The sequence below is a fragment of the Budorcas taxicolor genome, chromosome 2 (assembly GCF_023091745.1).
Source record: "Budorcas taxicolor isolate Tak-1 chromosome 2, Takin1.1, whole genome shotgun sequence".
Taxonomy (NCBI): domain Eukaryota; kingdom Metazoa; phylum Chordata; class Mammalia; order Artiodactyla; family Bovidae; genus Budorcas; species Budorcas taxicolor.
Genome location: NC_068911.1, coordinates 21,629,668 through 21,685,337, shown reverse-complemented (window position 1 = coordinate 21,685,337; position 55,670 = coordinate 21,629,668). Strand labels below are relative to the sequence as shown.

At 48.8% G+C, this 55,670-nt stretch overlaps 2 protein-coding genes across 2 annotated transcripts; one reads left to right on the top strand and one right to left on the bottom strand.

Annotated features, from left to right (window-relative positions):
• Window positions 1-10,075: 10,075 nt before the first annotated feature.
• EARS2 (glutamyl-tRNA synthetase 2, mitochondrial) lies at window positions 10,076-38,980 on the bottom strand. The gene is given in 10 exon segments (XM_052662696.1): window positions 10,076-11,702; window positions 12,161-12,296; window positions 18,742-18,872; window positions 18,989-19,142; window positions 22,073-22,181; window positions 23,523-23,995; window positions 26,555-26,744; window positions 36,307-36,462; window positions 38,807-38,950; window positions 38,953-38,980. Coding segments are annotated over 10 exon segments (1,605 nt in total). The 3' UTR covers window positions 10,076-11,618.
• Window positions 38,981-39,235: 255 nt separating this feature from the next.
• UBFD1 (ubiquitin family domain containing 1) lies at window positions 39,236-54,499 on the top strand. The gene is made up of 7 exons (XM_052655466.1): window positions 39,236-39,370; window positions 39,555-39,884; window positions 41,188-41,396; window positions 43,962-44,027; window positions 44,177-44,282; window positions 48,346-48,428; window positions 50,843-54,499. The coding sequence occupies exons 1-7, from the start codon at window positions 39,346-39,348 to the stop codon at window positions 50,951-50,953; spliced, it is 930 nt and encodes a 309-aa protein (XP_052511426.1). The 5' UTR covers window positions 39,236-39,345; the 3' UTR covers window positions 50,954-54,499.
• The last annotated feature ends 1,171 nt before the right edge of the window (window positions 54,500-55,670 follow it).

Below are 55,670 nucleotides of genomic sequence, written 5' to 3'. Positions count from 1 at the left end.
AAGGAGTATTGCAACAGATATGCAAATAGACAAAAGCAGCTCAGAGTTAATTTGCATTTTATATATTTATTCATTTGCTTTTTACCTTTTCATTTAAGGCTTCTCGGTGAGATTTACAAGGATCCAAGTTCCCTGACCAGAGATCTAATGCCAGCCGGCTGCAGTGGAAGCCCGAAGTCCTAACCACTGAGCAACCAGGGAATTCCCCAATTTGCATGTTTACAGGCAAGAATTATTTGCATTGCTGTCATAGTTGTAAGACATCTCTAGGACAGTGAAGGAAAGGCTAGGCACTGGAAAGGTGTGCTCTCTAGATAATGGGTAATTTTCCTCTGAAGCTCAAGTGCTCTGTACTCCATTACCTGCTTCACCCCACTAATACAGGCAGGAACTTTGGGCACTTCTATGTCTCCACTTACCTAGGGTCGTGCCTGGCACATCAGTACTGATAAATACTTGTTGAATGGCCAAACAGTGGAAGCAATAAGAGGTCGTTATAAGAATTTAGGGTCTTCTCAGGTGGCGCTAAAAGAATCCACCTGCGAATGCAGGAGACATGAGATGCAGGTTCGATCACTGGATTGGGAAGATCCCCTGGATGAAGGCATGGCAACCCACTCCAGTATTCTTGTCTGGAAAACCCCATGGATAAAGGAGCCTGGCACGCTACAGTCCATAGTGTCACAAAGAGTCGGACATGATGGAAGCGACTTAGCATGCATGCATCCACAGGAATTTAGGTCCCATCCCTGCCCCAAATAAACACACAATATAAGTTTCAAAGTACATTTGCTGTGCTATGTTAGCTTCAAAATAGATCCAGCCACACACATCTCCATCTCACAGATTGTTGCCTGTAGCACTTTTCTATATGAAAATTATATAGTCATTAACTGTCTTAGTAAACTTGGACTGATACAACAAAATACTAAAGGTTGAGTGGCCTAAACAACAGACAATTATTTCCCACTGGAGGCTGGCAAGTCCAAGATCAAGGTGGTGTTGACAACCTGCTTCTAGGTTTGCAGAGTGCTGCTTTCTTGTCCTCACAGTGTGGAGAGACAGCACACTCTGATCACTTCCTCTTAGAGCACTAATCCCATCATGAGGGATGCACCCCGGGACCACAGTTAAGCCTAATTACCTCCCACAGCACCCACTTCAAATACCATCACATGGACATTAGCATTTCAGCATGCCAATTTGATTCAATCTATACCATTATTCATATCAGAGAAATTCTGTATGAAATTAATGAAAATACACGTTGTCCAGTCAAACCAGTCAATCTTAAAGGAAACCAACCCTGAATATTCAATAGAAGGACTGATGCTGAGCTACAATACTTTGTCCACCTGATGCAAAGGGCCAACTCATTGGAAAAGACCCTGATGCTGGGAAGGATTGAAGGCAGAAGGAGAAGGGGACAACAGAGGACAAGATGGTTGGATGGCATCACTGACTCAAAGGACATGACCAAGCTCTGGGAGATGGTGAAGGACAAGGAGCCTGGTGAGTGCAGTCCATGGGGTTACAAAGGGTCGGCCACAACTGAGCAACTGAACAACAACACGTTGTCCACAGCACACCCTCTGTGTTACCTGATTTTGGGCCTGGGAATTATTTTGCATGTGTGGTAAGTTGCTTCTCAGCAAGACAGTATATTAAAAAGCAGAGACATTACTTTGCCAACAAAGGTCCATCTAGTAAAAGCTATGGTTTTTCCAGTAGTCATGTATGGATGTGAGAATTGGACTATAAAGAAAGCTGAGAACCGAAGAATTGATGCTTTTGAACTGTGGTGTTGGAGAAGACTCTTGAGAGTCCCTCGGACTGCAAGGAGATCCAACCAGTACATCCTAAAGGAAATCAGTCCTGAATATTCATTGGAAGGACTGATGCTGAGGCTGAAGCTCCAATACTTTGGCCACCTGATGAGAAGAACTGACTCATTTGAAAAGACCTTGATGTTGGGAAAGACTGAAGGCAGAAGGAGAAAGGGACGACAGAGGATGAGATGGTTGGATGGCATCACTGACTCAATGGACATGAGTTTGAGTGAACTCCGGGAGTTGGTGATGGACAGGGAAGCCTGGTGTGCTGCAGTCCATGAGGTCGCAAAGTGTTGGACACAACTGAGCTACTGAACTGAACTGAAGTCGTTTCTGGGCTTCCTTGGTGGCTCAGTGGTAAAGAATCTGTCTGCAATGCTCAAGACCTGGGTTCAATCCCTCAGTTGGGAAGATCCCCTGGAGAAGAAAATGGCAACCCACTCCAGTATTCTTGCCTGGAGAATCCCATGGACAGAGGAGCCTGGTGGACTATAGTCCTTGGGGTTGAAAAGAGTCGGACATGACTGAGCAACTAACACTTTCACTTTAAGTCACTTCAGCCATTCACAAAGACTGCAGCCGAGTCTTTGTGACCCTATGGACTGTAGCTGCCAGGCTCCTCTGTCCATGGGATTCTCCAGGCAAGAATACTGGAATGAGTCAGTTTCCTCCCTCCAGGGGATCTTCCCAGCCCAGGGATTGAACCCACATCTCCTGTGTCTCCTGCATTGGAAGGCAGATTCTCTGAACCTAGGAAGTGGGGTGAAGTACAAGAATGTAATCATTCTTCCTCTAGTCAATGCTTGAGAGACCACAACTGAAAGGTTAAAGGGTAAGTGGGCGGTCAGGAAGTGGTTTGGGAGTTCTGTGTAGTGGTTGGGTGCCAAAGTTTTGGTTTCAGACCAAACAATGCTGTTACCCTCACCAGCCTTCCTAGGACCCCTCTTGCGTGTCTGTGCAGCCCTTCCTGCCCAAGCTCTCTTCTGTTTTCCATTTCCTTTCCTATGCCATATGCACGGTCTGTGGTCTGTCTCTTCTTTCTGGGCAATGAACTTTCATAAGCAGGGGCAATGTCTATCTAACTCCCCAACCTTTTTGGCACCAGGGACCAGTTTCATGAAAAACAATTTTTCCATGGACCTGGACGGGGCAGAGGTGAGGATGGTTTTGGGCGTGAGGCTTCCCTGGTGACTCAGACTGTAAAGAATCTGTCTGCAATGTGGGAGACCTGGGTTCGATCCCTGGGTCAGGAAGATCCCCTGGAGGAGGGCATGGCAACCCACTCCAGTATTCTTGCCTGGAGAATTCCATGGTCAGAGGAGCCTGGCAGACTACAGTCCAAAGGGTCACAAATAGTTGGACATGACAGAGCAACTCACATTTTCACTTTCAAGTGCATTACATTTATTGTGCACTGTATTTCTATTATTATTATATTTTGATGTATAATGACATACGTATATAATATTGTAGTAGTTTCAGGTGTATGTGATTTGATATTTGTATACCTTGCAAAACAATCACCATAATATGTCTAGTTAGTATTCAATACCACACATCATTTCAAATGTTTTTCTTTTGTGATAAGAACTTATAAAGGCTTATAAAATCTTGTAAAATCTACTCTTAGAAACTTTCAAGTATACCGTGCAGTATTAACTCGTGTCACCATGCTGTACATTGCATCCCCAGGACTTAGCTACTTTATAACTTGCTGTTTGTACCTTCTGATCACCTTCACCCATTTTGCCCACCCCTATCCAACCAGTCCATCTGAAGGAGATCAGCTCTGGGATTTCTTTGGAAGGAACGATGCTAAAGCTGAAACTCCAGTACTTTGGCCACCTCATGCGAAGAGTTGACTCATTGGAAAAGACCCTGATGCTGGGAGGGATTGGGGGCAAGAGGAGAAGGGGACAACAGGGGATGAGATGGCTGGATGGCATCACTGACTCGATGGACATGAGTCTGAGTGAACTGCGGGAGTTGGTGATGGACAGGGAGGCCTGGTGTGCTGCGATTCATGGGGTGGCAAAGAGTCAGACAGGACTGAGTAACTGAACTGAACTGATACAATTACAAGGGGCTTCCTGGGTAGCTCAGCTGGTAAAGAATCTGCCTGCAATGCAGGAGACCCCGGTTCAATACTTGGGTCAGGAAGGTCCCCTGGAGAAGGGATAGGCTATCCACTCCAATATTCTTGGGCTTCCCTGGTAGCTCAGATGGCAAAGAATCCGCCTGCAAATGTGGGAGACCTGGGTTGGTGAGATCCCCTGGAGGAGGACATGGCAACCCACTCCAGTATTCTTGCCTGGAGAATCTCCATGGTCAGAGAAGCCTGGTGGGCTACAGTCCATAGGGTCGTACAGAATCTGGACATGCCTGGGAGACTAAGCATAGCATACAATTACAAATAATTTTTAGCATAAGTATGTCACAAATATTGCTTGGGACATACTTAAAAAATTATTAACTGTTTATCTGAAATTAAAAGTAAAAAACAACAATCCAACTCCTTGTCAAGAAAGCATTTTCTGGGACTTCCCTGGCAATCCACTGTTAAGACTCCACACTTTCCCTGCAGAGGGCCCGTGTTTGATTCCTGGTCTGGGATCTGAGATCCCACAAGCCCCATGCTGTGGCTTTAAAAAACAAAACAAATAAAATATAATAAACTAAAATTTTAATTAAAAAAAACAGGGTGCTCAGGCCTGAGAGATAGGATGAGGAGGGAGGTGGGAGAGGGGTTCAGGATGGGGAACACATGATGTACACCCATGGCTGATTAATGTCAATGTATGGCAAAAACCACTGCAATATTATAATTAGCCTCCAATTAAAATAAATTTTAAAATATTTTTTAAAATTAAAAAATTTTTAATTAAAAAATCAATTAAAAAAGAAAGCATTTCCTGTCTGGCTCCCCTTCCTGTCTGGCTCCGGACACCCAAGGATACTCACATCCCTGTATCACTTTGCTTGCCCCTCCTCCAGCACATCCACACTTGCAATTTTGTAACTGTCAGTCACCTATGAGATGGTGATCTCTGAGGCAGGAGCCTTATCTTTTGTGTTTTATTTTTAAAAGCTTAAGAAAAGGAATGAACACAAATCTGTGGAGTCTTACCCCCACAATCAACAAGGCTTTGTCTAATTCCTCTCACACCCCTAGGCTTAACAGGGCCTGGCACACAGTAGGTAACTGTGAAATGAATGAAGGAAGACAGGACAGAATGGACTCAGACAAGAGGCTGCCCCTCCTTGCCTGGGCTATCCTATTGCAATCAGGGCTGCGGGAGGGGTGGTAGGGGGCAGAGGAGACAGCATGTAGGCCTGGGAGCCCAACATTTTGCCCATATATGAAGACTAAGCTAGAGATCCCCAGGGTGTGATAATGAGTTTATTGAGTGCCAAGTTAAGCTTCTATGCCTTCTATATTTAAAAAAATGCACATCCTGTAATTCACTAGTGAAAATAGTAACCACAAACGATGTGAAGTTTCTGAATACTGCAAAACAGTACCCAGGCTAAACATATGACTGTGCACTTGGTGGCTCAGCTGTTAAAAGAATCTACCTGCCATGCAGGAGACCCTGGTTTGACCCCTGGGTCAGGGAGATCCCCTGGGTCAGGGAGATCCCCTGGAGAAGGGATAGGCTACTCATTCCAGTATTCGTTGGCTTCTCCTGTGGCTCAGATGGCAAAGGATCCGCCTGCAATGCAGGAGGCCTGGGTTTGATCCGTGGGTTGGGAAGATCCCTTGGAGGAGGGCATGGCAACTCACTCCATATTCTTACCTGGAGAATCCAGAGGAGCCTGGCGGGCTAGTCAGTCCATGGGGTCGCAAAGAGTCGGACATGACAGCGACTGAGCACAGTGAACTTGAGCACTCACCCTGACTATCTATCCAATCAAGCGTGTGTCTGGCCTGTCTACTCAATATTTACTGAGCACCGACTACATGAACAGGCACCATTCTCAGCACTCGGGGGTCTAGTGGTGAGCAAGACAGATCACGTCTCTGCTCTTATGGACGTTATAATCTACACTAACAAATAACTGCTGAACTACTTACCCAGTATTTACACATTCAATTCGATCGTGTTCCCTGGAAAAGAACAGGATGTTGATGATTAACGGCAGAGGAAGGAGAGCTTCTAGGGGGAGTCAGAGGCCTTCCTGAAGAGGGGATAGTGAAGCGGAGATCTGAACACTGAGACACCAGGCAAAAGGACAAAGAGCAGATAAACAAGAGTATTCCAGCCAGAATGTGGCTGGAAGGCAGGCTTACGTGGCTGGGGAATAGCGAAAGGGGCTCATGAGGCAAAGATGAGTGAAGTGAAGCAGCAGAATTAGAGGAGGAAGTGCTGGGCTGTGATGACAAAAAGTGCCTTTATCATGTTTCCCCCTTCCGTGCTTCATTTTTTTTTTTTACTCTTGAAAATTTGACTGTGAAGGGCCTCTTCACTGCAGTGCTCAGGCTTCCTCTAGTTGTGGCTCTTGGGCTTCTCTTGCTGCGGAGCACAGGTTCTAGAGCATGGGGGCTCCATGGTAACGGAGGGCTCTCTAGTTGCTGTGCAGCACGTGGAATCTTAGTTCCCCGCCCAGGGATGGAACCGGTGTCCCCTGCATTAGAAGGCGGATTCTTAACCACTGGACCACCAGGGAAGTCCCTCGTGCCTCATTTTCCTATCAGGGCTCCCAGCAACTGGGCCAGCCCCACTCAAATCTCAGTGCAGCAAAGCTGCTGGAATGATCAATCAAAAAAACACAAATCTGGAAAACACACACACACACAACTCTGATCGTGTCACTTCCCTACGTGAAGCATGTCAGTGGTTCTTCACCTTCCATTTCATGAAGACCCAATTCATGTCTTCTCTAATGGACCCCCCCTTTAGTCCAGGAACTCAGAGAGAAGAGCTGGCCCCAGCCCCAGCTCTGGGTCTAGCTGACCCATGAGGGCTCCCCACCCACCTCTCCAGAAGAGATGCATTCAAGAATGGAGAAGTCATGTAGGGGAAGGTGCTGGAGAGAAGTTTCCATGCTTTTAGGGATAGAGCCACAGAAAGCCATGCTCTAACAGCATGAAGGAGGAAGTGCAAAGGGGCCTGAGCGCTTCAGGTGGCCAATCGTGAGAGGAGAGAACCAACCAGAGGCTATTGCCAATGCTGGGGCCAATCAAGCAGAGATCGGAAGTCCCTCAGACCTCCACAAGGTCACTGAACGCTTAATTAACCAACCCCAGAGCATGCCATACCCCTGCACTTCCTGCTTTGTGGGACACAGAATCTTCTTGTTTAAGCTTGTTTGAATCTGGATGTTTTGCTATTTGTAGTGAATGGTACCTTGATGCCTTTGCCCTGGCATCAAGGCTATTTGGATTTCCCCTCTGGCTGGGTTTTCAGCCACTTACCTCACTCCTTCAGCTCCTACCCATGACTCCAGTCAATACCCTTCCAATTCCCACTGACCTGGAAACTCCTACTTGTCCCTCAGAACCCAGTTCAAAGTTCATCTATAAAATCCTCTGATACCCATGAACATATCATGAACTTCTTTCTCTGGGCTCTGCTCTAATCCAGAAAGTTCTCATTAAAAAAAAAAAAAAAATTGTTTGGTAGAAACCAACACAATACTGTAAAGCGACTATCCTTCAATTACAAATAACTGAATTAAAATAAATTTTAAAAAATTACTTATTTGGCTATGCTGAGTGTAAGTTGTAGCATGCAAACTCTATAAACTGGGCATATGGGATCTAGTTCCCTGACCAGGGATTGAAGCTGAGCCCCCTGCATTGGGAGCATGGAGTCTTAGCCACTGGACCACCAAGGAAGTCCCCTCACTTTCTAAGTATTTATTATCCTGGCCCCTGGGAAGTTAGGGAATTTTATCATGAGAAAAATATTAGTGAATCAATTAGACAATTTCTAATTTAGCTCCCACTAAACATCCCTCTATATTGAACTATTCCATCTCAAATCTTCACATCAGTCTTTGTCAAAGGTTGGTCTCTCACACACAGCTGGATTCAATGCAATTTACTGGCAATGGACCAGGTAAACTACAACTGCAAATCTTGCAAAAGAAATATGATTCCCCAGTGTCAATGAAAGTCATCCTGGGAAACTGATGGAATCTGGGAGGGTTAGACCAGCTGATTGCCACTTCTGAAGGAACTGATCTGATAAAGGACTCATTTTTTGTTGTTGTTGTTCCACCCTGAGACCTTACCTGACTCCCTATTTGTCAGGCAACGTGCCAGGTACTATGGTTACAACCAAGAATAAGAAAAACTGCCTGCCTGCCTCAGTCTTATCCTCTTGAGAGTAAGATTGACAATAAACATGTACAACTCAGTAATTTCATATATTAATAAGCATTATGAGAAAAAAACAAGCTAAAGACAATGATGATTGAGGTTCTAAAGTTGGCTACAGAATAATGGTAATTTTCTGGCAAGGGTACTCTGTAAACTCCATGTTAAGAGTGTGCCCAGGGGCAGAACGGCTGCCTTGATTACTAGAGTGGGTCTCCTGCAGCCATGACTACGTTACATGATTCTGTCCCACTGGCCACAGTTGATTGGACCAGAGGTAGATAGCTGACCCAAGCTAGGCCAATCAGATTCTTTCCTAGGATTTTGGACATAGAATACTAGTTACTGAATTGCCAGGGTATCAGAGGGGAGATGACTCAGCTTTAGGGCTGGGGCAGTTGTTGGACAAGTGCAGAGATTAAAAAGAAAAAAAAAAAAGCCAGCCTGCAGAAGGAAGATGAGGGAAGCAGACACCCAGACAGAAATGGTTACAAACTGCAGATTCAGAGGGACAATGGTGAAGGTCTTGGGTTCTGAGGAGTTACTGGTTAGAGATTAAGTCTCTTGTAAGGTCCAGCTGGGAGTCCTGCTTTTGGATTTGTCATAATTCTTTCAATAAATTCCTCTCACAGTTTAAGTTAGGCTGGGTCTGTTTCTATGTTTTACAACCAACATTTCCAAGAATGAAAATACTGGTGATGAGGGTGATGGTTTAAGAGATAACATTGTATTTTAAGATCTTTACATAGGTCATCTATTTTGATTCTTACAAATTGTTGAGATAGACACAATTGTTATCCCCATGGTGCACGAGGAAACTGAGCTTCAGAAGCCACAGTGAGTAAGTAGCAGAACCAGCTTCTGGCCTCCACAACCTTCACTGCTTCACTTCACTCAAAAAAGCACTGGGGGATGGACCTGAGGTTATTTAAAATCTGTGAAGTCCTCTGACACATTTCTTCTGATCCTGAGCAAAACCCCAGAACAGGAGATGCGTGCTGCTTCTCAGACAACTCACTCCAAATGAGGAAGTGGCTGCATCTTTATCAACTCAGCAGTCTGATCACCCACTTTGTTAAAATAGCCACATTCCCTCACTGAGAGCTAGTTTCTCATAAGCATACTTGATATCTTAGAACTGGAGGCTCTGATGTCACTCAAGTCAAGAGTTGAGGTTGGACTCTGGGTTGTCAAATGCCTCATGCTAAACCCTCAGAGTTGATCAACTTTGCTGAGCCCCCGTTTCCCTATCTGAAACATAGAAACAACAACAACAATAATAATAATGCCTAATGTGAAGATTCAATGGACTAAAGATTCAAACACATGGACTAAAGTGTTTACCAGTATAATTTAAAACCCACAGGTATTTGAGGCTCATGTAAATGCCCAATAAATTGCAAGCATTGTTATTCTATGTCCTTTCAGTGCAATACTTGTTGTTTCTGCCATTACCCCTTTTCTGGAAAAAGTACCCTACTTCTCCTTGGGAACTTTTCCTCTGTTGGATATCATCCCCAAGGGACCACCTATTCCGGGCTGAGGAATGGTAACATGGACTCAGTTAGCCCAACCAGAACCCTCTTCTTAGTATCTGAATCTTTAGCTGAGTCACATCCAAAACTGAGTGGGAAAAATACAGAGGAACCACAACGGAAAATATTTAAGAGTTAACGTGTTCCCATTGAAGAACACAGACAAGACTGGCCGTGAGCTCCTGTGGTGGCCCACGTGATCAGAGCTTCCCTGGCTCCTGTCTTTTCGAAGATCTGGTTCTGGTTTTCCCATAGATTCTTTGACTTTCTCAGAAATTTAAACTCCTATAAAGTCTCCAAAAAACCTAAACTAGGCAGAACTGGTTTTCACTGCTTGTCATCAAAGTACGTGATATACTTTTCAAAGAATGATTAGGTCTCTGTGAAGCTCAGCAAATTCTTTAATCCCCTTTCCCTCTTCCTCTGGACAAGGAGAGTGTATTAGCAATCAACTGCTGGGTGACAAATAAATCCTAAAGCCTGGTGGCTTTCAACAATACTGTGTGCCTGAAATTTGGAAGCAACTCTGCTTAGTAGTTCTGGTTTAGGATCTTTCAGGAAGGCTGCAGTCAAATGTCACCCAGTGTTGCTGTCATCTGTCAGCCCCGGCTGCTTGACTGGGGCTGGAAGACTGACTTCCAAGATGGCCCATTCACATGTCTGTTGTCAGGAGGCCTCTGAGCTGTATCTGTTTGAGTGTCTTCACCATGTGAAACAAGACAGAAGCCACGACACATCACACAAGGCAGTCCTCTTCAATGTGAATGCCAGGAGGTAGCGATGAAGATGACTGGGGGCCACACAGGGGAAGCCCAGAAACCCTGTAGGGGGCCTCTGTAGCCAGCTACCATCCTCCTTTCGCTGAGTTATTCCTATTCACCCCAAGAAGAACATCTCATTTCAGAAACCCTCAGACAGTGATTTACAAACAATGGGTGGAAGGAGGCGGTGAATATGAAGATGCAAAATAGGCAGGGTGAAGGTCTCCAGTCTAAGGACTTGTTCTGGAGAACTGGAAAAGAGGAGGATATAGCTTTTAGGGAAGGGAGACACAGGCTGCCCTAAGTCCAAGGACAAAGAGCAGTATAAAACCTAAGTGTTCCCCCTGGGCAGCCCCAAAGAAGGTTTGACAGACAGTTCAGGCCTGCTTGTCAATCACTGCTCCAAAGTCAAACTGGGTTTGAGAGCTGGAGTCCAAGAGTCCAGGCCGCTGCCAAGCTGTTACATATGGGCTGACAAAATGTTCCCCACAACACTCATGTTGAAGCTCCAACCTCCCAGTACCTCGGAATGTGACTGAATTTGCAGACAGGGATGATAAAGAGGTGATGAAGTCCAAACTGGGCTGTGAGGCTGGGCCTTAACCTGATCTGACTGGTGTCCTCGTGAGAAGAAGGCATTTGGACAGACAGAGACACTGAGGGCATAGATGGAGGCAAGACTGTGGAAGGAGAGGGCAAAAAGTCAACTGTGTGCAAGCCAAGGAGAGGGGCCTCGGCAGAAACGAAACCTGCCAACACCCTGATCTTGGACTGCCCGCCTCCGGAACTGTGAGAGAATCACTTCCTGTTGTTCAGGCCACCAGTCTGTGGTCTTCCATCATGGCAGCCCAGGCAGACTGAAGCTCGAGCTGCCACTGCTCTTTGAGGCAGCTCCTAACCTCTGCTGTGTACTGGGGTGTCACAATCAGATGTGAGGCCTTCCTTTCCAGACTCAGGGAGGTGAGACAGGTCTGGGCGTCCGTGGCCAGCTGATAAGGATGGGCCTGGCGTGGAGCCACAAATGCACTGTGCACCCGGAGGCTCTGTGTCCACTCCCGGTTCTTTCCGCAAGCTCCTGCCAGGCCCAGGCCTCCTGCTCCTCTCCTCCGAGGGCGGCTCCTGCGAGTACAGCTCCTGCGGCCACCTCCAGCGGCCTGCCACCTTCTCTCTAGCTGCAGAGCACCTTCTGTATTCGTTCCCGCACTTCCTTTGGTCCCAAAGACACCATCATCTCAGCTACCGGAGGTCCTTGCTGAGGACAAACAAGAGAAAACGTTGCCTTAAACTGCCTCAGGAACACACACCCGGCCTCAGCTGTAGGAATTACGCCCAAGCCAACGCTGGCACCAGTGCCTGCACCCCAAGGAGCCGGGTGTGCACTTTATGAGCTTCAGTTTCTGAGGCTGAGGATGGGTCCCGAGGCCTGGTCTCCCTGGGTTGGTATGTCCCTTCCCCCAATCAACTGCCAGGTCTCTCAAGGGGGCAGCATGTGTGTTTCACTCATTACTGGATCCACTGCACCTAGCATGGTGCTTGCACATGTAGGTACTCAGTGGGTTCTATCTGTTGAATGATTGAATGAGGGCAGGTGCTCATGTTTCATTCATCTCTGTAGCCCACAAACTACACTTAGTGCTACTGGTCAATGTCAGCTGAGTGGGTAAAAGAGGGCTCCAGTCCAGTCCAGTCCAGTCCAGTCACGTGCCTCACCTGCTGTCCACTGAGGGCCATTCGGAGGAGCTTCATCACGTTACTGTGTTTGATGCCTTCCAGACCATCTGACAGCTTCTTCAGTTCTCCATTCAGCACGTCCTGAGTTAAGTTTGTACCAGGTCCTTCTAAAAGTCTAGAAGAGAGCCAGTCTATGAGGGGCCAGCATAGGCCAATGGCAAGTGGGTGGAAGGGAGGACTTCAGAAGCTTATCCATCAGCCAGAACATATTAATAAATTAATAGCACAATCGATGTTCAAGCCTGCTTGGAAGTGGAGGGAGATATCTACTACTCCCATCCTAGTTGGTGAAGAAACAGCAACCAAGGGACTACAAACACAGAGACTCCAAGCAAGTGTGCATAAAAAAGGGAAACTCAGAGGATACCGTGAGAGGATTTACTAATTACTACCTGTGTCATGCAATCTTCATGCCCCAGTTTTCTCACCTGTAAAGTGGGGATAATAATAGTCTCTGCACCTCACAGAGGTATGGTGGGGCTGAGTTAAAACTTGAAAAGCACGGAGTGCCCTGGCTGAACAGACAATAAGAACTCGAAAGTATGAGATCTTATAAAAAGAAACTTACGGATGAGTTAGATATAGGATGGAAAAATGAAGCCCTCTGAGAAATGACCTGAAACACGGCTTCAAGACCTCTGGGATTTTCCTGGTGGTACCGTGGATAAGAATCCACCTGCCAATGGAGGGGACTTGGGGTCGATCCCTGGTCCAGAAAGATTCCACATGCGTCAGGGCATCATAGCCCAGGCACCACAACTACTGAGCCTGAGTGCTTCATCTGCTGAAACCCGTGAGTCTAGAGCCCGTGCTCCACAAAAGCGCCACCACAATGAGAAGCCCGCACACTCCAACGACAAAGTAGCCCCTGCTTGCCGCAACTAGAGAAAGCCTGCGTGCAGCAATGAAGACCCAGTGCAACCAAATAAATTAACAAAGACTTCCAGGGGACGTAGCAGAGAAGAGCAGAAAGAAAGACATCAGGAGAACCCAGCACCAGTGATGGCCCTGCCACCACTTGCTATAACCATTCTTTGCCCACAAACTGAAACAGTTCAGGAGGTACAAAGGGCCAACAACCATTCCCCATTTTCCTGGCAGTCCAGCTGAGACCCTCTTCCAAAAGCAGGTTTGAGCTCAAGAGAAAGTTCCTAATTAGTCAGGGCTGGACTTGCAAAAACTTCGTCCCGGCCCTGATTTGGAATTAGAGCAAGGGATGGGAGCAGAAATAAAGACGGGCCAAGGCTGGAGACCTTCACTAGTGCAGACAATCCTTAACGCCAACTCTGACACTGACCACTCCTGAAATGGCCAGACACTCCATCCCCCATGCTGGCTTACATGGGAAGCTGGCAGGCTTCCAGCTCAGAAACAGGGTTCATGAGGAAATTGGAACCAATGCCTTCCAGGGCACATTTCCTTACTCACTCCAGTACTTGAGCAATTCAGTTTCAAGAAACGTAACCATTTTTATTGCATCGTAAAACTAGACCACATGACTGCTGTTATTTATGAAATAGAAAAGAGGAAATGTTGAAAATATAAAATGTAATACAGTTTGCAGCACCATGGATGGACCTAGAGATTATCATACTAAGTGAAGCAAGTCAGAAAGAAAAAGACAAATACCATGTGATATCACTTCTATATGGAATCTAAAATATGACACAATGAACACGTCTACGAAACATAAGGAAAAGACCTGTGGTTGCCAAGGAAGGTGTGGTGGGGGGAGGGAAAAACTGAGAGTGTAGGGTGAGCAGATACAAACTATTACATATAGAATGGATAAACAACAAGGTCCTTCTGTATAGCCTAGGGAACTATATTCAATATCTCATGATAAGCCATAATGAAAAAGAATACGAAAGAGTATCTATATGTATAGTTGAATCATTTTGCTGTACCATAGAAATTAACACAACATCATAAATCAATCATGCTTAAAAAAAAAAAATGTAGTATGAGGTAAAAACCAACAAGCTCCTCAATGTCATTATGGGGAAGCAGGCTGCCAAGGAGCTGGTGAAAGTGACAGGCCCCAGGAGGCCTGTGATGGCAGCCAGGATATGTTAATAAGAGCTGGCCCAGGACTTGGCATGGGCAGAGGGCCTTCAACACAACTGGATGCTGCTCAACATGTGGGTGTCAGCTTTCCTGCCTTGAGTGGGAGCCCCAGAGTGTCCCTAAAACCTAATCCCATGGCAGGTGTGGGGAGGGAAGACATTAGTTTGGTAAACTAGGACAGCCTCATATGGAATGTCCTAAATTAATGGAGTATTATTAATAATACCTCAGGGAAATTTAGCCTGGAGATATGCTTGCAAGGGTGCTTAATGGTATCTATTCAAGGTTATTCACTGTGGCGTTGTTTGTAACAGCAAATTTGGAAGCAAATGTCCATCAGCAGGAGGTGAGTTAAATAAATCATGGTGAAGTGGTATAAGGGACTAGGTGTAGCTGAGAGGAGGAGGAGGATACCCTCTAAGCCTGGACAGATCTAAAGATATGCTGTTAAGTGAAAAACAAACAGACAAACAAGCAAAAAAAAAAAAAAGACAGGGAAATATAGCCAGTATTTTGTAAACTTTAGACGGAGTACAATCCATAAAAATACTGAATCACTATGTTGTACATCTGAAACCAACACTATTGTAAATGAACTGTATTTCAATAAAAAAAAATAATAAAATTAAACCAAAACCCCCCAAAAGATACCAGTGTGACTGTACTATATGGTATCTTTTGTGTAAAGAGGTGGAAAATAAGGATTATCTAGATATAATTAAAAAGAGTAGTAAATTCAGAGAGGGTTCTGGAATGGGGCAGATGAGGGCTAAGGATTAAAAATGGGATTCATGGGTTTTCCCTGGTGGCTCAGTGGTAAAGAATCCACCTGCCAATACAGGAGACAGAGGTTCAATCCCTGATTCAGGAAGATCCCACATGCCAAGGAGCAAAAAACCCCATGTGTCACAACTACTGAGCCTGCGCCCGAGAGCCCGGGAGCCACAACCGCTGAGCCTGCGCCCGAGAGCCCGGGAGCCACAACCGCTGAGCCTGCGCCCGAGAGCCCGGGAGTCACAACCGCTGAGCCTGCGCTCGAGAGCCCAGGAGTCACAACTACTGAGCCTGCGCCCGAGAGCCCGGGAGCCACAACCGCTGAGCCTGCGCCCGAGAGCCCGGGAGCCACAACCGCTGAGCCTGCGCCCGAGAGCCCGGGAGCCACACCTACTGAGTCTGCGCTCTAGAGCCCGGGAGCCACACCTACTGAGTCTGCGCTCTAGAGCCCGGGAGCCACAACCGCTGAGCCTGCGCCGAGAGCCCGGGAGTCACAACTACTGAGCCTGCGCCCTAGAGCCCGGGAGCCACACCTACTGAGTCTGTGCTCTAGAGCCCGGGAGCCACAACCGCTGAGCCTGCACCCTAGAGCCCGGGAGCCACAACTAGAGTCTGCGCTCTAGAGCCCGGGAGTCACAACTACTGAGTCTGTGCCCTAGAGCCCGGGAGCCACAACTACTGAGCCTGCGCCCGAGAGCCCGGGATCCACACCTACTGAGCCTGCGCCCTAGAGCCCGGGAGCCACACCTACTGAGCCTGCGCCCTAGAGCCCGGGAGCCACACCTACTGAGCGCACGCACCCGAGAGCCTCAGCTCCACAAGAGAAGTCACCGCAGTAGGAAGTCCATGCACCGCATCTCGAGAGCAGCCCCTGCTTGCCTCGACTAGAGGAAAGCCTGCACAGCAGTGAAGACCCAGCACAGCCAAAACGACATCAATAAATAAATAATTTTTAAACAATAGGATTCCTGATATATACATTTAAAAATAATTTCTAGGTTTTAAACCCACATTCAAGAGGTTTGAATGAACGAATAACAATTAAATTTTAAATTAAAAGTCTGCAAGAATGGAGTTATATACACATTTCCTTGACTATGCAGACCTTTCACAAAGGAAACTGCTATTTGGGACTGTCTTTCTGTTGGGGGCTGAGCAGGAGGGAAGACAATTTTTGCTATAAACCCTCTTGGACTGTTTGTATTTTTGCCACGTTAATTATATTCTTATCTTTTCAAAATGTATGTTTTAACGGTATAGCGGTGGTTTCTTGTTATCAGGTGCTATTCAAGCATTTCACACCAAGAAGAAGCAACAGAGAACACGACACTACATCCACTCTCTCACCCCAGCCGGCTGGACTTTCAATCCCTGCTCCTCCAACTTACCAGCTGCATGATTTTAAATAAGTTACTTAGCCACTTTGGGCTTCAACTTTCTCATCTGCAGAGTGGGGATAACAATAGCGGTTCCTTTATTAGGTTGCCGAGAACTTAAGGGTATAGGCGCATGCACAGCGCACACCATGTCACTTGCACAGGTGGTCAGTTGTGTCCCACTCTCTGTGACCCCATGGACTGTAGCCCGCCAGGCTCCCCTGTCCGTGGAATTTCCCAGGCAAGAATACCGGAGTGGGTTGCCATTTCCTTCTCCAGGGAATCTTCCTGACCCAGGGATGGAACCTGTGTCTCTCGTCTGCTGCCTTGGCAGGTGAGCTCTTTGCCACTAGCATATATACAGGTGCACATATCTTGTGTGTATTATGTTTTTATTGGAGCATAATTGCTTTATAATGTTGTGTTACTTTCTGCTGTACAACAAAATGAATCAACCATATGCATACACATATCCTCTCCCTCTTGAGCCTCCCTCCCACTCCCCATCTCACCCTCTAGGTCATCAGAGCACTGAACTGAGCTTCCTGTGCTATACAGCAGCTTCCCACTAGCTATCGACATATTTAATGTATATGATATATAACATATTGCACACACGTGTGTAAGCAAGTACACAAACAAGTGTTTACTATTCCTATCAAACATAATCTTCACAACAAAACTGGGAAGTTAAGTAAAATGGACATCTGTGGGGTCTGCTGCTCAGCCCACATTCCCCTTCCTCCTGATACCAGGGCCCTAACACTCCCTGTGGAATGACTTGGCTCCATCCTCAGCCCATGAGCTCTGGCTGGGGGTCCACTCAAAGCCCCGCATACGACCTAACCTAGGCTGGTCAATGTATCACATTCTCCAGGCCTCTGTGACTGGCTTGGAGGCAGAAAAACCAGGCCAATCAGGCCCCATCAGAGTGAATTTCAAGACACGGTTGGAGTCGGGGGCTGCGGTTCAGCCCTCTTACCCCACAGTGGGGACTGTGAGAGAGGCAGCTTTTGATCCCCAGGATCCTTTCTCCCTCTCATGTATACTAAGACAATCTTCAGCTGGGCATGTGGCCACCAAGGTAAAAACTACATTTTCTGGACTCCCTTGTAGCTTGGCGTGGCCACAAGGCAGGTGTTAAGGCCAGCAGGATGTGAGTGGAAACATGTATAACTTTTAAGCCAGGGCCTCGAGGGGAAGGAGCGCCCCGTCCCCTCTCCCTTTCCTCCTTCCTCCTCTGGCTGAACCGTGAGCCACCATGGACCATGGGGACAAGAGCAAAACCTGGCGCACATGCCACCACTACTGAGCTTGTGCTCTGCAATAGGTCCTCCTGCTGCACCAAGACCCAGCATAGCCCCCACCGCCCAAAAAAAGAGAGGGAGTGGAGAGCATAGGCAAAACCTAAAGACAGCAGGACCCTAGAGACATAGACAGAAGCTGTTCAGCCTTGAACTACCTGATCCGAATGCAGGTAAGGGAGACACGCACATATCCATCTAATACAGAACCTCTGCAGAAGGAGCGGCTGGCCTGGGAGACTGTGTGGCAGAAAGTCAAAGGGGCAGAGGGAGAAACAAGGTGTCGGTGCCATGATTTTTGGCCCCTGCGTTAACCTGGGCCTCAAGTCGGCCCTTCTGGCCTCTGCAATGATGTACACTCATCACTCCCCTCTTGCTTAAGCCAGTTTTGGTTGCACTTTTTGCCCTCACAATCTAAAGAGCCTTGTGACTGTGAACAATGAGACCTAGTATCATCCCCACCCTACAGGGGAGGAAAGGGAAGCTCAAGGATGAGCAGGAACCTGGACAAACTGAAGTCACCTGGCAGATGAACTATTAGGTTGGTGTGAAAGTAATTAATGGTTTGGCTTTGTTGATATCAGAATAGATTCTTAAATAAATGTGGTTTTATTATACATCACTTTCTATCCCGAAGCACAGATTTTTATGCTCTAGGAATAAGCAAATTTATTTCTCGTTGGCAAAAATGCGTTGGTTATCTGGTTCCAATTTTGATGAATGAAGATGTGTTTGAGCCTAGTTATAATGACTTCAGAGTCTGAAACCATAATTACTTTTGCACCAACCTAATAACTGGGTCAGTGAGTGGCTGGGCCGCAGTGGCAACCAGGTGGGTCCAACCCTGGAGCCAGAACCACTGCATCTTCCAGGGGAGCCCAGGCTTCTCAGTACCATGAGTGACCCTCTCACTGAGAACCTCTCGCTAGCTTTGGGGCCGGACTGCAGGCCTGACTGCCAAGCCCTGGAGTGGAGAGGGCCCTGGGAGGGAGACAGGGGAGGCAGGTGCAGACTCCGAGCTCCGCCTGTGGGAACTCACCCCAGCACACGCTTGGCAATGATGTCCACCTTCTCCGAGATGGCACCCAGCTGCGCTCGACCCACCGCAGGGCGGGTCCACAGGTAGGAATATGCTGGGGAGACCAGATCTTGCAGGCGGCAAATGTGACCCTGGGGAGAGAGGTGGTCACTGAATGCACTGGGGGTTGGGGGGGTGGAATCCTGACATGGGAAGGGAGGGGAGTGGGACGCCACCTGCTCCCTGGGTCTCCAGGCTCCTGACCCACCTGTCTCAGCAGGATGATCCTCTCCATGTAGGCTGAGTCTAGCACCTCTCTGTCCTGCAGCTGGCTCCCAAACGCCTCCTCCACGAGTGCCTGCAGCTGGCCCACCAGCTGGCATCTCTGGGTCTCGTCGCCTACCAGCCGGCGGAGGTGCAGCCTGCAGGAGAAGCCAAGGGACCGTGCTGCTGCGGCCAACCCCAGCCCTGCCAAAACCCTCCTCCCCAGAGGAGCGGGTGGGCTTTGCAGAATGACTCCTTCCAGGGGATGCTCTCCCTCTAGCCGGGCTGGAGCAGCAGGGAGACTCCCGGCGGTCTGCCCGTGACTCAGCTCCCCAGCGCCTCTCATCTGGCCTGCTGCCCTCCCCTGAGCTATTGTTTGAATTCAGGACTCAGTTAAAAAGCTCAAGTTTTGCTGTCAGGTCAAATTTTCTCCTTTTCAGAATTCTTCTAACCACCTTGTTCCCTCCTTCAGAAGCAGCAGTCTCTAAGACTCCAAGCCTCAAACCAGGCCCTGTCAGTCCTCAGTCCCCGGGCTGCCCTCACCCTGTCCCTGACAGGACTGGAGGGACCAGGGCGTGAACAGCACAGGGCCAAGGGCTGTTCTGGAGGAGCGTGCCTTCCTGTCCCTGGTGTAGAAGAAAGGCAGGCAGCAAGGGACGGATGACCATCTCATGAGCTCTGAGATCGGACAGGCCTGTGAGTGAAGCCAGCCTTGCCAGACATCTGCAGCAAGTGACACAAGCACTCAGAGCTCAGGATGCTCATCTGTTACCATGGGGACAACGGAGCCTCCCTCACAGGGCGCTGGGCGGAGTAAAGGAGGGGCTGTCTGTGTACACCAGTGTGGCCACCACGTCTGGGAGCTGGAGACGGGCTAGGAGTCTGAGCAGAGGCTTAAGTGAGGCAGAGGGTGGAAGGACAAGACCCTCTGGGAAGCAAATCCGGAGCATGCCATGGCCCCAAAACATCATTTTCTAAAATGAATGAAGGGAATTCCCTGGTGGTGGTCCAGTGGTTAGGACTCCATGCTTTCACTGCAGGGGGCACAGGTTCCATCCCTGGTCAAGGAATTAAGATCCTACATACTGCCTGCCAGGCACAGCAAAATAAATAAAACAAATGAAGAGAAATCACATGAAATTGTACTAAAGCTGTTTCTAGGACCTCTGTAGCTAGATAAGGCAGCGGGAAGAAAGACATCAAGAGACCCTAGTGGCCATGCTTGAGATAATCCACGTAAGGTCCAGGGATCCACGCCTGCGACACAGTACACGCTAGACAAATGTCAGTTATTACTACTACCCTCACCAAGCCACCAGCACTGCTATGAGAACTACTATCTTTAGCACTGCTACTGAAATAAGTCATAGCAGTGGCTTGACTACAGAACTACCTAAAGCGAACAGCTTCAGCTGTATGAAACCTGAGGGCATCAACTGCAAGCAAAAGCCACGGCCATCTTCCTCTGACTCCCCTTGTGCTTTGGGGAGGACTGGAATGGGTCACCAAGTATCGTCCCTGTTCTGACCCCATTTCTCCCCAGGATGTCACTTTCTCCATGATAAGAAAGGTGCTATACAAGCTGTATTCAACGTGCATGTTGCACTTGTTCCTGAATGTCCTATGCAAGAGATGCCCAGTGGGAGTTCCGTGGTGGTCCAGTGGTTATAGAACTCGGCGCTTTCGCTGTCATGGCCCAGGTTCAATCCCTGGTTGGGGACCTGTGATCCCACAAGCCTTGCAGCATCCCTCCCCACCCTCCTCAAATAAACAAAAGCAGAAATACCCACCACTACAGTATGAACTTGAACCTGCCTCGTTATTTAACTTCTTGACATCTTGCTCTCATTAAATGCACAACAGTGCAAAATCATACAAGTGACCCCATCTGATGGGAGAAGTAACATCCTTGAGGCAAATGCAGTTGATGGGAACCCCCTGGGCTCACCCAAGTAAAATACTGACAGCCTGTCCCCAAACCAGCTCAAGAGGAGGCATCTAGGAGTCCCAGTCCCCCTAACTACAGACCTGTCCATTGGCTTTCCCACTAATGCCCTTAGCCCGAGATGTGGCAACAGGGATCCAAACTGTAACTGCGGCTGGAGTTGTGGTGGTGGTGTTCAGTCTCTAAGTCGTGTCTGATTCTTTTGCAACCCCATGGACTATAGCCCGCCAGGCTCTTCTGTCCATGGGATTTCCCAGGCAAGAATTCTGGAATGGGTTGCCATTTCCCTCTCCAGGGGATCTTCCCAACCCAGGGATCGAACTTGTGTCTCCTGAATTGGCAGGCGGTTTCTTTATCACTGACTCACCAGGGAAACCTTCAGAGGAAAGAACTACTTGAGATGTGAAAAGCATGGCGAGACAGCACTCACTCACTGTACTGGCTGGGCTGGGGAGAGGTTGATCAAGCGTAACACTGATGACAAAGAACAAACCTGCCATTTTACTGAGCACTTTCTCCGCACAAAACAGCTTGAGGCTTAATTTAACTGAACAGTGGCACAAGGCCAGTACTGTTACTGGCCGCATTCTTAAAAAAATTCTCAGCAAGTTAAAAAGATATATTACCATTCCAGCCTTCACATGAGCCCAGAACCTGGGGCTGGTCATGGAGGACAGGACAGCAAACAAACCCAGGTACCTGACACCTCTCTTTGCTGGATCCCTGCTCCCCAAAGCAGCTGATAGCGGGGCCACCCCTTTGGCCTCTGCCCCATCACGCCGACAGCGCTCCGAGGCCAGGGCATGCAGCCTCACGATCCCTGAGCTCTCAGTTGGGAGGCCACCTCTACACCTCCAGTACTGGAGGAGCCTGCTAGGGTCGGGCACCATGGATCTGGCCTGATGGAGGGAGAGACCATGCAGGAGGAGCTGTCTCAAGGTAACAGTCCCATTTTAGAGAAGAGGAAACAGAGGCTCGAAGAGATTAGGTGACTTACCTGTGGTCACACAGCACTAGAAGCCTAAGACCACAGTCAAAATCAAGCGTGACTCCAGACCCAACTAAAACATCCGCCATGGGGACCCAGCATCAGCAGGTGAGCCCTTTCCTCCCAGGGGCGAGTGCTCCAGATTCCCCGCTCACCTGTTGAATTCCGGAAGTTTCTCCAGGTCCAGCAGGGCTGAGTGGCAGGTGACCCGGCTCAGGTCAAACTGTGTGATCAGCTCTGGCAAGGTCCGGCCCATCTGGTTCTCTGCAAGTGAAGAGGCCCAGCTGCTCAGCGTTCCAACACCCCACTCCCCTGTAAACGACCCATCACCAATGCATTTTCAATCACAAGGAAGGGTGACCAAACAGATTTGATTTCTAGTCATTTTACATATCAAGGGTCCGGATGAGCTTTCATTTGCAGAAAGGGTTCTGTCACTAAGGAGGAAAAAAATCTTGAAAACAAAATCTGCCCATATCAACCCTTACTGCCCTCAAAGACATGAGCTGCAAGAACAGCCTGCTCAACTGTCTGGCTGTGGGCCAGGGATCCCGACTGACTGGTTTTAGACGGGGTCCGAGCAGAAGTGTACTTTACGAGCTTCCTGGGAGATTTCAAACTGCAGCCAGAGTGAGAGAGCTGAGCCAGGAGCTGCTTCCCTTGAGCCGCAGCTCCATCCCACGCAGTCAGTGGCATCCTGGTCAGCCTTGCGCCTCTGCCACATCCTTCACTAGCTGTGAGACTTTGTTGAGCTACTCAACCTCTCTGGGCCTCATAAGCTTCTAACAAACAGTGGTGATAATACATCTCTCTCATGGGTATTTTAAGGCTTAAATAAGAGCAGAAAAAGCAGGAGGCAGACTATGGCCATGTTTTCAGAAACCACCCCTGACCAAAGAGGTCATTCTACTTTGTGCATCATCAAGAGGTGGGCCTGATGTCTTGGGTCAAGCTTGGAATAAACTAGGGTCACCGTAATACTAGTAATACTCCCAGAGAACATACTTACTCTACTCTAATAATGTAACTGCAATCATCACAGGATCTGTAGTTTTTGTGCTTATCGTGTAGCAGATACTGTGCTGGTGCCCCACAGGAGCTCAGTGAACCCGAACTTAACTCAGAGAGGAAGACGCTTAGCTCCATTTTACAGATGAGGCAACCAAGGCTCACAGATCATAAGCTCCTTTGAGGCCAGAGATTACACCTTGCCCACTGTTGTAGCCCCAGAACTCAACATGGTGCCTGGCTCAATAAATGGTGGACAAAGAAAGAACTCATATGAGATCACACAGCCACAGCTTCCCTGGTGGTCCAGTGGCTAAGCATTCACCTTGCAACATAGGGGATGCCAGTTTGACCCCTGATCTAGGATGATCCCACATGCCTCGGAGCAACTGGGCCCGTGCACCGAGAGCCTGTGCTCCTCAACAGAAGCCACCACAATGAGAAGCCCGCAAACCACGATAAAATAAGATCAATAAACTAAAAAAAAAATCAGAGCCTTTGGACAGCACAGCTGGGACCAAAGGCCAGGTAGCCTGACCCAGGGCCCCAGCTCCTCACCACTATGGTCTCTCCAGGACCTCTCAGGGGAGTGGGTACCTGCAAACCCTGAACCGCAGTTGGTGATGATGTCGAGCAAGGCGTCCGGCAGGAAGCCAGTGGCAGCAAAATGCTCCAAGAAGATGTCCCCTTGCCTCTTGGACAGCTTGCTGCCATCCTTGTTGAGGAGCAGGGGCAGGTGGGCAAAGTGTGGGGGCTGCCAGCCCAGAGCCTGGTAGAGGAGCAGGTGCTTGGAGGTGGAGACCAGCCACTCGGAGCCCCGCAGCACGTGGCTAATGCCCATGTGGTGGTCATCCACCACGGAGGCCAGGTGGTATGTGGGGAAGCCATCGCTCTTCAGGATGACCGGGTCCCCCTCCACGCTGGCCACCTCGTGCCGATTCCAGCCGTATACCAAATCCTGGAAGGCTGGCGCCTCCCCGTCCAGGCGGAAGCGGATGGCAGGCTTGGGGTCCGTGGCCAGCTTCTGGGCCACCTGCGCCTGGCTCAGGCTCCGGCACCGATTGTCATACCTGTTGGGAAGCAGAGCGGGAGCTGAGAGTTATTAAGAGCATTGGTGATGGGTGTGAGCTGTAGCCGTGTGTCTGATAACCGTGACCCTGGGCAGGTCCTTTACCTCTCTCAGCAGTTTCTTCAGTCTTGAATGGGGATAATAAGGTTGTTGTGTGGGAGAACTAAGTGTAATAACATAGCACAGCAGACTCAAGTCTGTTTCCTTTCTTCCCTGGTTGACATTCTTCCTGGTCAAACGTCACCCAAGCGGGTGAATCACGATGGGTGTTGCTAAGTGTGCGATCCCATTCCTCTATACAACTGACCTGTCCACACTGGACCATTCTAGTCACTGAGATTCAACGAGATGTATGCCTGGCAGGTAGAGGATGATGAAGATTCTGGGAAAGATTTTTCTCTCCAAGCGAGCCTGAGAGTGAGCCACAAGCTGCTGCATCTACTTGGAACTGACTGAGGGAGGGAGGCAGCAAGGGAGGCAGAAAGAGAACAAAAGAGAGTCCCGCCTTCTCAGAGTTGCTGGTTTCATCCTCTAGTCCCACACCTCCAGCTGCTGCAGAATGAGAAGACAAATGTCTGCGTGGTCTATGCTCTGACCACTCAAATGTGGTCTGTGGACTGCTAGCATCAGCCTCACTTGGGAGCTTGTCAGATATGCAGCATCTCAGCCCCTCCCCAGAGCTGCTACATCAGAAGCTGCCTGTTAACTAGATCTTCAGGTGATTCTTCTGCACATTAAAGTGTGAGAAGCTCCAGTTTGTCCATTTTAAACGGAGTATTTGTTACTTGCTCCCAAAAGTGTCCTGACACACAAATATTACACTTGAAAGCACTGTCCTCTACACTGACCTAAATGTTCAATCATAAATGGCTTCACAGATTCCAAGACAGAGCACAATGGTAATTAAAAAAAAATTACCCGTCAACAGGCAAACAGACTGTTTATGATTTAAAAAGCAATGCTGCAGTGAATGTTGTGACCTTGTGTGAATAACCAAGCCCGTGTCCAAAGAGATCACTGACACTGGAACTTGAATGCTATGCTGATGGGAATACAAGCTAATAAAGGGCCACTAGACAGTATCTATCAAAGCCACAAACTGACCCTGCAACTCCAAATCTAGGGAGGTAACCCAACACACACACTCTACAGACATGCCACATGATGGACATCAACATTGCTCCTCAGCACCCTCAATTTTTAATACAAAAATTAGAGGTAACATGAATGTTCATTAGTAAGGAACTGATGAAGTGAGTGAGGACTCAGCCCTGTGACAGAATAGTTTGCAAGTGTAAGGAAATTTATGGACTCACACAGACTGATCCTCATCACAGTCAGCGGCATCTATAAGCTGCATGATATGATATGTGTGATACCATTTGAGCAGAGAAGGAGGGGAAATAGCACACATTCATCAGGGTCTTCACTGCATGTCTCTGGAGGAGACACCTTTGGACTGTCTCTGGAGAAGGGATCGGAGAGCCAAAGTCAGGGCTGGGACAGATCTTTGCATATACACCTTCCTGAACATGAGACAGATTTTACTAATCTATTTATTTATTTGGCTGTGCTGGCACGTGGGATCTTTTTTTTCAGTTGTGGTGTGTGAACTCTTGCTCTTCTTAGGTGGCTCAGCAGTAAAAAAAAATCCACCCGTGATGCAGGCGATACAGAACCACAGGTTTGATCCCTGAGTCGGGAAGATCCCCTGGAGAAGGAAATGGCAATCCACTCCAGTATTTTTTCCTGGGAAACTGCATGGACAGAGGAACCTGGCAGGCTACAGTCCATGGGGTCAGGCTACAGATCATGGGGCTGCAAAACAGTTGGATGCGACTGAGCGACTAAACAACAACAACGTGAACTCTGAAGTTGCGTCACGTGGGATCCAGCTCCCTGACCAGGGATTGAACCCAGGCCCCCGGACTGGGAGTGTGGCGTCTCAGCCACCGGACCACCAGGAAGTCCCCAAATAAGAGAGAAATTAAATGACCTTACACGCCTGAGGCCCAGGGCGGCAGGCAGAGCTGACTCGGCCCCTGAGATATCCATCCTGGTGTTTTTGCTTTGTGTCCTCCCCGCCCTCGAGTGCGGGCTGGCCCTCCTGACTTCCTTCTAGTGACCAGAGCACAACGCAGCCACGAGACGTCACTTCCTCGATTGGGTGACACAGAGGCTGCGGCTTCCACCCTGCTCGCTCCCCTCCCTGCCCACTGCCTTCTCCCTGGCTCGCCTGAAGGAATGCCAGCTGCCAAGTGGTGAGCTGCCCAGTGGAGAGAGGCCCACTCGGCCGGGACTGTTGTCTCCAGGAAACAGCCTCTGAGAGGGATGGAGGTAGATCCTCGGCGAGCCCAGCAATCGAGGCAACGGCAAGGCTGGCCTAGACCCTGATGGCGGCTTTGAGAAACCCTGAGCCGAAGGAGCCAGCTAAGCTGTGCCCAGACTCCTGACCTGCAAGAACCCTGAGGTAGGTGGGTTGGGTGTCATTTGTTATGCAGCAGGAGCAAACGAACACAGCCGCCCCTAGGGAGGCACGGTGACAGGCTGGGGCTCTCACCGGGGCGTCTGGCGGTTCCTCAGGGCCTCCTTCTTCAGGAGCTCCAGCCGCTGAGGTGAGCAGAAACACAGGTACGCAGCACCACTCTTCAGCAGGGCTTCAGCAGCCTGGGCGTAGAGCGCAAGCCGCTGAGACTGAAGGTAGGGCCCAGCAGGCCCTCCGCGCCGGGGGCTCTCGTCTGGGGGAACACCTGGAACACAGGCAGAGGGCAATCACCAAACGATAATGACCCCCGAAGACACAGCACAGGTTCCCAGGCACTGCTACAAGCGTTCCACATACTCCGGTGGCGGTGGTGTTAGCTGCTCAGTCATGTCCGACTCTGCGATCCCATGGGCTGTAACCCGCCAGGCTCTTCTGTCCATGGGATTCTCCAGGCAAGAATACCAGAGTTGGTCCCTTCTCCAGGGGGATCTTCCCGACCCAGGGATCAAACCTGGGTCTCCTGCATTGCAGGTGGATTCTTTACCATCTGAGCCACCAGAGAAGCAATTCACACACATTGCAGAGCTTTCAATCCTCCCAACAATCCATGAGGCTGTCACTCTTATCACTTCTCTTTTCCAGATGAAGAGGTAAAGCACAGAGGGATTAACGCTTAAGGTCACAAGGCACCCGCTCCACGATCCACACCCTCTTTGGCATATCCTCTCCCTCCTCTATCCTTGCCCCGAAGAGTGACAAACCAGCCCTGCCCTGGCACAGCGGACTCAGGAGAAGCAGTGTGGTTCAGGGACACCCCATCCAGGCCAGCTGGACTCCTGGCTTGGCCCTTGACTACTGTGACAAAGGATGGTGCCATGAACCTGCGAGGCTGCTTTTATATTCTGTGATCACTGTTAAGACTCCAAACCACCCAACCTGGTAGGTGCTGTTGTGAACCCCATTCAGAAAGGAGGACACAGGAGCCCCAAGAGGCTGTGTCACGTCACCTGGCCAAGGACAAGTGGGTACAACATTCAAAGCCAGGCTAGCTGGTCCCAGGCCCATGCTCTTAACCACTCCGTGGTCTGCCTCTTGCATTCCTTAGCTCTCCTAAGCCTTGGTTTCCTCCTCTGAAAAGTGGAGCTAAGAGTCTACTGTGCAGAGTGACTAAGACTTAAATGCATCAGTGCTCACTAAGTGCTTAGCCCAATGGCTTCCGTGCAGAACATGGAAGCTGCAACATATGCTGTTAGATCACACGTGATCCATTACAGGCCCAAACCTCAACCCAAAGTCTGGTTTCCACAGGTCACAAAGGATAGATTTCACTTATAAATGCTTCCAGGAGAGGCAGAGGGGCCACAGAAGAGCTAGATGATGGTGCTTCTGCCCTCAGAGGGCTGTCAGATGAATTCGGAAGCTAAGGACAGGGTTAATCCTGCACACCGATGTCCCACAGTCTCTGGAGGTAGAGGGGCCTGCGCTCAAAGGCACTGGCCAGCTCTAAGGCCAGGCAAGACACCTTGCAGAGCCTCGGTTTCCTCTTTCAAAAGAAGGAAACAAACATTTACTTAGGTTTCCCTGGTGGCTCAAACCATAAAGAGTCTGCCTGCAATGGAGACCTGGGTTCGGTCCCTGGGTTGGGAAGATCCCTTGGAAAAGGAAATGGTAACCCACTCCAGTATTCTTGCCTGGAGAATCTCACAGATGGAGGAGCCGGCTACAGTCCATGGGGTCATAAAGAGTCAGACAGGACTGACTGACAAACACATAATACACATTTACGTTCTCCTGAGGGTCATCATGAAGCTGGAATAAGACAGCCTATGGGAAGGCTCGGCACCCTGCCTGGCATATCTCAGCTCTCAGTAGGTCCTGGCTGCCAGTATCATTGGTTCTGTTGACAGTGATATTGACTCATTTGTCAGAGAAGGGGGGCTGGGTTACATGCATCTGGGGTTCCTTCTTGATCTAATGTCAGCATGTCCAACATTTGGTATATGCTCCAGGGTTTAAGAGAGACTTCACTAGATGCACGTAAGAAATAGTATGTAAATGTTCATAGAAATTTGACTCATCATATGCAAAATGTAGAAACTAAATGCCCAACCACTGATGAATAAGCAAAAAGTGGTATCTCCACATAATGAATATTGCTTGGTCATAAAAAAAAAAGAATTCATTCATGCTACAACATACATGCCACAACATCCCCCTCAGGGATCACAGCCTTGTCCTGGAGAAGGGGCATGTGTACCTCAATGAAGCTCTGAGCCAGGCCATGCAGGACCACCCAAGACAGACAGGTGACAGTGGAGGATTCTGACAAAACGTGGGCTACAGGAAGAGGAAATGGCAATCCACTCTAGTGTTCTTGCCGTGAAAACCCCATGAGTGGTATGAAAAGTCAAAAAAATGATACCAGAATATACAGCCCACCCCATCCCCAAGTTGGTAAGCGTCTGATATGCTACTGGAGAAGAGGAAGAATGAAGCAGCTGGGCCAAGGAGGAAGCGATGCTCAGCTGTGGATGTGTCTGGTGGTGAAAACAGAGTCTGACGTTGTAAAGAACAATATTGCAGAGGAACCTGGAATGTTAGGTCCATGAATCAAGGTAAATTGGATGTGGTCAAGCAAGAGATGTCAAGAGCGAACATCAGCATCTTTAGGAATCAGTGAAGAAAATGGATGGGAATGGGTGAATTTAATTTAGATAACCATTTTATCTACTACTGTGGGCAAGAATCCCTTAAAAGAAATGGTGTAGCCCTCATAGTCACCAAAAAAGTAAGAAATGGAGTACTTAAGTATAATCTCAGAAATGCCAGAATGGTCTTGGTTTGTTTCCAAGGCAAACCATGCAACATACAGTAAATCCAAGTGTATGCCCCAACCACTGATGCTGAAGAAGCTGATCAGTTCTATGAAGACCTACAACATCTTCTAGGACGAACACCGAAAAAAGATGTCCTTTTCATCATAGGAGATTGGAAGGCAAAAGCAGGAATTAAGGAGATATCCAGAATAATAGGCAAGTTTGCTTTCAGAGTACAAAAATGAATCAGGGCTAATGCCAACAGAGTTTTGTCAAGAGAACATGCTGATTACAGCAAACATCCTCTTCCAACAACCCAAGAGACGACTTTACACATGGACACCACCAGATGGTCAATACTGAAATCAGGTTGATTATGTTCTTTGCAGCCGAAGATGGAAAAGCTCAATACATCAGATAAAAACAAGACCTGGAGCTGACTGTGGCTCAGATCATGAGCTCCTTATTGCAAAACTCAGGCTTAAATTGAAGAAAACAGGAAAAACCTCTAGGCTTTTTGTTGCTGTTGTTCAGTAGCCAAGCTGTCTGACTCTTCGCCACTGCAGCATGCAAGGCTTCCCTGTCCCTCACCATCTCACCATCTCCATTGCCTCGGTGATCCCATTCAAACATCTCATCCTCTGTTGCCCTCTCCTGCTTCTGCCTTCTATCCTTCCCACCATCAGGGTCTTTCCCAATAAGTCAGCTGTTCGCATCAGGTGGCCAGAGTATTGGAGCTTCAGCTTCAGCATCAGTCCTTCCAAAGAGTATTCAGGGTTGATTTCCTTTAAGATCGACTGGTCTGATCTCCTTGCTTTCCAAGAGACTCTCAAGAGTCTTCTCCACACCACAGTCCAAATGTATTGATTCTTTGGCACTCTGCCTTCTTTATGGTAAAGCTGTCACATCTGTACATGACAACTGGAAAGACATAGCCTTGACTATATGGTCTTTGTTAGCAAAGTGACATCTTTCCTTTTTAACAGACTGTCTAGGTTTGTCACAGCTTTTCTGCCAAGAAGCAATTGTCTTCTAATTTCATGGCTGCTGCCACCATCTGCAGGGATTTTGGAGCCCAAGAAGAGGAAATCTGTCACTACTTCCACGTTTCCCCCATCTATTTGCCATGAAGTGATGAGACCGGATGCCATGATCTTAGTTTTTTCAATATAATATTTAGTTTTAAGCTGGCTTTTTCACTTTTCTCCTTCACCCTCATCAAGAGGCTGTTTAGTTCCTCTTCACCTTCTGCCATTAGAGTGACATTATCCTCACAATGAGGTTGTTAATATTTCTCCCAGCAATCTTGATTCTAGTGTGTTAACTCATCCGGTTCAACATTTTGCATCATATGCTCCGTGTATAGTTTTATTAAACAGGGTGACAATAAACAGCTTTGTCATATTTCTTTCTCAATCCTGAACCAGTCAGTTGTTCCTTACAGGATTCTAACTTGCTTCCTGACCCACACAGAGATTTCTCAGGAGACACGTAAGAAAGTCTGGTATTCCCATCTCCTTAAGAGTTTTCCACACTTTGTGATAGTCCACACAGTCAAAGGCTTTAGCATAGTCAATGAAACAGAGACAGATGTTTTTCTGGAATTCCCTTGCTTTCTCTATGATCCAGCAAATGCTGGCAATTTGATCTCTGGTTCCTCTGCCTTTTCTGAACCCAGCTTGAACATCTAGAAGTTCTCGGTTCACATGATGCTAAAGTCTAGCTTGAGGATTTTGAGGATAACCTTACTAGCATGGGAGATGAGTGTAACTGTCTGGTGGTCTGAACATTCTTTAGTACTGCCCTTCTTAGGAACTGGGATGAGTACTGACCTTTTCCAGTCCTGTGGCCATTGTTGGGTTTTCCAAATTTGCTGACATATTCATTGCAGCACTTTAATAGCATCATCTTTTAGGAAGTTAAATAGCTTTGCAGAAATTCCATCACCTCCACTAGCTTTATTGGCAGCAGTGCTTCCAAAGACCCACTTGACTTCACACTCCAGGATGTCTGGCTCTAGGTGAGTGATGGAATACACCATTATGGTTATCTGGGTCATTAAGATCTTTTTTGTAGAGTTCTGTGTATTCTTTCCATCTTTTCTTGATTGCTTCTGCTTCAATTACGTCTTTACCGTTTCCGTCCTTTATTGTGCCTATCTCGGGATGATTTAGGTATGACCTAAATCAAATCCCTTATGATTATACAGTGGAGGTGATGAATAGATTCAAGGCATTAGATCAAGTAGACAGAGTGCTTGAAGAACTAGGGATGGATGTTCCTAACATTGTACAGGAGGCAGTGACCAAAACCATCCCAAAGAAAAAGAAACGTAAGAAGGCAAAGTGGTTTTCTGAGGAGGTTTTACAAATACCTGAGGAAAGAAGACAAGCAAAAGGCAAGGGAGAAAGGGAAGATAAATCCAACTGAATGCAGAATTCCAGAGAAGAGCAAGGAGAGATAAGGAGGCCTTCTTAAATGAATGACGCAAAGAAATAGAGGAAAACAATAGAATGTGAAAGACTAAAAATCTCTTGAAGAAAATTGGAGATATCAAGAGAACGTTTCATGAAGGATGGGGACAATGAAGGACAGAAACACTAAGGACCTCAACAGAAGGAGTAGAGATTAAGAAGAGGTGGTAAGATTACACAGGAAAATTATACAAAAAAGTTCTTAATGATCCGGATAACCATGACGGTATCTAGGTCACTCACCTAGAGCCAGACAACCTTGAGTGTGAAGTCAAGTGGGCCTTAGGAAGCATTACTACAAATAAAGCTTGTGGAGGTGACAGAATTTCAGCTGAGCTATTTAGAATCCTAAAAAATGATGCCATTAAAATGCTATACTCAAGATGACAGCAAATTTGGAAAACTCAGCAGTGGCCACAGGACTGGAAAAGGCCAGTTTTCATTCCAATGCCAAAAAAAGGCAATCCAAAGAATATTCACACTACCACACAACTGTGGTCATTTCATGTGCTAGCAAGGTTATGCTGAAAATCCTTCAAGCCTAGCTTTACCATCTGGTAGCTAAGACGGTAAAGAATCTGCCTACAATGCAGGAGACCCAGGTTCAATCCCTGGGTTGTGAAGATTCCCTAGAGAAAGAACTGGCAACCCACTTCAGTATTCTTGCCTGGAGAATTCCATGGACAGAGAAGCCTGGCAAGCTACAGTCCACGGGGTCACAAAGAGTTGGACACAACTGAGCGAATAAGCAACAGCAGGCTTCAGCCGTATGTGAAACCAGAACTTCCAGACGTATTAATACAAGCTGGGTTTAGAAAAGGCAGAGGAACCACAGATCAAATTGCCAGCACTCATTAGATCATAGAGATAGCAAGGGAATTCCAGAAAAACATCTTCTTCAGCTTCACTGACTATGCTAAAGCCTTTGACTGTGTGGATCACAACAAACTATAGAAAATTCTTAAAGGGATGGGAGTACCTGACCACCTTCCCTGTCTCCTGAGAAACCTGTATGGGGGTCAAGAACCAGCAGTTAGAACTGGACATGGAAAAACAGACTGGTTTCAAATTGGGAAAGGAGTCCGTCAAGGCTGTATACTGTCACCCTGCTTGTTTAACTTATATGCAGAGTACATCATGAGAAATGCCAGGCTGAATGAATCACGAGCTGGAATCAAGATTGCCAGGAGAAATATCGACAACCTCAGATACACAGATACCACTCTAACAGCAGAAAGTGAAAAGGAACTAAAGAGTCTCTTAATGAGGATGAAAGAGGAGAGTGAAAAAGCTGGCTTGAAACTCAGCATTCACAAAACTAAGATCATGCCATCTGGATCAGATGGCCATCACGACACAGCAAATAGAAGCGGAAAAAGTGAAAGTACTGAAGATTTTTATTTTCTTGGGCCCCCAAATCACAGTGGATGGTGACTGCAGCCATGAAATTAAAAGACGCTTGCTCCTTGGAAGGAAAGTTATGACAAACCTAGATAGTGTATCAAAAAGCAGAGACATCACTTTGCCAACAAAGGTCCATATAGTCAAAGCTATGGTTTTCCAGTAGTCATGTATGGTTGTGAGAACTGGACCCTAAAGAAGGCTGGTGATGGTGGTTTAGTCACTCACTTGAGTCCAACTCTTGCCTGTCAGGCTCCTCTGTCCAGTACTCTTGCCTGGAGTGGGTTGGTATTTACTTCTCCAAGGGATCTTCCTGACTCAGGGGCCAAACCTGGGTCTCCTGCACTGCAGGCAGATTCTTTACTGACTAAGCCAGTAGGGAAGCCCAGAAGGCTGAATGATGAAGAATTGATGCTTCTGAACTGTGGTGCTAGAGAAGACTCATTAGAGTCCCTTGGACTGCAAGGAGATCAAACCAGTCAATTCTAAAGGACATCATCCCAGAATACTCATTGGAAGGACTGATGCCAAAGGTGAAGCTCCAATACTTTGGCCACTTTAGGTGAAGAGGTGACTCACTCGAAAAGACCCAGATGCTGGGAAGACTGAAGACCAAAGCAGAAGTGGGTGGCAGAGGCTGAGATGGTTAGCTAGAGTCACTGACTTGATGCACATGAATTTGAGCAACTCTGGGAGATAACGGAGGGTAGGGGAACCTGGAGTGCTGCAGTTCACGTAGTCATGACGACATAGTGACTGAACAACAACAATGTACATGGACCTTATGCTAAGTATAAGCCAGTCATAAAATGAAACATCTCAAACGGGCAAACTATACAGACTGACGGTAGTGGTTGCCACTGGCAGGAGGGAAGGAGGAACAGGGAGTGCCTGCTAACTGGTTTGCAGTTTTGAGTTGATGGAAATGTTCTAGAATTAGAGGGGTGATGGACGCACAATACAGTGAATATACTGAAGACCACTTTGAAATGGTGAATTTCACATTATATAAATTACAGGTTGACTCCTGAAGCAAGAACATCCAGAAATTACCCACATGGGGTGTGGATCCCTGCCCGCTTTGGTCATACCCTTGGGCCGAGCTGAGGGCTCTAAGAGGCTGGACGCATCACTCTTGCTCATCCCAGCACCCTGTGCTAGCACAGTCTGTGGGACATGGAGCACGTGCTCCACACAAGGCCAATCATGATCTCTTGCCCATCACTGTATCCTCATGTCACATTTCCAAGTCCTCTGGTCTCCTTGGGCTTCTCTGAGAGCTCAGTTGGTAAAGAATCCGTCTGCAATGCAGGAGACCCTAGTTCGATTCTTGGGTCGGGAAGATCCACTGGAGAAGGGATAGGCTACCCACTCCAGTATTCTTGGGCTTCCCTTGTGGCTCAGCTGGTAAAGAAGCCGCCTGGAATGCAGAAGACCTGGGTTCGATCCCTGGGTTGGGAAGATCCCCTGGAAAAGGGAAAGGCTACCCACTCCAGTATTCTGGCCTGGAGAATTCCATGGACTATACAATATATGGGATCACAAAGAGTTCGACATGACTGAGCGACTTTCACTTTTGCTGGTCTCCTCACTATGCTTGGGCCACTCTGGCTTCCTTGCTGCTCTTCAAATATGCCCAGCACTAAGCTTCTGTAGGGCCTTTACACCTGCTTCTCCCTGGGCTTTGAGCTTTCTCCCCCTAGGCAACCACGGCACCAACTTCTCACTTTGTGCAGGTCTCTGCGCTCCTGTCCACCCCTTGGGGAAGTCTGTCCTATCTCAAAGAGGACCCACCCCTCCCTGCTGGTTTGCTCACCTGCTACCCCTTTCTCTACAGCACTTATCACTGCTTCATATCAGAGTAAGGATGAGCTCACCTGTGGGGTTTTTTTCCCTACCTCCTGGCATATAGCATCTTAGTTCCCTGACCAGGGATAGAACCCATGCCCCTAGCACTGGAAGCTTGGAGTCTTAACCACTGGACCACCGGGGAAGTCCCTAGAATTCAGTTTGTTTGTTTTTTTTTTAAGTCTGTCTTCCCGTATTTACTGAGGGCAGGGTCTTGGTTTTATGCTTGAATACTACCTGGACCACAGTAACTGACCTTGGTGCATGAATTCTCTCACTCAGCTAATCTCGACTGTTTCTGCTACAGTCTTCTACAGTTGAGGACAGAAATGAAATCAGTTTTTGCTCTTCAGTAACCCAGAGTTTAGTTAATGATTTACCTGAGATTAGAGCACACATTGTCGAGAGAGTCTTGGAGTTTCGGGCATTTTCCCGTAGGGAGCTTAAGTAGTCATACCTGTTCTGACAGGCAGGCAGCAACTGACCTGGGGAACATACACACACTCCTTTGTCCTCCTCGAGCTTAGCTGGCTTCAGAATTAAACTTCCCACAGGGAGGCTGACTTAAGAGGCTGCACATATTTTGTCTGACTCATACAATGTGTCATCTGAGTTCAGATTTGACAATGGGAAGCACTCATCAAAACCGAAACAAAAACAAAAAACCTTGGCCATCTGGCTCCTCCTGGAAATCGGAAGATTTGAGGAGCTGGGCCAGGATTCCCACATGGCCAAAAAGAGCTGGCGCTTCCTCAGGCTCTTCACAGCCCTGGAGCCTCCCAGTCCATCTTCCACTTGGCCTGTTTCCTACCTGATCCCAGGAGGACATGAGACTCCGAGATAAAAACAAGAATCTCAGAAGTGCCTTGGAGCCTCCCCTCCCCCGCCCCAGGGAGCTTCAGTATCTTTCTGGGTGGTACCCGTCCCCCAGACAACACAAATGTACCCATTCTTCTGGGGACTCTCAAGTTCTCCACCCTGGGCCCTGTGAGAAGACTTTCAGGCTCTTTCTCCTGCTCCTTCTCTGACTTGCCAAACTGCTCAGTCGCATCAGACCCTTTGCAACCCAGTGGACTGTAACTGGCCAGGCTCCTCTGTCCATGAGATTCTCCAGGCAAGAATATTGGAGTGGGTTGCCAGGCCCTCCTCCAGGGGATCTTCCCCACCCAGGGATCGAACCTGAGTCTCTTGTGACTCCAGCATTGGCAGATGGGTTCTTTACCACTAGCGCCACCTGGGAGAACCTTGCTCCTTCCCTGGAGAAGGGTCCTTTCCCTGCCAGCCTCACCTGCCCACTCAAGCATGTCCTCAATATTCTCCGCTGCCCCAGGCACAAGACGGGTCTGATCTGTGTCCTCCAGCCTCAGGATGAAGCTCCCTTGGTGCTTCTTGGCAAAGATGTAGTTGTACAAAGCAGTGCGGAGGCCACCCAGGTGCAAGAAGCCTGATGGAAGAAGGGGACAGCCCAGATGAGATGGGGAAGATGAAGGGCAAGTCAATTCTGCTTGTGATAAAAGGGCCCAAGGAACATCAAAGCCCAGGAAATGGCTCTCCCTGTCCCATCTCTCCAGCAGTCAGACTGTCACAGCAGAGGACTCGGGCGGCTGACTCATTTACCCTCATCCCAGAAGTGGAAGAACACCCAGGTTTTGGAGCATATCATTTTGTAAAACGGCTCCAGCTCTCCCCACCTGCACCCATCGTTCTACTCTGAGATTTGCCTTGAGACCAAGTTTCACCCAAAGGGGAAACAGATGGTTAGTCACTGAAGCCACTTCACACATGCATATCATTTATGCAAATTCAATGAGGTCCCTGGGCAAAAAAAAAACACTTTGCTAATTGAAAATACCGTATAATTACATTTTGCACATACCCTCTATGCACTGTACGGACTAACCACATCACACATTTTGAATTTTGACTACTTGATGCTCTAACTGCTGCCTTTAGATACTAATGAAAACTAATATTCGATTCCACTGTATTTCTCCACCCAAGTTTAAACTCTTAAAAGACTTTACTTTTTTCATCATTCCTGACTGAATAGTTAGAGTAAACAGTTTTCCCAGGGCTGTCATTTCCCCCCTTACCCTGCCTTCTTTGGACAAGGTTGTGGCCCTGTCTTCACAATGAGCTCATTTGCATCTTCAGGTGCTAGCACCTGCATGAGACAGGAAACGCTCCTCTGGGATCAGGCAGACTCTAGCTCAACACTGATTATATAGGTGACCTTCAGCTAGTTATTGCAAGGACACCACAAAACCAGAGTTCCCCAAGATAGAAGCCATGGGTCGAGTAGTTGAAACCAAGACGTCTTACAGATCTTGATTCAAATTCTGCTCCCCTTGGACATTCTACTTGATTTTTGTGAGCTTCAATTTCCTAATTTGTTGAGAGAGATTGGCAACAAAAAATAGAAACCTCCCTTGCAAGATTGCTGTGAGGCATAAATGCTGATCAGAGTATACCATTAATTTTAGCTATTACAATGATCTATATTCTTCTGTCTGTAGTCAACCGCCTTGCCAACATAGGCTTTTCCAGCAAATCATCAAGGAAACAAGACTTAAGATCATCATAAAGGAGGCTTCTGCTTGTTAAGTGCTTTCTATGAGGTAACACACCTTTCCAGTGCCTCAGCTGGATTACCTCAAATGATGAGGCAGGTACTATTATCAGCTCTATTTGGCAGATGTTAAAATTCAGACGTTCAATGCTTTGCTCAAGTGGCAAAGCCAGAAATCTGCACCCAAACCAGAGCTTGTCTGAAAACTGTTGGCAGTTCACAACCAAGTAGGTACAGAAATAGCAAGTAAACGCTTAGAAATTGAGAGCATTTTGACGGAATAATTTTACATTTGTTGAATTCAATAGAAAGTCTCATATTTTGTATGCTTCCCAGAATTTCAATTTTCTAGTAATTTCTTTATATGGATTTTATAAAAGTATTAATCTGTAATTCACTGGAAATCAGAAGCCAGTCAAACCCAGGGGTGGTTTGAAGAGCAGGCTCTACACTATAGTGCCTGGCAAGTAATATCCTTGTCATCCTGTGCAGGTAGGATCTTTTACAATGGTAGCTTTGGGACCCAGTAGTTTAGAACGAGAGGTGTGCTTTTTGTGAAGAGGGTAGGAGGTTGCCTCAGATGGAAAAGAACTTGAGGAACTAGTGGGGAGGCCACTAGGGTACACAATGGGTCCCTGCCCCACTCTGGCTTGCTAAGCTCCAACACTAACCTTACAGGACCGTTCTACCTCCAATTTCCTCTGCCCAGAAGTTTTCTTCTATTGGTTTCAGGTACCTAGCTCCTTGTTACTTGGTTTTCAACTCTCATGGCACCTCCTCAGCAACGCATTCCTGAGCATCCTACCTAACCCTTTGTCCCCTACATTGCTTCACCTCCTGCATGACACATGTGATTGTTTAAAACTACAGCTATATTCTTACATGTTTGTGGCAGTCACTACCAGTGTAGGCTTCCTGCGAGTAGGGGCCCTACTTTCTCCAAGGCCGTTGCATCTCAGTGCCTAGAACAGGCTGTACTCACTAAACATTTGTTGAATACGCAAGAAACAAGGAACCCAAAGAAATGGTACAGTACGATAAGCACGAAATTCCTGGCAACGCGAGTAATTTTCGCTCGTAAACATATTTCTATTTCCGTATAATGAGGTCTCACTGCCCCGCCAGTCTGACTCCACCGGAAGGGATTCGTTCGGAATGTTCGGGGGCCGGGCAAGAGACGGTGGGCCTCGGCCTGCAGCGTCACGTCCGCCAAGGTTACCTGTGGGGCTGGGGGCGAACCGCACTCGCACCGCAGCCCCGGGATCAGTACCCAGGCTGGCTTCACGCCGCCCCATCAGGCGGCCCAAAGCAGCCGGGGACCTCCCGGGATGCAGCAACCTCTTCAGAAGCACCGCCATGTGGGCGGCATAGGCACACGTGGGCCTCCGTGCATCACTTCCGGGGACTCCTCCCAGCCAATCCGCTTCCGCCACAGAAGGCGCAACCCCGCCCCTTAAAGGCGCCAGCCTCCTAGCCTGCAAGCCCACGCCCCCCTCCCAAGACTGCGGCCCCGCTCGGCCTCAAGGGGGCAGAGCCTAGCAAGCGGGCGATTTCCCGGGCCCGCCCCCCTCGGTTCTCGAAAGCTAGAGCGTGGCAGGGGCCGGGCCGGGGAAGCGGAGGAGGCGGGTCTCCATAGAAACCTCCACCTGTTTCCGGCCAGGCTGTGCAAGATTAGGGGCTGCTGCGGGGGCCAATCTCAGCCAGCTCGCCTTTTCCCGGCGGCCTCTGCGGGAGCGGTGGGTGTTGTACACAATCATCATGGCGGCGGCCGGAGCCCCGGATGGTGAGTCTGGAGGGGGTGGCGGGCGCCCGGGTAGGGCAGGGATGAAGCGGGCGCTCCTAGGGGACGTGGCCCGGCGCTGGGGCGCCAGTAACCTGGCTCGGGCGCATTGGTCCGGCGGCCCTCGCGCAGAGTCTGGTTCCAGGCCCAGTCCGCGGCGAGCGTCCACCCCCTAACCCCCTTGCAGGCATGGAGGAGCCTGGCATGGACACGGAGGCCGAGACCGTGGCGACCGAGGCGCCCGCGCGGTCCCTCAACTGCGTGGAGGCCGAAGTCGCGGCGGGGGCGGCGGCCGAGGACTCCTGCGCAGCGCGAGGCAGCCTTCAGCCGGCCCCGGCCCAGCCCCCTGGGGACCCCGCGGCCCAGGCCTCGGTCAGCAACGGCGAGGACGCTGGCGGCGGCGCGGGCAGGGAGCTGGTGGACCTGAAGATCATCTGGAACAAGACTAAACACGACGTCAAGTTTCCCCTGGACAGCACGGGCTCCGAGCTGAAACAGAAGATTCACTCGATTACAGGTAATCCCCCTGGCGCTGACAGCCTACCCACCGCACCTGCCTCCTGTCTACGCTAGGCATCGCGTTGCCTGTGTTCTTCCATCAGTTTTCTTAGTGCTACCAACAGCCTGCCGAAGGAAGTAGTAACGTGCCCGTAATTCAGATGGAGAAAAAGATCCAAAATCAGAGCCAATCGGCTGAGCTGGGTTTCAGGCCCAGCGCTGACTCTTAGGCCCAAGTTTCTAACTCCTGTGTCTAACATCTCTAATAAAATTACCTAAGGCATTTGTTAAGTTTACAGCTTCTAGGCCCTTCCCCCTGGAGAATTGATTCAGTGGGTCTGGAATGTGGCCAGGAATTATTTTTAGCGAATGTTTCAGGTAATTCTAATAAGGGAACTTTGGGAAACACTGCTGGTGGCTATCATGCTGGCCCCTTCACAGCAGCTCCTATTACGTAGATTTATCTTATTTGCAGCACTTTGCCATCTGAAATGATTTCCTTTTTAAACTTTCTCTGGGTAGGCTGTAAGCTCCATAAAAACAGAAACCTTATTGGTTTCTATATCCATGATATTTGTGGACATTCACTTAATATTTGAGTTACAAGGTGGTTGAGGAACTACTTGGAAGGAATAATACCTGATATGGCACTAGGTAGGTAGGTTTAGTCGCTCACTTGTATCCAACTCTCTGTAACCCTGTGGGCTGTATCCTGCCAGGCTCCTCTGTCCATGGGATTTCCCAGGCAAGAATCCTGGAGTGGGTTGCCATGCCCTCCTCCAGGGGATCTTTCCAACCCAGGGATCGAACCCAGGTCTCCTGCATTGCAGGCAGACTCTTTACCGACAGAGCCACCAGGGAAGTCCTGATATGACGCTAGTGGTAAAGAATCCACCTGCCAGTGCAGGAGACATAAGAGATGGTAGGTTCAATCCCTGGGTTGGGAAGATTTCCTGGAGGAGGAAATGGCAGCCCGCTCCAGTGGGTTCTTGCCTGAAAAATTCCAAGGTCAGAGGAGCCTGGTGTACTACAGTCCATGGGGTCGCAAAGAGTTGGACACGACTGAGCACACACATTGATTGGTTACTTAACACCTTGTGCTGCACTAAATGCTCTATATTTGTCCCATCTCTTAGTCCTTAAAGCAAATCCATAATATAAGGAACTATTGTCATCACCCTGATGACGTTCTGGAGGCTCAGAGAGGTTGTAAATTGCCTAAGTGCACAACAGTGATTAGTGATAAAGCAGTATTCACTTACGGGTCTGTTGTACAAAGAATATTTTTCATTTTTTCTTTTTACTGTCCTGCTTTTCCCAAGGTCTCCCGCCTGCCATGCAGAAAGTCATGTATAAGGGACTTGTCCCTGAGGATAAGACATTGAGAGAAATAAAAGTGACCAGCGGGGCCAAGATCATGGTGGTTGGCTCCACGATAAATGATGTTTTAGCAGTAAACACACCCAAAGATGCTGCCCAGCAGGACGCCAAGGCCGAAGAGAACAAGAAGGAGCCCCTCTGCAGGCAGAAAGTGAGTCTCTTGTGTGATTGTTGGTCCTAGGAAGAGTGAGGCTTTGTCTTCTCGAGCCTAGGCTGGTTGTCTCCTTTCTAGAATAAGCTCCTTTTCGGACAGGGCCCATGATGGAAATTTATGGCAGCAGTTGGGTGCGGCTGGCTGTTGAGTGGAGGTGACAACTACCTGAGATTTGCATCTTTGTCTCATCTGGCGGGTCAGTGTGTCTCAAGTTTATCTCCTTTAGGATGAGGCCTTTGTAAAGGCAGGCTTCAGACCAGGTATTGAAAGGAAACAGATGCGGGTTTCTCTCCTATTGAGCACCAGAGAAAAGTGCCACTATTAGAATTGACCCTCCATTTCACACAGATGATTACATTTGTTTTTTTGGCTTGTGGCTTCCCCCAAGTCAACAAGCCTTTTTCTCCATAGGTAGGGAAATCAGTAGCTTTCAGCGGTCCCTCTGAAACTGGCTGTTTCAGGAAGCCAAGTGAAGCTGACTTGGAAGATAACTACACTGATTTTTTTCTTCTTCCCTCCTTCCTGGTCATGAAATGAGGGTCTGATTTTTCACATGCTCTGTTGCTTGTTTCAGATGGAAGAGATCCAGCCTTGTTTTGTGATCACTGTAGCCATTCAGATTCTCTTTTGCAACTAGGAAAAGTAAGAGTGTTTCACTGTGGAGGGAACTGGTTGAAAGAACAGTCACTTGCAATCTTATCCAGCCAACCCTGCTTGTAGTTACAGAACCTCCCGGCCACTGTTAGTGTGTTCCAGGATAATAGATATTCTCGACTCAACCTGTATCTTGCAGAGAGTAGACCGACCTTGACCAACATTAATTTCAGTGACCTTAGGCATCAAGGCACACGGCCAACAGTGTGGCACACAATTTTGTGTTACAGGTTTATAATCTCTTATATGTGCTACCAGAACCCCAAGTCTGAAAACCAAAAGTGTTCTTACAGACTAGGCAGCAACACCCAACCAGAATTAGCATTGATAGTCATGTTTTACCCTAGAAATGTTAACATGTTTGGTGACAGGTGCTTCCCAAGACCCCCACAAAGAATATCATGTAATGTGTTTTAAAACTGTATTATGCTTATACAAAACATTTGTCCATAGGGTTTCAGATAAGGGGTTGTAAACCTCTGTTCACATGTAAAAGGTGTTTATTTGGACATTTTCCCCTCCAGATATGGGGTGATATGAACCAGTTGAGTTCATTTCCATTTTCCTATCTTCTTTTGCCACGACATATGAAATTGTCAAATAGGAACATGTCAAACATGAGTCTTTCCCCTGGTCATGCCTTTGGAGCATAACATGCTTCTTAAATATAGGTTTTGAGTTACTAATGGTAGCTTAACAGGCTTAGAACTGTTCTCCACAGTGAAGGGAAAATTCTTCAAAGGGAAAATTCTTCAAAAGGTACTTGGGATGTATGAGTCAAATTAAACTTCTAATCCACACAGCTTTGTTCCATTGATGCCAGTTATGAGGCATAAGGTGGCCTGATGAGAGGGACCCATTCTCCTAGCTTTTCATCAGCTTGTTCAAGAATCTGGGGCTGATACGTAGAGTGACCTTTTGCTAGTAGTCTGGCACTTTTGAAGTTATTCCTAACCAGAGGGTTTCCGCCATGCCAGTGAGAGTTTGAACTGGCTTGTGGCCACCTGGTACTTAAATTCAATGAAATGTTTACTCTTTACCCACCCATTACCCACAATTCTAGCTTGACCAGACAGCGAGTATACCTCTAAAGCCACAGATGGAGAGGAAACAAGACTCAGGCATTTGGGCCAGACCAGAGCAGTTTTCGGGGGCCGTGTGCCTAATTAGAACCCTTTATGAGCTGCTTCAAACCCCTGAGGAGGGAGTGGAATTAGGCTTACTGTCAGGCTATAGAGTAGTTAACATTTCTCTTTGGAAAAGTGGCTCTTGACCTTTCTGGTTAGCATGGTTGAGGGTGGGGTAGTGGGGAAGATTGCTGCAGTGGGCTGAATCTCCATTTGTTGAAGAAATGTCCCTTCTAGGGAGCTAAGCTGACTGTCACATCCTTACAGGTTTCTGTGGGGGTTTTGAGTTGATGGAAATGGCTGTCCCCGTTTTGTACCTGCCAGGAGAGCAAGCACCCTTTGTGGCTTTCTTTAAGCTAGCTGTGTAATCTTTCAGTGGTGATTTCGGGGAAGGGAGAGAAGGAAGCAGAGTTTATGTGAATTAGCAATCTGGAAATCCTGATTGCTCTAAAGCTTTGATGTCTACTATGGTGGCCACATGGGGCTGATTAAAATTCAGTAATATTAAGAATTCAGTTCTTATGCTAGCCACATTTCAAGTGCTTAACAACCACAAGTGGCTCTCGGCTACTGTTTTGGACAATACAGGTACAGAGTATTCCCATCACAGAAATTTTTGCTGGACAGCACTGCCCTGTAGTGTCAGGGACCCATAATCTGTAGTCAGGACAAGCTTTTGAACCAAAATATTAAGGCTTGCTTCATCCTGTTTTTCAGAGAGGTAGTAAAAGACAGAAATGCAGTCAGCTGTTTCATATAATTATCTTTTTCTGACTTACAGCAACACAGAAAAGTGTTGGATAAAGGAAAACCTGAAGACGTGATGCCATCTGTTAAGGGTGCTCAGGTAAGCCAAACTCCTTTGTGAGCATTCTCAAAGGGAACCAGCCTCCACCTCTGCCTTGAGGTTCCTGCAGTCGTGTCCTCGACTCCTGCCTTCTCCTGCCTCGCCTTTTTTACTGGTTCCTCTCTTTTACCATGCTCTTGTGCCCCCAGGAGCGCCTGCCAGCTGTACCATTATCTGGCATGTACAACAAGTCTGGAGGAAAAGTGAGGCTTACCTTTAAGCTAGAACAAGACCAGCTGTGGATCGGCACTAAAGGTACGGGCTGGCCTTGCCTCTTCCTGGCTCGCTGCCTCTGGCACCCAGTAGGGCTTGGGCTCGGGCTCATCTCTGCTTCTCAGTCTGGAATCTCTCTCCACTGTGCTTTGCGTGCTTTAGATTTTGCTTTTTGATGCTCGCCTCTATTTGGGCCCTCTTCCCTCATTCTTTTCAGTCTGATCTCAGAGCCAATCCATCAAACATGGGCTCTTCAGTTGTAGCCAGAACCAGAGGTTCCAAACTGTGTGGCCTGCGGGCCAGGTCCTGTCTGTGGACAAGGGTTTTCTGAGTTTACACACAGTCTGTGAAAATCAGGAGATTTCACTGGATCAGAGTTTTTTTGTTTGTTCATTTTTTGTTTGGCTTCTCTTGAAAAGAAGCAAAAGGCCTAGCTGTTCAGGACTTCCATTTTCACGCGGTACACGGAGATCAGCTGGCACCAAGTAGCCGTTTCCGGTGGGCTGTGCTGTAGCCCTCACTGTCCCGTTTGCCTTTTACTGTGGCCAGCTTTGCTCACGTGTGTCGCCTGCCTGGCCCCTGTAGGCCAGAGGCTGCCTGGGCTCAGGACCTGCCTTCCCTCCTTGCCTGGTTGCCCCCTGCTGCCCGCCACTTTCCCTGCCTGTGTCCGGGAGTCAGGCATGCTATTTGCTGGGAAGTGTCTCTGACTGATGCTCCTCTCCCTTCTCCCAGATGGTTCAAAGTCTTGTCAGTTACATTCCAGAATTATCTGCATCTCTTTCTTTTCCCCTCTGTTGTGCCTATTGATTCCTGGCATCTGTGAACTTTGTTAAAGCAAGTTAACCTCTGTGCCAACCCCATCTGCGATCTCTTCTGTCCTGCCCATCTTCCACACTGCTTTTTCCTCACTGGGTCAAGTCCTCAAAAACTTTGGGCTGTTTAAGGCCAAGTTCAGATACCTCAACCTAGTGTCCAGTATTCTCAACCGTGGGGTTCGCTTTCAGATTTTTGACCCAGCTTCCTGCCCCACTTGCCCTGTTGTGCCCTGCATACTTGAGCTGTGTCACTCCATGAGCTTCCCACCATGCTTTGCACAGCTCATGTTTCAGTCATGCTGTGCCTTTGCCCGGGATGCCTACTCCCTGTTCCTGTTATTAACAAAAATCTTCCAAGGTCCTACTTAAACATGCTCTTTTAAGGAAGCCTTCCCTGATATCTCTCCACCCTGCAAATGAGCTGCTGCTGCTTCTGTCCACAGAGCACCCTGCTTTATCCCTGGAGCGCTGTTTACCCTCAGACTTATCTGTCCCCCATCAGACTCCTGGAGGGAACCAAACATGCCCAGTTTCCCTGTTTCCGGCCAGCACTGCAGGTATTCAGAGTTCGAGGTAGATGTAAAGAGAAGTATAGTGGTGCACATTGTGTAAGGTTAGCTGGTTTCAGGGACAGGCCATTTAGTATGATTCTGCTTAAAATGGAACCAAGGAGGTGTTAATTGCTCAGTTGTGTCTGACTCTTTCCACCCCCACGGACTGTGGCCCAACAGGCTTCTATATCCACGGATTCCCACAGATAAGGATACTAGAGTGGGTTACCATTCCCTTCTCCAGGGGATCTTCCAGAGCCAGGGATTGAACCCAGGTCTCCCACATTGTAGGCAGATTCTTTACCATCTGAGTCACCAGGGAATCCCAAAATGGGACCATAGTTTTAGGGAAAATAATTGGAGCAGGAGTGATGGGGAATGAGATTGTAATCATCTTAAAATGTGAAAGTAGGTTTCTCGTTTTTAACCCAATCTTGATTCTTAAAATGAACAAAGACCTAAACCGGCAAGATACTTGAGTTTTCTAACAATTTTGTGATTCCTTGCCCCAGTCTTCTTTTTCACTTTTGACTCTCACTGCATGGGCAAGGCAAATTGTGCATAAAACTTAAGGGCTTTCCCAGTCTTCCCAGGGGCTTTTGAACTCTGTAGTAGGTCATTCTCTTCCACAGAGCCTGGCACAACATCAGTTTTCTTCAGTCATGGGCTGCCCCATCTCGGTCAGATCCTCACTTACTTGTGACCTTGCAGGGGAGTTGGTTTACTTCTCCATCATATGCAGACCTGCCAGAACCCTGCCTCTTCCTTGGCCTGCACTTTCACTCCTGCAGCCTACTGGGAGGCCGGGATCAAGGCTGCTGGCCGGGAGGGTGGGTGCAGGTAGGGGAACTGGATGAGGACTGAGTGTGTAAGCCTTCGTTGGTTCCTAGGGAATGTTTCCGGGTGGTGAAGTTCTATAGGAAACAATGGCATAACTGCTGGGGCTAATGACAGCCTCCCTTCCTTATGTTAGAGGTTTTGCTTTAGCTCATAGAAGCTGCCACCTTTTTGCTATGGCCTGAAGGCAGAGCTCTGGAAGAATCTTGGTGGATCAGGGTTCAGAGCTGTTGAGAGTCTCGTGGCTCACCAGCCTCATTAAAGAGCCTGGCTTTGAACATGCACATCTTCAAAGGGTGACCAGGGCCAGGATTTCCATTCCCACCCAGGCAGTGGTATCAGTGTCCCTTCAGGCTTTGTTCTCACTGTGGGCCCAGGAGTCCTGCCCCCTGCGTTTCCTAAGCACTGTCCTAGGAGGGCGGCTTGTTCTGGGAGTTGGCTTCCGGCCACTGGCTTCATCTTTCTGCTGAAGTGACCGTCCCAGCAGTTCGTTGATGTCTTTCTCAATGGGGTGCTTTATGGAGCGGCATGCAATGGCTCCTGGCTTAAACTGTGCTTGCTAGCGTGCGTGGGAGGCAGTACCGACAGCCTCAGGCCCGGCGGAGCAAGAAGAATGAGCTCCAGGCAGGAGATGGGACGTGACCTCGTGAAGCTGCCACCGGGAGTATGTGCCCTGTGTGTAGGGCACTCAGGTCTCTGATCTAGCTGGTTGCTGTCACTTAGGAATGTGGGCCCAGGATTGTTGAATCTTCGTGTTTTCAGGAGAAGCCAGAAGTCCATGTTTTTGTGTGAAATCTCTGGACAGTTCAAAATGGCTGATGTTTAAAACAGTTTCCATCATAAAAGACCAGTGCTGGTCAGATCCTGCCTGTGGGTGACTGTTAGAGCCACTCAGAAAGTCAAAATCTGAATGAGCATATTCAGGCCCCATCTCCCCACCCTCCTTTTCAGAGACCAAGGCCCGTAGGATAGAAGTTACGTGTCTCAAGCCACCAGCTAGGTGACGGTCCAGGGCTCTGAGTTCCTGGGGTTTTGTCAGCTTACCTCTTTTTTTAGGTTTTTGCTTGGTGCAAAGCCCGTAGTGAGCTTTTCCCAGCGTGGCTCACCTTTTGCTGAGAGCTCCCTGTCCCGAGGTGTCCGCCCAGGCGCCACCGCCCCCTTTTTTGCTGCTTGTCTCCAGTCTCCTCTCACTCCAGGCATGCCTCACTGCCGCCTCTTTCTTACCTGCCATCCTTAGACTTGCTGCGAAGGGCTTCTGACCCGATGTGATGAGTACATCCCGAGGGTTAACCAGAAGAGGTTATGGATGTTCTCAGAGAGCTTGTTCAAGTGTGTGTGTTTGGAGGGGTGGGAAACTGGGGAGGGAAGGGGCTGGGAGGAGGAGTGGGCAGGATCAGGGTGGGAGGCTGGGGAGGGAAGGGGCTGGGAGGGGGAGTGGGTAGGATCAGGATGGGAGACTGGGGAGGGGGAAGGAGAGGGGCTGAGAGGGGGAGTGGGCAGGATCAAGGGATAGAAACTGGTCATAAAACCCCAAGCAGCCCCCTTCCTGTATAAGTAGCAGGGGGTACAGCTGCCTCCTCCTGGTCCCTTGACTATCCCAGGCACCAAAGACATCAGCCAGGGCTGGGCTTGGCGACAAGGGTGCAGAGGAGTTTCCTGGGTGTTTGTCAGCCGTCAGGCTCCACAGAGAAACTCCAGGATGGCTCTATCTATGCTCTCGGAAGCCTGTAATGCACACCTGCCAAGTGCTGTTCCCCACTTGCTCCTAGGAAGTCCCCACCTCCCAAACAGGGCTTGAGGTGCACTGGCCAGAAGGTGAGGGTGGGGGTGGACCCCCCAGCCACCAGCCCTGAGGAGGGGTGGGGGGGCCTTTAATGATCTCTGTGATCCCTCTCAACTTAGAGCGGACTGAGAAACTGCCCATGGGTTCCATTAAAAACGTGGTCAGCGAGCCCATCGAAGGGCACGAGGACTATCACATGATGGTAAGTGGCCGGAGGCCTCGCCTGCACCGCCTCCAGCAGGGAGGGGAGAGCTCAGTGTTGAGAAGACAACAGTCTTAAGAGCCTCCTGTTGTGTTCGAATTCTTAGAGCTTAATCCGTGATCTACTCCCTAGTTCTGTTGATTTTGCAGCTGACCCCTCCCCCTGCTCCACCCACCACCTTCACGCAGTTTAAAGGGGATACATTTTTATCTCTTGCGTGTCTCTCATATCTGTAATATTTTGTTTTTAGACCAGGAAAATAAATGCAAAGAGGAGGTTAATGGCTTGTGGGTCTTCATTTTAAGTTTTGTCTCGTGTATGAAACAGAGCCTCCCACTAGCTTTGGTGCCTGTGAGGGCATCAGGCTGCCCCCTTCTGCCGTGAAGTGCTTACCCCGGGGGGCTGCCCTCAAGTGGCTGAGGACCTTGTGGGGAGGGTGGGGCCTTTACCTGGTTCTGCCTGGAGTTGCGCTCAGGAGAGTGGCTGCTCCTCTGCAGACAGAGCCTCTGGAGATGTTCTCCGGGTCTGCAGAGCAGAGCAGGGACGAGCAACCCTGAGTAGCGAGGCAGAGCCCTTCCGCTGTCCCAGCACTGTTGAAGGGGCTGCTTTAAAAATGAAGTTGAGCCGCCTCGCTCCAAAGTCGCTGTGGCAGGGACGGGACCTGAGCAGCAATAGGGTGCAAGTGGGGCCACCCGCCCTGCTCAGTTGGAGGAGGTGACTGTGCTGTAGCCGAGTCAGCCCCGTCCCAGGGAGGAACGGCCGCACGCGGCTGGCGTAGAGTTTGCAGTAGAGGGAGGCATTGGAAAGTCCGGGAAGAGGGCATATCCAGCTGTGACCCTTCTCTTGGCAGATGGCAGGGCCCCTGGCTCTAGGAAGTCAGCCAGTTGTGGCCCCTGTGCTGCCCTGTGGGGGTCTGGCGGCGCAGGGTTGCCCCAGGCAGTGGTTGGCAGTGCAGCCCTGGGTGCCCAGCTCACCGGTCCTCCTCCTGGTAGAGGTGGTGATGGTTCAGGCTCCTCCCAGGCCCTCTAGTCTCTGTGTAGTCCTTAAAGGCTTACAGGTGATTTGTTATTTTTTTGCTCAGGTATTTTTTCCGTTTTAAAAGTTGGCCTTTAATATTGTCATCTGGGCCCCTCCCTTCACTCGTTTTGAAAGGTTTGTCCCACCAGTTTGACCCCATAAGGTTTACAGCCACAGTTTTCGAACAGTCTGGGGAGAGGAATTTCCAACAAGTAGCATGGACCATTTTGGACATATTTTAAGGAGGTGGTGTGGATGGCTAGTGCCTTCGCATTTAGTTTAAATGCCGATTTCTGTCTGGAGCTGTTGCTGGCAGAGGTGGGTTCTAATTGCCCCCTTTCTTTTCTAAGCACCATCGAGTGCCTTGGCCTTTGTCTTAATGAAGATATCTATTCCCTCTTTGCAGGTGCCACTCCAGTAGATTCACAGTTCACCTTAGAAAAGGGTGGCTGTGCTTTTTCATTTTTAGAGAAATGTTAAAAGAGTACCGAAAAGAACCGAGAGTACTAAAACAAACCCATATATCCATCAACCAAGAAATGACTGTTGTAAATATCTTGCAACTTGCTTTCAGTCTTGCTTTAAATAAAAGAAAACCCACCAACAGTGAATATGTCCCCACTGTCTTCCCCTCCCCCTTTGCCCTTGTCATGATTTATCACGTGGATCCTTCCCATCTCTGCGCTTATTTTCACGTGTATCCATGACCAAGATACAGTATTGTTTTGTGTTTTTTCAGTTTTCATAAATGGTATCATGGTATGTATTGTTCTGCAGCTTGCTTTTTTTTGGCTCGACATTATGATCTGTCTGTATTCACTCTAGATCCAGTTCATACCTTGTAAAAGTAAATCCAGTGTTCATCTGAGTAGGTCACATTTAATTTTGCGTTCCCTTACGATGGATATGTAGGTGGTTTCCAGGTTTTTATCATTTCTGACAGTGCTGCTTTCAACACTCCTGTTTCCTCATGCATGTGTGGCGGTTTGCCTAGGGCAGTGGTTCTCAAACTGGTGTCTGGGTCGGCAGTATTAGCTCACCTGGGAACTTGTTAGACGTGCAGATCCTCAGGCCCCACCCCAACTCTCTGGAATCAGGAAGTCTCAGGGCTGGAGCCCCCAGTCTGATCTAACAAGCCCCCAGCTGGCCCTGCTGCACACGCGAGTTCGGGAACCACTGCTTTAGGATCGGCTATGCCTAACGCTCCCACACCTTTTTATGTTTTATTTATTCATTTATTTTTGACAGGAGAATGCTCCCCACGTGCACAGTTGTTTGTTTTTTTTCCCCTTCCCATTTTAATGAGCTCACCTCTCAGCCCTCCCCTTGTCTGTTGTGCTGCCTGCTCAGTCTCCTGACCTCTGAAGTACCGCTTGGTTCTCCTTTTTCCCTTCCAGGCGTTTCAGTTGGGCCCCACGGAAGCCTCTTACTACTGGGTGTACTGGGTTCCAACTCAATATGTGGATGCAATCAAAGACACTGTGCTGGGGAAATGGCAGTATTTTTGAAAGCACTTTCACCTCTGGCCCAGGAGACTGACCCAAAGTGAAGGACATTGCTGGGAGAGGCCTGCAGCATCCCTGGATTTCAGAGTTCTGGAACTTTGTTCAAAAATATCTATATCCAATCTGAGGTGATGTGGTGACTGAAGCCAGAGGTGATGTACTTTCACCATTAGCTTAATTTTAACTTAAAATCACCGGTTCCCTTTCTTGCAGTCAGCTTCATACCATTTTTAAAAGTCAATACGGTGGAAATCAATAAATCTGAATTCTGAACATGTTGTGTGGAATACTCTTAAGTGTGTTTGAGAGTAGATCTACCAATTGTGTTTAGAAAGGAATGATCAAAAGCTTTCTGGTTTTTTGGTTGTTTTTTTTTTAAGTGATTTCACCTGAAATATTTTCATCTCTTTGGTTGCAAACATTTGGACTGCGTTGTGATGAGTTGTGGGTGGGGGTTTTTTTTTCCTTTTTCATATAAAATTGTATGCAAAATGTGGGGGTTAGTAAGCCATATTTCTCTGTCCACTGGTTCGGAATGAATTCTTTCCCTTTTTACTTTCTCACTTCCTAGATGGGAATTTTTGTTTCTGAAAACCCAAAGATGTCCGTTCCTCCTTTTGTACCTCATCACCACTTCCTTGCCCGGCCTCCCTCCCGCCACGCTGCTGCTCATGAATGCATGGCAGGAGAGGAAGAGCCAGGGGTCTGGCCGGGACGCTCACACAGGCTCTGGTATACGCTGAGCAGCGGAGTGTGTCCCAGCAACTCCGGTCTGAACATCTTGCCCTTTGGGCCCCAATCTGGGGAGATGGCACTGCTGCTTTGACAGTTGCCTATAGCCCTTGCTGATTTGGCTTTGAGGCCCAGCTTGGCATGGGTGTGCCGACAGAGGCCCCTCTGAGAGGAGCCAGGTGGAAGCCAGTTATACAGCCATACAGCCACAGACCCAGATCCTCCTTTCTTTAGAATTTTTGAGAAATCCTTCAGCAGTCCTATGATTCTTTCAGTGACGCGTCTGCATTTGGTCCTTCTCCTCATGCATTATGTTCAAGTGTCCTTCATCCCAGGTTTAGAGATGCTGCCTTTCCCAAGAAGAAGTTATCTGACCTAGTGGGTTGGCCAATGGATTTCAATATCGAAAATGGGATAAACGGCTTTTGTGATTAGCTCTCCCTCTTCCGGGTTTAGCCCTTAATGTCCTTTGTCCACGTGAAGTTCTGTCGTCTCCCAGTGGTTTGGTTGACTCTGGAATGAGGGACAGTCTCTTGGTGAATGATACCCTTTGTGCTGTTTGCTGTTGCTCTGCTGCTGTCTTTGCGATTCTCCTCTCACTGGTGCAGGCCCTCATAGTAAGGTTTGGCAAGAGATGTCCCAAACTTCACATTCTGGATTCTAGACTGTTAGCCTTCTTTCTGTGAGATGTATTAGCATGTGTTCGCCTAAGATGACGATTCCTTGTGAGCCAGTTCATGGTGATCTTCCGCGCCCTTCCCTTCTAAGCCGTAGTTCAAGAATCCAGCCCATCCAGACTGACTCTTGCTTTTCGTGGTGTCGTCCATGCCAGGTTACGGATCTAGGCAGGAAAATCTCCTCTTGCTTTTCTGGGGGGCACAAGTTTGTCTGGGAAGTGTAGCATCCAGGAGACGGCCTGTTTTCCACCCCTTGCAAAAGGAGCAGTACCTGTAGCCCTTCTGTCCTTGTCAGCCCGCAGTCCCTGGAGGAAAGAGCATGTCTTTCCTGCCTGTGGAAGCTTCGCTCTGCAGTTGACAGGCCTCGCGAGCTCGTGGAGTGGCGTCTCGGTTTGAATGCTGCTCTTTCCGTTGGCCAGCCTGCCTGTCCCAGAGGCTTGTCCTGACAGTGCCACACGCCCGCTCTTGAAGCAGGCGTCCTGTCCCCGTTTGGCGGGGCTGCTCCCCAAGGCCCTTCCCACCAGGATCCCCCCCTCGCCCTGCTCTGGCGGCTGCCTCCCGCCACGTGACGCCCCTTCCTCCCAGTGACGGTGTGCGTCCGGACTCCCTGCTTCCCAAGGGCCAAACCGCTTCTCGCTCAGGCTGGTGTCCTCTCAAAACAGGACCAAAGCCTGTGTGAGCCTTTTTATTTGAAGTAAAAATGGTGCTTTTTTCCTTACTTGGAGATCTTCTATATAAATACTGTAAATGACATCTTTTCGTATGGACCTGTTCGAGCGTTGCTTTCCAGAGCCCACGAACTGTGCTGGCCCGATCTTGGGCTCTGGCCGCCCCGTCCCTGTGGAGCCCTTGCGGGAAGCCCCGGCAAGCAGAGGAGCCGCCGGGGCAGCGTCTGGTGAGAGCCGCGCCTGGGTCCCAGCAGCGCTCACTAGTCTGTTAGTCAGCCGCTGAGCAGGCTCGTCGTCAGCTTCTTATGGTCCAGGATGTACTGACTAAATCTGTGTTGGCAAATTCAGACACTCCTTCCCCTTCGGTAGCATCGCGGTGTTCATTCCCCCTCAGGCTTCTCTCCGCGCGGAGTCCTCGCTGGGGAGGGGCCAGGACCCCTCGCGGGGCTCTGAGGGCGGGCAGGGGCGTGAGGCTGCCTTCTCTCCTGGAGCTGGCAGCCCTTTCGCAGGACAGCAAGCCTTTCCTTCCCTCCCCTCCGCCACTTGGCAGAGTAGGGACGAGGTATCCCTGCCGTCAGCTCTATTTCAGTCAGCCTTTTCAGAAAACTGAGAGAGATGGTCTCAAGACTTGGTCCAACTCTTTGGTATTCAGTATTCAACTATTTGGTATTCAGTTTTAATCGATGATGGGCCTTTTGCAAATAGCATCAGCTCTTTTTAAAAAGAAAGTCAAGCTGAGCTAAGGGTGCACTGTGCTATATCGTGGACATGGTGGGCCAGGTGAGGCCTCTGTAGGCTCCTGCTTTCCATGATGAGGGCCAGGGAGACTCCCTTCACCACTCAGTTGCCGGATCTCAGCTGGAACGGGCTGCCTTGCTTCTTACTCTCCCTTTCACCAGGTGCCTGGAGGAACGGTCCCGGGTGCTCACGCTTGGCCCGCCCTCTTTGCCAGAGGCAGGACCCTGTGTGCCAAGGGCGGCTTGCTTTCCACCCCGTCCTCCGAGGCCGCCTCTTTCTCTCCTTGCCTGTTGTCTCGGAAAGGATAGTCCTTTGTCTTCAGGCTTTGTGATCAAGTCATCTTAGGACTGGCACCTGTTCCCTTCTTCGCCGGGCCTGGTGGCCTTTCTGAAGTCGCAGGTGGTCAGGAGCCCTCCAGTGCACGTGACATCTGGTCAGTTGACCTGCCAGGCTGGGTGGTTCTACTGCTTTCTGAATTTCTAAGAATCTCTTTCTTTCCTAACGAGTTCTGCAGATTTATTTGACAATGTACGTAAGTACCATGTTTTCCTTGTGGTGTACGCTCTGTTCTGGTTTTGTTTTTAATCAAATGCCTGTTTGGGAGGAGATGAACGTATTTAGTCTATTAGATTTGCGCTGCTGGAAAATTTTTTTTTTAAAGTGTAACCTTGACTAGCTGTCTTATTATTGTTTATCCTGTAAGATTAGTCTATCAATTAAAGTTTGATAATTAATTGCGTCTCCTTTTCCTTCAAATTCTTCATGCGCCTGATCTGTACTGGGGATTGACAAACATTGAAACTGGGCCTGGAGTCATTTTTTGTCCAGTTGTGGGGTACCATGTTACCATCTTCCTTATTTGGCTCTTGGGTATATCCACATTTGTTCCTGCTGAAAATAGCTGATAAAGGGATCCAACTTGATGCACTCCGTGTGAGTCCAGCTCCCAGCTTGGCGGTCAGCCAGGTCCCTGTCAGGGCCTTCCCCTGCCTGGCCTCCAGGGGTTGGAGGGCAGGCCGCCACGCAGTCCTCACTCTGCCAGGACACGTTTGATCAAACATTGAGATGGAGCTGCAGCTTCAGCCGCAAGCCACAAAGACCCAGGACGGGGGAGGGAGGCCTGCTACCAGCAGCAGGATGAGGCGGAGGCCTGGGCGTGGGCCGTGACTGTCGCTGGCAGGATCGGGTCCGACCAGCAGCAGGATGAAGGCAGAGGCCTGGGCGTGGGCCGTGACTGTCGCTGGCAGGATCGGTTTCGACCCAGCGCTGCTCCCATCGGACCCTCTCTCCTCTTTGCCCTACTTGGTAAATGTTCCTGAAGGTTCTGGTCTCACTGCCCCTTCCTGGCTCTGTGTAGTTTCCCATGGCCTCACAATCCTGGAACCACACCGTTAGATTCTTCAGGTTCTGATTGTTTGGGGGTGGGGCTGTGCTCCATGCTGTCTGTGGCCTGATGCCCCTGGGGAATCTGCTGTCTGCATCAAGGGCACTTCTGAATTGTTACTGGAGGCACCTTAAACCGGGTAGGGTGATTGAGCCTCCTCAGACAGAAAATGAGATGAACTCCGCTCTGAATATCGTACCATATTTTGGGGGGAGACACCTTGGCATTTTCTTAACTGTGGGTAACTATCAGAACACTCGACAGCAGGGACCTCACAAAACACGGTCATGAGGGCAAGAGGCAAGGACTTCCTGCTTTTGCCCGAAGTGGCCTGTCTAACTGATCCTGCTTGTAGGAAGTTGCTGTGCTTCCACCCAGGAGGCCTCTGCCGACCCCACTGGGCCGTTTTCAGCTGGGATTAACCTCTGCCTTACGCAGTTTCTCGAGGCTGTTTTTGTTCTGAAGCTTCAGTAGCCTGTCTTAGTCTACTGATAGACCCCTCCCTACTCTTCACCTCATTT

Excerpts from the sequence above, each read along its gene's own strand:
- UBFD1 (XM_052655466.1), top strand. The coding sequence starts at position 39,346 with ATGGCGGCGGCCGGAGCCCCGGATG. Across the intron at positions 44,283-48,345 it reads GCTGTGGATCGGCACTAAAG|AGCGGACTGAGAAACTGCCC; the intron begins GTACGGGCTGGC and ends CTCTCAACTTAG. Across the intron at positions 48,429-50,842 it reads ACGAGGACTATCACATGATG|GCGTTTCAGTTGGGCCCCAC; the intron begins GTAAGTGGCCGG and ends TTTCCCTTCCAG.